Source organism: Lacerta agilis, chromosome W (genome assembly GCF_009819535.1).
Source record: "Lacerta agilis isolate rLacAgi1 chromosome W, rLacAgi1.pri, whole genome shotgun sequence".
Lineage (NCBI taxonomy): Eukaryota > Metazoa > Chordata > Lepidosauria > Squamata > Lacertidae > Lacerta > Lacerta agilis.
This window is the reverse complement of record NC_046330.1, coordinates 1,405,183-1,477,271: the sequence shown is the minus strand read 5'-3', so window position 1 is coordinate 1,477,271 and position 72,089 is coordinate 1,405,183. Positions and strand designations below refer to the sequence as shown.

General features: G+C 45.7%; 1 protein-coding gene across 2 annotated transcripts; it reads left to right on the top strand.

Annotated features, from left to right (window-relative positions):
• Positions 1-26,920: 26,920 nt before the first annotated feature.
• LOC117039790 (high mobility group protein B3-like) lies at positions 26,921-55,824 on the top strand. 2 transcript variants are annotated; one of them, XM_033136990.1, is made up of 5 exons: positions 26,921-27,020; positions 33,844-34,002; positions 42,450-42,589; positions 44,320-44,494; positions 55,798-55,824. In XM_033136990.1, exons 1-5 carry the CDS (start codon positions 27,000-27,002, stop codon positions 55,807-55,809), a joined length of 507 nt encoding a protein of 168 aa, XP_032992881.1. In that variant the 5' UTR covers positions 26,921-26,999; the 3' UTR covers positions 55,810-55,824. The 2 variants fall into 2 exon arrangements, with proteins under 2 accessions (XP_032992881.1, XP_032992880.1); XM_033136989.1 differs by lacking the exon at positions 55,798-55,824 and adding an exon at positions 54,840-55,092.
• Positions 55,825-72,089: the final 16,265 nt, after the last annotated feature.

The following is a 72,089-nucleotide window of genomic DNA, read 5'->3' as shown; positions in this document are numbered from 1 at the left end:
ACTGTCTGCTTTTTGGGAACTTGAAGAAGACGAACTGGCAACATCAATAGTGAAGGCCTACAGATTTGGGGCCAAAGGCAAAAGGAATACAAAATCAGTTAATGACTGTATGATAGTGTTCCAGAACAGAGAGCAGAGAGACCAGATTTTAGGCCTTCACTACCAAAACAATCTAGTGGTCCAACAACAACCAATAATAATAATAATAATAATAATAATAATAATAATAATAATAATTTATTATTTATACCCCGCCCATCTGGCCGGGTCTCCCCAGCCACTCAATACAATACAAAATCACAGTTTAAAAACTTCCCTAAACAGGGCTGCCCTGTAATGATCTATAAAGACATCCCTAGGTACTTCTTGAACCTGAGATCTGGATTTGCAGACCTGGCAGCCGAATTAAGAAGAAGGAAAATTCTCTTCAGCTGGGAGTTTCCACAAGGCCTTGCATTTAAGTATAAGGAAAGAAGAGTGAGAATAAGGTCAATTGAGGATAAAATTAAATTTTTGGAGAAACACGCATCAGATTTTGAAGGATCATCACTAGATTTGAAAAAACTCTACCCACCACCACCAGGAAGATCAGCGACAGGGGAAGCAGAAGAAGAAGAACTAGGAGCTGCGGGAGGTGGACCCCGGACTGGACAATAAAATGACTTTGAAGCTATTAACGTGGAATGTTCACGGTCTGAACCAGAGACCCAAAAGACATAGAGTCAATCATGCATTGGAAAAGAAGAATTTGGATATAATCTGCTTACAAGAGACCCATGTAATTAGACAACATAGAAGGATATTGCAAAATAAAAAACTAGGACAAGAATTCATCTCATTGGACAGAGTCAAGAAAAGAGGAGTGGTGATTTATGCAAAAGAGAAATACAACCCAAGACAATTGTTTAAAGATGAAGAAGTATAATTGTGCAAGGCGAGAAATATTTGATACTGGGTATTTTATGCACCAAATGATGGGAAATCAATCTTTTTCAAGAAAATCCATGGCATTCTATTGGATTATTTGGATTACAATCTTATTTGCCTGGGGGACATTAATGAGGCAGTTTCCACTTTGATGGACAGATCACAAAGAACTAAAATTACAAATGAAGGGAAACTGCCAAAAACCTTCTTTGAAATGGTGGATAACTTGGACTTGATAGACTCATGGAGATTAAAGAATCCCACAGAAACAGAGGCAACATATTCAGAATCACAGATGTCATGGTCACGGCTAGATTACATATGGATTTCCAGGCTATTGGCACCCAAGATTTATAAGGCGGAAATTTGCCCTAAGACTTGTTCAGATCATAATGCAGTGCAATTGGACTTAAATATTTTCTCCAAGGATTCATTTAGATGGAGAATGGATGATTCTTTGCTGAGAGTACCTAAAGTTATGGAAGAGGCCCAAAAAACGATTACCGATCTGAAACCCCAGAACTCTTCCTCGCTGTCGTCAGTGGGGGCAAATATCTCCTCCAACGCACTCCGCATCAGTTTGGGCTTGTGCGGAAACAAGGCATGAAACTTGTGTATCAGATACTCCTCCGCGATGGTATCAGCTGGGACCCATGCGTTCTCCGACTCCGGCTGCCCCTCCCAAGCCACCAAGTATTCCAGATTACCTCCCCTCCACCTGGAGTCCAGGATTTCGGTGACCTCGTTGCACGCTTCCTCCTCTCCCAACCTCGGGATTGGCACCTCCCCCTGGGCCCCCCCATGGAAGCGACTCCCCTCCTTGTATTTGGATAGGAGTGCCCTATGAAACACCGGATGGATCCGCATAACCTCCGGCAACCGCAGCCGGAAGGTGACGGGATTGATTTGCTGGATAACCTCAAACGGACCCAGCCTACGGTGTGCCAACTTCCTGCACCCTTCCCTTATGGGCAGACCTCTCGAAGACAGCCATACTCGATCACCTACCTGGATGCTTTCCCCTTCCCGTCTATGTCTGTCCGCATCCCTCTTGTAGTCCTCCTTGGCCTTTTCCAATGTTTCCACCAGCTGCTGGTGCACTCTCACCATTTCTCCTGCCAGCTCCTGTGCCGCTGGCACCTCTAAGACCTCCTCATCCCTCCCCGGAAAGGCCCTTGGATGCCTCCCATAATTGGCCATGAAAGGACTCATCCCTTTGGTGACGTGCTCTGCGTTGTTATATGCAAACTCGGCCAGTGGCAGCTTGTCCACCCAGTCCGCCTGCCTCTGATTCACATAGCAACGCAGATATTGCTGCAACACCCCATTTGCCCTTTCTGCCTGCCATTGGTCTGAGGGTGTCTGGCCGTGGATAGCGCCACCTCTACTTGCAGCAAGTCCATGAGCTTGCGCCAAAACCGAGAGGTGAATTGCCGTCCACGGTCCGAAATCACCCGCGAGGGCAGACCATGCAAGCGAAATACATGCTTGAGAAACAACTTGGCCGTTTCCTCCGCCGAGACGGCCCTCGGGCATGCCACGAAATGGCACATCTTGGTGAACAAGTCCACCACCACCAATACTGCCGTCTGCCCCTGGGAACGCAGCAAATCAGTGATAAAATCCACCGAAATTACCTCCCAAGGCCCATTGGGCGTGGGTAATGGTTCCAGGAGCCCCGCTGGTGCCGTCCTCTCCCCCTTGGCCCTTTGACACATATCACACCCCTGCACATACTCCTTCACATCCTCCCCCACTCCCGGCCACCAAAAGTCCCTCGTGACCAGGTCCATGGTCTTGCGCTGACCAAAATGTCCTGCCGTGGGCGTGTCATGGACCTGCTTAAGTACCTTGGCCCTCAACTCCCCCTCAGGTACATATAACACACCCCTGTGATACAGTAACCCCTCCTTCTCAACGAAATCCCCTTTCGAGTTACCCCCCTTGATGTCTTGAAGCTGCTTGTTGGCAAAGCTGTCATTTTTGATCAGTCTGGCGATCTCCCCCCGGAGATCCAAAATCCCCCCGCAGGCCCACTGCTGCTGGTTGAAAATGTGCCTTGGCTCCGGAGGACCCTCATCCTCCAGGTACTCGGGCTTCCGCGACAGGGCGTCCGCTCTGACGTTCTGCTCCCCCGGAACGTACTGGATCTTGAAGTAGAAGTCAGCAAAAAACTCCGCCCAACGAATTTGCCGTTGATTCAACACCCTCGCCGTGCGCCAGTATTCCAAATTCTTGTGGTCGGTGCAGACCTGTATCTGATGCTTGGCCCCCACCAAAAAGTGCCTCCATTGTTTGAAAGCGGCATAAATGGCCAACAGCTCCTTGTCCCACACCGTGTAGTTTCGCTCTGACTTGTTCAGCTTTCTAGAGAAAAAGGCACACGGCCTCCAATCACCTGCATTGTCCTGCTGCAAAAGCACTGCACCGATTGCCCGATCAGAGGCATCCGTCTCCACCCTGAGCGGAGCACGTGCATTCACATGCATCAGCTGCTCTTCCGATGCAAACACCTGCTTCAAACGCTCGAAAGCCCTTTGGGCCTCCTCCGACCACATGAACTTCTTCTTGCCACTTAAACAGTCAGTTATGGGCCCCGCTACCTTGGCAAAGTTGGGGATGAACTTGCGGTAGAAGTTGCTGAAACCAAGGAACCTCTGCACATCTTTCTTGTTCCTGGGGCTTTTCCACTCCAACACCGCCTTCACCTTCTCCCCGTCCATGGCCAGACCTCTGTCAGTCAAGCGATAGCCCAGAAAATCCACTTCCTTGGCGTGAAACTGACACTTCTCCAGCTTAGCGTACAATTGATGCTCCTGCAGTCTCCTCAGCACCTCCTTGACGTGCCGCACATGCTCCTCCTCATTGCTTGAGTAGATGAGCACGTCGTCCAAATAGCAGACACAACTCTTGTACAAGAGGGGACCCAGCACGTGGTGCATGAAGGCCTGGAAGCAGGGGCTTCCCGCTTGTAATCCGAAGGGCATGACTAAATATTCATAACTGCCCAGGGGGGTAAACATGGTCGTCTTCCATTCGTCCCCCTCTCTCACTCGGATCAAGTTGTAGGCCCCCCGTAAGTCCAACTTGGTGAAAAACTTGCCCTCGCGCACCCTCGTCAGCAGATCGTCAATCCACGGCATGGGAAACGTCACAGGCTGCGTCATGGAGTTGACCCTCATAAAATCCACGACCAGCCGTCGCTGAGAGGAGTCCTTCTTGTCCACGAAGAACACGGGACTACCTCCCACTGCTCGCGATTCTCGTATGAAGCCACGTTCCAGATTCTTGTCGATGAACTCCTTGAGGTCTTCCATCTCCTTGTCCGACATGGCGTACAGCTTCCCCGTCGGCAACCTCGCCCCTGGCACCAAGTTGATCTGACAGTCGTAGGACCTATGTGGAGGCAAACGGTCTGCCTCCCTTTCACTGAACACCTCGGCAAATTCCGCGTAAATCTCTGGCAACTGGCCTCCCCTTTCGAATTGGACTGCCGCCGCCAACACCTTCCGGCTCTCGCTGCTCCTCCCGCCCAGACAGTGTTCCACGCAGTGAGCAGACCCGAACGTCAAGGACCTCTGATGCCAGGCCACTACGGGGTCATGTCGGTTTAGCCAGCTCATTCCCAACACGATGGGCGGCCCCGCCAATGTTGTGACGTTAAACGCTATGACCTCCGCATGCCCCCCGGTTTTCATGCGCATCGGAGGGGTTTAATGGGTGATTTCACCCCCCAGCAGCTTTCTCCCATCAATCGTTGACACCTGCAGGGGAAAGTCCAACGGGAGCAAATGCAGCTGGTGCTCCAGTGCGAAATCCCTACTAAAAAAGTCGGCACTCGCCCCAGAGTCTAACAAGGCCTGGACCTCCAATGGATGGCCATTAGGGAGCTCGAGAGTCACTTTGACCACGATGCTAGGCTTGGGCGCCTCTGGTCGGGGCACTTTCACTGCTGCTCCGCCTGGCTGCTGGCCCCTCCTCTCTCCAGCCAGGCTGCCTCGTTTCCCTGCAGCTCCGCCTTGACCTGTTCAGGCTGAACTGTGCCTGCCATGCCCTGCCACCCCCTCCTCTGGGGACACGCCCGGGCAAAATGTCCAGTCTGGGAACATATATAGCACTTGAGTCCAGTCTTAGGAGTCTTTCCTTCCACCTTTCGCACGCCCCCTGGCGCCTGCAGCAGCTTGGCCGGTGCTCCTCCAATCTCCATGGGCTCTGGCTGAGACTGTATCCTTTGTACATTCCCACCACCGCCTGGGATGCGGTTGCTGAAATAACGCTCCGCCCTTTGCGCCCCCTTCAGCCGAGCGCGCTCCTCCAACCTGACCCCAATGGCAAGGCAGGCCCGCGCCAGTTCATTCATGTCCTTCAGGCGCGGGCAACGGGCCAGTTCGTCCTTCACCTCCTCATTGAGCCCCCCCACGAACATCGCTTGAGTCTGTTCTCCCAGCAAATCCCATCCCACGCTATGGATCAGCATTGAGAATCGGGCCCAATAATCGCGTACCGTCATGGCTCCCTGCTTAAGCGTCAGCAGCTCCTGCTGAGCCACGTCCTTCTGGACTGAAGAAACAAACATCGCATCCATAGCTTCAAAGAATTGATCTAGCTGTTCCAATGCTTTGTTCTTTGAGGCTATTAAAGGCCGAACCCACGCCTTGGCCCCCGCCTCCAGATGAGTAATCACAAACGCAATCCTCTCCCTGTCATGGGTGAATTCCCCCTCCTGCAGTTTCAAGGCATACTGCATCTCAGTCTTAAAATCCAAATATTCACTAGGGTTGCCTCCAAACCTGCTCACCAGTCCACCCAGCTTCCTTCCCACGGCCCCTGGCTGCCCATGCTGCTCCAATTGCCGACGTTCCTCCAAACGTGCATTGAGCAGTTTCACATGTCCCTCCAGCTCACCGTTCCGTGCCTGGACCGCTGCCAATTGCTGCCGGGTTTCCTTCAGCTCCGCGTCTCTTTCCCCAATTATTTTCTCCAAAGCCTCCACTCGTCTCTGGAGAGCGTTCAGCTGCTGCCCAGCAGCGAGCAATCGTGCCTCCTCCGAACTCATGCTGCCTCTTCAAAGCCGGTCCAAAAGATAACTCTCACAAGCAACAGGCAAGGAGTGCGGGCATGCTGTCAGGTGTGGCTTGATTGATGCTCATGAGAAAACAGTCCGGAGCCAGGCAGCTTCTGGAAACACTAAGCTATTTATTGAGCAAGCTATTTTACAAGAGCAAAGCTAGAAAACGTCCATTCATTTCAAATCAGATGCCCGCACTGGGCTCCTCCTATTCCCTTTCCAGCAAAGCATCCTGGGAAATTTCCAGCCCCTTCGTCCCCCTCCCCTTCTCCTGTCCACCAACGAAAGATTTTGACCTCTGTCCCAGTTCTCAGCTCTAAGCTGCCGCTGTGAATCTGTGCTCTTAGCTTTCCCTCCCCCTACTTCCCCCTCACTGGAATTTGGGGAATCCGAGCCAGTGTCACTGCTGCTGAGAAGAGGAGCAACGTCTCTATATTTCCCAAAACTTTCCTGCCGTTCCGGGGGGGGGAACCTCCCTGACAGATATAAATGATGATTATATAATGTTAAGAAGTTACTAATGATGATATACAGTGAACGCAGAAGGAGAGGACATGAGGAAGTCAACTAATAATGTTAAGGAATAAGATGTGGATTGTTATTTTTGTGTTTTTCTTTTTTGTATTGTTTTAGTCATTGTATGTAGTGTTTATATGTTTTTATTTTTGTGTTTGGAAAATTTAATAAAATTCTTATAATAAATAAATAAATAAATAAATAAATAAATTAAACAATTAGTGAAAAACATGAATGAGGAAGAAAAAAGAATTGGAAATTAAAACAGGATTAAAGATAATGAAAAAAGCAAAATACTTAGGTATCTGGATCGCGACAAAAATATAAATCTCTATAATGACAACTATGTAAAAATATGGAAAGAAATAAAAAAAGATTTGGAAATTTGGGGAAGGTTGAATCTGTCACTTTGGGGCAGGGTGTCCATAATTAAAATGCTACTAAAGATATTGTTTATATTCCAAACACTAGCAATTATTAGCGGAGGAAAATGTTTCAAAGACTGGCAAAAAGATCCTGCAAAATTTATTTGGCAAGGTAAAAAACTTAGAATAAAATTCAAATTATTAACGGAAATTAGAGACAGAGGTGGATTCGCAGTTCCAGACCTTAAATTATACTACGGAGCAATGTGCTTCGTTTAGTTTAAAGAGTGGATGACATTAAAAAATATGAATATACTTGACATCAAGGGGTGGGACAATGTATTTGGATGGCTACCTGGGACACAACAGTGAAAAACCACAGAGGATTTCTCAACCATACAGTCAGGAAAGCACTATACATAGTGTGGGAACAATACAAAACATTGTTGAAGCCTAAAACCCCATGGTGGCTCTCACCAGTGGAGGCAATAGCCATCAAAAAGAAAAAACATGGCAAACAACTGGCCAACATATAAGGATCTATTAGAGGAACAAAAAAATCAATTAAAATTTAAAAAATATGAGGAACTTAAAGAGACATGTATAACCTGGCTACAGTACCATCAGTTAAATGCAATCTTTGAGAAGGACAAAAAAAGAACGGATTTGAGATTAAAATTTCAGAGTTAGAGAAAGAATTAATACAAAATAATAGGAAGATACTATCAAAAATGTATAGGTTACTACTAGATTGGAACTTAAAAGACGAAGAAGTAAAAGAAGTGATGATAAAGTGGGCACAAGATCTGGGTTACCCTATAGAATTTAAAAAATGGGAAGAGTTGTGGGAAAGAAATCTAAAATTTACGGTGTGTTACCTAATTAAAGAAAATTTCATGAAAATGATTTTTCGATGGTATTTAACCCCTTCAAAATTAGCCAAAATGCATAAAAATAACAATAAATGTTGGAGATGCAAATTACATGAAGGAACCTTTTCCCACATGTGGTGGACGTGTCCTAAAATCAAAAAATTATGGGACACGATCTACGAGGAGTTAAAAAAAGTTAAAGCTTACATTTAAAAAAAAAAAAAACAGAAGCATTTTTATTAGGGATCCAAACAAATATCCCAAATGAAAGCAAAAGAATATTCCTCTATGCAGGGACAGCAGCTAGAGTTCTAGTAGCAAAGTACTGGAAGAGTGAACTTATTCCATCAATAGAGGAATGGCATCTAAAGTTATGCAAGTACTTGTAACTCGCGGAAATGACAGAATCAATAAGAAACAAATCAGCAGAGAAAGTAAAAAAAAAAAAGGAATGTTTCAATAATTATTTAATGAAACAAGGTTCCAATATCAAGACTTGGTTGTGTTTCGAATGACTTCACAGAGATACAAGGTGTCCTCATTCCAAGATGAGAATAAAACATTAAACACAGGAAAAAGCAGGCAAACTCAAACTGAAACCGTAATGAGGCAGAAGGAAGTCAACAATATAAAACACATTAAGATAAAAGGTTACAATATACAAGCAATACTAATATAGGTTTGAATCATATCAAATAGTACCTATCAGGTGATAGGTACCAAGATTGTTTAAGTTACAGGTAGGTAGCCATGTTGGTCTGCCATAGTCAAAACAAAATACATAATAATTTAAAAAATGTTATTATTATTATTTATTTTGTTTTGACTATGGCAGACCAACATGGCTACCTACCTGTAACTGGAACTATGGAAGATACCACATTGAGCCGCATGAAATGGAAGTCCATCAACCTCACCAAGAAACGTGCACATGTACAGACCGACATCTTCTTTCTGACTAAATGCAAGAACCTGGACATTATACCTAAGGGTCTTAGAATTAAGAACCCTCTACAATCCACTTATCCTACTGAATATGCAAGGAAACTATGCCACACTCTCTCCAAGAAGCTGCTCAAACATCTGATCAGCGTTCTGTACTCCAAACAGAAGCTAATAAAGGAGGAACTCTCTGTACTGGTATCTGAAGAAGTGTGCATGCACACGAAAGCTCATACCAAGAACAAACTTAGTTGGTCTCTGTGAGGATCTGAAAGGGTTACACACAGATCTAGCTACGCCGTCACACAGGAACTGACGTGATGTTATACTTTGTCATATGAGACTTCTGTAATTCTTAGACCGAGTGTGAAGTCTGTGTGAGAAGGTTGGTTTCGTTTTTGCTTGTACCGGAGAGGAGCCATGAACGCCTCATCTCCGGGCATTTGATTTATGCTACGCTGTAATAAATCTGCTTTGCTGACAGTGGAGGAGTCAGTGTACGTTTGTTAAAGACTGCTGATTTAACAAAGACGATATTGCAGGGGGTTTCGCTTCAAGAACGCTGTGCATTTAGACTCTGCTATGAAAGTGAAAGTATTTTGGAACTGCGTGATCGGGAAGCCTGCCGGACCCATTTTGGTGATTTATGGCTTCTGAACGCGGGGGTTTTATTGCTCCTGACCCCTCGCAACACAAAAGTCTCTAAGGTGCTACTGGAAAGAATTTTTTATTTTATTTTGTTTTTTCTCTGTGCTGGACAACTCTATTAGGAATCACCCAGCTTGGCAAGAGTTCCACAAGGAAAAACAAGCCATTTACCACTCTCAAGTGGAGTTACTGAAAAAACAGAAAAACAAAAAACTCTCTAACCTTTCCAACCTACAGGCTACAATAGCAGACCTAGTAAAAGAGGCAGAAATCTTTTAACCTACCACAAGAAAGGCTCTGCTCATCTCTCTTGCTCAGCCATGCATCACTTGTACCGTAGAGTGGTCATTCAATACCTTGAGGCATGGGCATATCCAAGTTTTTTTTTGGGGGGGGGATATGCCCATGCCTCAAGTAAATAAATAAAACTAGTAAATAAAAAAAATACTTAACTAACTGGCCAATCGTGTTGCACATAGTTTGGTTCTGCCACCCTCCCAACAGTGATCCTGCTACCCCCAACATGAATCCTGGCTATGCCCATGCCTTGCAGAGAGCAAATACCTGATTAAGGTTGAGATGACAGGGGAGCGTCTCAATAGGCTATGCTTATTGTGTGTGCACAGAAAAACAGAATTGGAAAAATTTGAGAAGGAAGTGCTGAAAAGGTTTTCAGCAAATCCAAGAAAACTTGTTTTAGTTTAGATTCTTTTTAAATAATATGAAAAAGGTGTGTTCTTTGTAGTTTTGTAAAATATATTCGTTAACCGCATGAAAGTGTTAATTTTTTAAATCTAATATCCTAGTTTTCAAATTACTGAAGATTTTGACAGATTTTTCTGTGCACTTGGGGTCAAAAGAGAGTAATTTAAAACATCTGTTGTTGAGACATGTCATTCTGAATCTGTTAGACAGAACCAGACAGAGGATGATGACAGGTGGGTGTCCTGCTTAGGAAAAGGGTAAAAGGCGGATCTAGACGGATCCTCATGGATCCTCCATATTTTTAAAAATAACTGCAAAAAATTTAGTGTCAAATCACATCTAGAAGCCACGCCTACAGTCTGGAGCATAAAAAACGGGAATCCAACACTTTGCTGCGCTGTAGCACCACAAAAACATAGATCCGAGGCATGGATCCACATGAATTCATATGATTTTTATATTGAAACAAAATAAAACCACCATGATACTCTAGACCAAATATTAATCTATAGGCAGCACCAAAAAAATCACGTTTCCACTATTCCGTGAGGCCGCAATGGCGCAAAAACATGGTTCTGAAGCGCGGATCCTCACGGATCCTCACCCTTTTTGCACTGGGCCACATCAAACTCAACGGCAAATGACACAACATAGCCAGGGGCACAGCCTGCACCACAAAAAACATGGGTCCACCGCTTCCTGGCGACACCACGGCCCAAAAACGTGGTTCTGAAGCACGGATCCTCACGGATCCGCACCCTTTTTGCATTGGGCCACATCAAACTCACAGGCAAATCACACATCATAGCCAGGGGCACAGCTTGCACCACAAAAAACACGGATCCAACGCTTCCTGGCGACACCACGGCCCAAAAACGGGGTTCTGCACCACAAAAACATAGATCCGAGACATGGATCCACATGAATTCATATGATTTTTATATTGAAACAAAATAAAACCACCATGATACTCTACTCCAAATACTAATCTATAAGCAGCACCAAAAAAATCACGTTTCCACTATTCCGTGAGGCCGCAATGGCGCAAAAACATGGTTCTGAAGCGCGGATCCTCATGGATCCTCACCCTTTTTGCACTGGGCCACATCAAACTCACCGGCAAATCACACATCAAAGCCAGGGGCACAGCCTGCACCACAAACATCATGGATCCACCGCTTCCTGGCGACACCACGGCCCAAAAACGGGGTTCTGAAGCGCGGATCCTCACGAATCCGCACCCTTTTTGCACTGCGCCACATCAAACTCACCGGCAAATCACACATCATAGCCAGGGGCACAGCCTGCACCACAAAAAACACGGGTCCAAAGCTTTCTGACGACACCACGGCCCAAAAACGGGGTTCTGAAGCGCGGATCCTCACGAATCCGCACCCTTTTTGCACTGCGCCACATCAAACTCACCGGCAAATCACACATCAAAGCCAGGGGCACAGCCTGCACCACAAAAAACACGGGTCCACCGCTTCCTGGCGACACCACGGCCCAAAAACGGGGTTCTGAAGCGCGGATCCTCACGAATCCGCACCCTTTTTGCACTGCGCCACATCAAACTCACCGGCAAATCACACATCAAAGCCAGGGGCACAGCCTGCACCACAAAAAACACGGGTCCACCGCTTCCTGGCGACACCACGGCCCAAAAACGGGGTTCTGAAGCACGGATCCTCACGAATCCGCACCTTTTGCACTGCGCCACATCAAACTCACCGGCAAATCACACATCAAAGCCAGGGGCACAGCCTGCACCACAAAAAACACGGGTCCACCGCTTTCTGGCGACACCACGGCCCAAAAACGGGGTTCTGAAGCGCGGATCCTCACGAATCCGCACCCTTTTTGCACTGCGCCACATCAAACTCACCGGCAAATCACACATCAAAGCCAGGGGCACAGCCTGCACCACAAAGAACACGGGTCCACCGCTTCCTGGCGACACCACGGCCCAAAAACGGGGTTCTGAAGCGCGGATCCTCACGAATCCGCACCCTTTTTGCACTGCGCCACATCAAACTCACCGGCAAATCACACATCATAGCCAGGGGCACAGCCTGCACCACAAAAACACGGATCCACCGCTTCGTGGTGATACCACGGCCCCAAAACCTGGTTCTGAAGCACGGATCCTCATGGATCCTCACCCTTTTTGTTTTGGGCCACCCAGAAGTCACCGGAAAATCACACATCATAGCCCGGGGCACAACCTGCACCACAAAAATCATGTTGCACCACATTAAACACAAAAATACCCTCTCCTGCACTGTTAATGTGACCACTGGAACGTTTTTATTAGAGCCAAGAGGAGAATGTACGACTATATATTGTACCAAGATATGGTTCGTCTTCAAGAACAGATCAAATTCATGCTGAAGTATTAAAGAAGAAGAGAAATATGAATCTGCTTGTTGTTGTTGTTGTTGTTGTTGTTGTTCAGTCGTTCAGTCGTGTCCGACTCTTCGTGACCCCATGGACCAGACCACGCCAGGCACGCCTATCCTTCACTGCCTCTCGCAGTTTGGCCAAACTCATGCCAGTCGCTTTGAGAACACTGTCCAACCATCTCATCCTCTGTCGTCCCCTTCTCCTTGTGCCCTCCATCTTTCCCAACATCAGGGTCTTTTATAGGGAGTCTTCTCTTCTCATGAGGTGGCCCAAGTACTGGAGCCTCAACTTCAGGATCTGTCCTTCTAGTGAGCACTCAGGGCTGATTTCTTTAAGAATGGATAGGTTTGATCTTCTTGCAGTCCATGGGACTCTCAAGAGTCTCCTCCAGCACCATAATTCAAAAGCATCAATTCTTCGGCGATCAGCCTTCTTGATGGTCCAGCTCTCACTTCCGTACATTACTACTGGGAAAACCATAGCTTTAACTATACGGACCTTTGTCGGCAAGGTGATGTCTCTGCTTTTTAAGATGCTGTCTAGGTTTGTCATTGCTTTTCTCCCAAGAAGCAGGCGTCTTCTAATTTCGTGACAGCTGTCACCATCTGCAGTGATCATGGAACCCAAGAAAGTGAAATCTCTCACTGCCTCCATTTCTTCCCCTTCTATTTGCCAGGAGGTGATGGGACCAGTGGCCATGATCTTAGTTTTTTTGATGTTGAGCTTCAGACCATATTTTGCGCTCTCTTCTTTCACCCTCATTAAAAGGTTCTTTAATTCCTCCTCACTTTCTGCCATCAAGGTAGTATCATCAGCATATCTGAGGTTGTTGATATTTTTTCTGGCAATCTTAATTCCGGTTTGGGATTCATCCAGCCCAGCCTTTCGCATGATGAATTCTGCATATAAGTTAAATAAGCAGGGAGACAATATACAGCCTTGTCGTACTCCTTTCCCAATTTTGAACCAATCAGTTATTCCATATCCAGTTCTAACTGTAGCTTCTTGTCCCACATAGAGATTTCTCAGGAGACAGATGAGGTGATCAGGCACTCCCATTTCTTTAAGCACTTGCCATAGTTTGCTGTGGTCGACACAGTCAAATGCTTTTGCGTAGTCAATGAAGCAGAAGTAAATGTTTTTCTGGAACTCTCTAGCTTTCTCCATAATCCAGCGCATGTTTGCAATTTGGTCTCTGCTTCCTCTGCCCCTTCAAAATCCAGCTTGCACTTCTGGGAGTTCTCGGTCCACGTACTGCTTAAGCCTGCCTTGTAAAATTTTAAAATTTAAGCCTGCCTTGTAGAATTTTAAAATTGTAAAATTCTACAATGAATCTGCTTGCTTACTCTCAACTTATATCCAGATTCAAGAAAGACAGTTCAATCATTGAAAAGACAAAATTTGAGTCCATCATAATAGAGGTCTACCTTTTGGGTAAAATTTATAAACTATTGGACTTCCGGTGAGCGCCATTACCGATCGGCAGGGTTCCTTCCCAGTCTGGGGGGTGCCGACGTTGCCAGGCTTCTGGGGTACCGTTACTGCGATACGGCCCCGTTTAAACTGCAGATTGAGAGTTCTGCAGACTTGGAGATTCGGCTGATGCCCTTTGCGCCTCCTTTGCCCCCCGGTAAGCTCTAATAAGAGCTGCCGAGAGCGGGTGAGGTGGTAGGCGCGGGCGCTTGAATCGACCGCTTGCCTGACATCGTGAAGCAGCGTTGCCGGCGGATTAAGAGCGCCTCATCCTTCCTTAAATTGGATTTGAAAGTTTTGGACTCTGTAAGTAAGGAGCATTCATTATTTGAAAATTTTAGAAGATTTGGATCGGAGGGAGACGTAAAAAGGAAGTCCCTCTCCCCCTGCTTGCGATAGGACTGTTGTAACGGGACTTAATGTACAGCCGAGAACTTTTTGAAGTTTATAAAAAGTTTAAAGTTTGGGAAAAGCAAGCCCCCTGAGGGGTAAAACCCAGTGGGGGGGCAAGAAAGTGGGACTTAAGAGTGTTTTTGAAGGCTAAATTGAAAGAGGAAGCCCCACGCGCCCTCTGGAATACGGAAGCCGGGTCAGTCTGCGGGCAGCCATTGTGATGCAAAGAACTGAGTATACTGTTGGATACATTGTTTCCGACTTGAATTTACTGCTACTTTGAAACCTGTGGAAGCCCTGGGAGGACTTTGAAGGGTTAGAAGGAGCAGAAAGCCACTTTGAAACACTTTGGATTTGTACAAAAACTTTTGGTAACTTTTTTGACTTTGCCTGAAAGTGAAACAAAATAGAAAATTCTTTCCAGTAGCACCTTAGAGACCAACTGAGTTTGTTCTTGGTATGAGCTTTCGTGTGCATGCACACTTCTTCAGATACCAAGCTCATACCAAGAACAAACTCAGTTGGTCTCTAAGGTGCTACTGGAAAGAATTTTCTATTTTGTTTCGACTATGGCAGACCAGCACGGCTACCCACCTGTAACTGAAAGTGAAACAGTACGACTTCTGTGGTTATCTATTGGGATTACAGACTGAACAGCAAGGGTCCCTCTAGTGGCCATAAAAAATAGTGCTTTCGACAGTTTAAAGTGATTTTTGGAGTTCTCAGAGCCTAGGAAACCATCTGCAGCTGGGTGACCTTGAGAATGGATGATGATAAAACAACACCAGCACAGACAGTGAAAAGAAGGGATCAAAGAAAAGGCTCTGTGAAATCTTTTGAGGAGCAAATTTTAGCACAGCTGGCAGTATTGACAGCAAGTGTGAATGCTAACACAGAACAATTGAAGCAAAATTCTCAGGAGGTGCGTCAGAATACACAGACACTTGACACATTGGGTAAGGAGGTGGGTTCTATGAAAACAGAAATAAAGCAAACTAAGGAACAACTTACAGAAGTGCAAGTACAAGTCAATACTATCAAAAATGTCAAATTATAGGCAGTGGATCAACAGCAGGAGGAATTGCAGATTCGGATGGCTATGCTGGAGTTGAAGGAGAGACAGACTAATTTGAGGATCAGATCGCTACCAGAACTGGAAAAAGAGGACTTTAAAACTTTTTAATTGAAGAGCTGGCAGAATTTTGGGATCTGGATGAGGAGGAGCTGAATAAAACGGTGGTGAGAGCATTCAGATTTGGGGGGAAAAGTAAGAAAAGGAAAACTGTAAATGACTGTATGATCGAATTTAGAACCAAGGAAGATAGAGATAAAATATTGGAACTCCATTACGCAACGAATTTGGTGATTGGCAACCAGCAATTTATACTTTTTAAAGACATCCCTCAACTCCTCCTTGACCTGAGGAAGAGATATACTGACGTGACCACAGTTTTGAAGAAAAAAGGAATCTTTTTCCGGTGGGAGTTTCCATAAGGCCTTTCCTTCAAGTATAAAGATTGAAAGATAAGAATAAGATCAGTGGAGGAGAAACAAAAGTTTCTGGATAAATATTCAGAGGAATTTGACACAGGAAAAGAACAAGAAGCATTTCTGGGAAGGTTGGGACTACCGTCATCAAGACCACCAGCTAGACCTGAACAGGACGACGACAAAGAGCTATTGGGAGCAACAGCACCGATACCTGACAAAGAGTAGAAATGGCGCTAAGGTTTTTGACGTGGAATGTAAGAGGTCTTAACTCAAAGGCCAAGAGGAACCAGGTAAATCATATATTGATTAAACAAAATTTGGATGTAATCTGTTTGCAAGAGACTCATGTTGTGAGAATCCACAGAAGAGTATTACAGAACAAAAAGCTGGGACAGGACTTTATTTCATCAGACAAAGTTAAAAAAAGAGTGTTGATATACGCAAAGGAAAAGTACAATCCAAAATTACTTTTCAAGGACAATGAGGGAAGATACGTGGCAATAGAAATAAACATGCAAGGAGAAAAATTCTTAATTCTGGGAATCTACGCACCGAATGATGCTAAAGTGGACTTTTATAAAAGAATCCATGATACTCTATTGGACTATTTGGATTACAAAATTATCTGCATGGGAGATTTGAATGGTGTGGTCTCCACATTAATGGATCGGTCACAAAGAACCAAGTTTTCGAATGAAGGAAGACTACCAAAATCATTTTTTGAGATGACAGATAACTTGGACTTAATCGACTCATGGAGACTGCACAATCCTCTGGAAAGAGAGGCAACTTTCTTTTCAGAGGCGGTGTGGCTTGGAGCAGACTTGATTATATATGGATTACAAAGGATTTGGCACCAAGAATCACTAAGGTACAGATAGACCCAAAATTCGGTTCAATTGGAATTAAAATTGACTTTGCAAGGTTCATTCAGATGGAGGATGAATGATTCGCTTCTAAGAAATGATAAAATTATTGAGAAGGCCCAAAGAACCCTAAAAGACTATTTTGAAATCAATTTAAATATGAATTTGGAAAAGAGGGTGATTTGGGACGTGAGCAAAGCCGTAATGAGAGGTTTTCTGATTCAGCAAAATGCGATCAGAAGGAAAGAACAAAATGAAAAGAAAGAAAGAATCTTGGCAAAAATTAAAGAGAAGGAAGAAAAATTGAGGAGTAAACCAAAAGACCAGCAGATACAAAAAGAAATCAAAGCGCTAAAAGTTCAATTTTCAAATTTGATAAATTTGGAAATAGAGTGGAAAATTAAATGGCTGAGACAGAGAACCTTTGAGTTGGCGAATAAATGCGGAAAGTTATTGGCTTGGCAATTGAAGAAGCGTCAGAAACAGAACACTATTACAAGTCTAAATTATGAAGGAAAAAGCATCGAGGATCCTAAGGATATTAGGAAATGTTTTCTATAATTCTATAAGTCTGGAAAGAGATAAAGAGAGATTTAGAAATATGGACTAGATTGAAATTGTCATTATTAGGAAGGATTTCTGTGATAAAAATGAATATTCTGCCAAAAATGCTATTTTTGTTTCAGTCGTTGCCGATTATTGATAAGATGGAATGTTTTAAAAGATGGCAAAAAGATTTAACGAAATTTATCTGGCAGGGAAAGAAACCCAGGGTTAAATATAAGATTTTAATAGATGCAAAGAACAGAGGGGGATTTTCCCTGCCAGACTTAAGAACTTATTATGAAGCAGCTGCTTTTTGTTGGTTGAAAGAATGGTTTACATTAGATAATGCTGATGTATTAGATTTGGAAGGTCACGACAATGTTTTTGGTTGGCATGCATATTTATGGTATGATAAATGCAAAGTACATAGTGGATTTAAGAAACATATAATTAGAAATTCTCTGTTTAAAATTTGGATGAAATATAAGGTTTTCTTAGAAAGCAAAACACCCAGATGGTTATCACCCTTAGAAGCTAAAGCACATAAAAGAGCAAATTTGGACCGACAATGGCCGAAATATAAAGACATTTTGATACAAGAAGGTCAGAATTTTAAATTAAAAACTTATGAACAACTGAAAGAACAAGTCACAAATTGGTTACAATATCATCAGATCAATGAAACATTTAAAGCAGATAAGAAAGTTGGTTTTCAGATAGAAAAATCCAAGTTGGAGACGGAATTAATAGAGCCGAAAAGGAAAAATCTTTCCAGAATGTATAATCTGTTATTGGGGTGGCATACACAAGATGAGTTGGTAAAATCGGCAATGATTGAATGGGCAAAAGACCTGGGGCACAACATCATGATGGAAGATTGGGAGAGGTTGTGGAGTCAAAATATCAAATTCACAGTGTGCAGTTTATTAAGAGAGAACTTTATGAAGATGATTTACAGGTGGTATCTGACACCTGTTAAATTGGCAAAAATTTACCGTGGTTTAAGTAACAAGTGTTGGAGATGTAAGCAATCAGAAGGAACTTTTTTTCATATGTGGTGGTTGTGCCCTAAGGTGAAAGACTTTTGGGAAAAGGTATATAATGAACTGAAAAAATTCTTAAATATACCTTTAAGAAAAAAACCAGAGGCCTTTTTATTAGGCATTTTAGGTAAAGACATTTTGAAATGCGATAGAAATTTAGTTTTGTATGCCACAACAGCAGCGAGAGTATTAATAGCCAAGAACTGGAAGTTGGAGGAATTGCCTACTATTGAACAATGGCAGATGAAGATGTTGGAGTACATGGAGCCTGTAGAAATGACCGGGAGAATCCGTAACCAGAGAGACGACGTGGTGGAGAAGGAATGGGGAAAATTTAAAATGTATCTAAAAAAGTATTGTAAGATTCAAAATTAGATTTTTGTTTGAAGGAAAAGGATAGGCTGTCAAATATATAATGTGAATTAACAATACGAATTTTAGGAGAGTATAGAGTATAGAAATAGATCTGGAAATTGTTTTGCATTTACTAGTATGTATAGAATATGTGATAAATTTAAATTGGGAAGTTACGTGAAATATTTTTTAAGGGACGCAAATAAGGGGAAACAGGAGGAAGTCCATGTAAAGATGTGAGGAAAGTGGAGCTTTTTTAATACGAAAGTTTATTTTTTGTTTTTATTTTTTGATAGATGTTTTGTATTGTAGTTTTAGTTTGTTTGTGTATTTTTTTTGTATCTATTTTGTTGTTGTTTGTGGCGACGTCACGGCGCATGCGCTATGGAGCACAGTCTGCTCTTTGGCCTCCACACGCTTTTCTTCTCCCTTCCTAAAAAACGAAAAAAGAAAGGGAAGCAGCCGCTTGTGCTGCTTTCCTTTCCTTTTTCTTCTTCTTCAGGATTTTCTTGGCGCTGGCCCATTGCTGAGTGCGACGCACAGCGCATGCGTGCCGCGCCATAGTGGTGCTGGTGGGCGGGTCCCAGGCAGGCCGCGGGGTGGAGCGGCCCCGCTCCGCGGCTTGCTTGCAAAAAAAGAAAACAATGCCCAACCTGAAAAATACGGAGCAGGTGATTCAGCAGGGGAAACACAGCCCAGAATAAGTAAGGAGGTAGTACAGGAATACTTGGCTAGTTTAGATGTATTCAAGTCTCCAGGGCCAGATGAACTACATCCAAGAGTATTAATAGAACTGGCAGAGGTGATTTCAGAACCACTGGCAGTAATCTTTGAGAATTCCTGGAGAACAGGCGAAGTCCCAGCAGACTGGAGGAGGGCAAATGTTGTCCCGATTTTCAGAAAGGGGGAAAGAGAGGACCCAAAAAATGACTGCCCAGTCAGCCTGACATCAATACCAGGAAAGATTCTAGAGCAGATCATTAAGCAAATGGTCTGTGAGCACCTAGAAAGGAACGCTGTGAACACTAAAAGTCAGCATGGGTTTCTGAAAAATAAGTCATGTCAGACTCACCTGATCTCATTTTTTGACAGAATTACAAGCCTGGTAGATGAAGGGAACACTGAGGATGTAGCCTATCTTGATTTCAGCAAGGTCTTTGACAAGGTGCCCCATGATATTCTTGTAAAGAAGCTGGTAAAATGTGGGCTAGACAATGCTACCATTCAGTGGATTTGTAACTGGCTGGCTGACCGAACCCAAAGGGTGCTCATTAATGGCTCCTCTTCATCCTGGAGAGAAGTGACTAGTGGGGTGCCACAGGGTTCTGTCTTGGGCCCAGTCTATTCAACATCTTTATCAATGACTTGGATGATGGGCTTGAGGGCATCCTGATCAAGTTTGCAGATGACACCAAATTGGGAGGGGTGGCTAATACCCCAGAGGACAGGATCACACTTCAAAATGACCTTAACAGATTAGAGAACTGGGCCAAAGCAAACAAGATGAATTTCAACAGGGAAAAATGTAAAGTACTACACTTGGGGGGGGGGAAATGATAGGTACAAATACAGGATGGGTGACACCTGGCTTGAGAGCAGTACATGTGAAAAGGATCTAGGAGTCTTGGTAGACCATAAACTTGACATGAGTCAACCGTGTGATGCAGAAGCCAAAAAAGCCAATGCAATTCTGGGCTGCATCAATAGGAGTATAGCATCTAGATCAAGGGAAGTAATAGTACCATTGTATTCTGCTCTGGTCAGACCTCACCTGGAGTACTGTGTCCAGTTCTGGGCACCACAGTTCAAGAAGGATACTGACAAGCTGGAACGTGTTCAGAGGAGGGCAACCAAAATGGTCAAAGGCTTGGAAACGATGCCTTATGAGGAACGGCTTAGGGAGCTGGCCTAGAGAAGAGAAGGTTAAGGGGTGATGTGATAGCCATGTTCAAATATATAAAAGGATGTCACATAGAGGAGGGAGAAAGGCTGTTTTCTGCTGCTCCAGAGAAGCGGACACGGGGCAATGGATTCAAAGTGCAAGAAAGAAGATTCCACCTAAACATTAGGAAGAACTTCCTGACAGTAAGAGCTGTTCGACAGTGGAATTCGCTGCCAAGGAGTGTGGTGGAGTCTCCTTCTTTGGAGGTCTTTAAGCAGAGGCTTGACAGCCATCTGTCAGGAATGCTTTGATGGTGTATCCTGCTTGGCAGGGGGTTGGACTGGATGGCCCTTGTCGTCTCTTCCAACCAGGGGCGTAGAGATGGGCGGCGGGGGGCGGTCTGCCCCAGATTCCAGGGGAGGGCAGGGGTGACACTTGGGCCAGCCCCGCCCCGCCGGTGGCCCAGAGAAAGCCGCAGAGTGAAGCCACTCTGCCCTGCGGCCCATCCGGGGTCCACCCGTCACTGCCGCTATGGGGCTGCCCTGCGAGATCGGCGGCTAGTGGGGCTCCCCCACCCGTGCTGCTACAGCACGGACGGGGGAGCTCCAGGAGCCAGCACTCGCTTAGCGGGTCGCCCCTGGAGCAGCAGCGCCGGCTGAGATGGACTGCGCATGCCCGGATTTTTAAAGCAGCATAGACAGGGAAGCCCCAGGAGCCAGCGTTCGCTCGGCGGGTCCTGACGCATGCATCATGATGTCATGACGTCATGGCGTCATGATGTCCCGCCCCCAGGGGGTGCCTCCACGGCAATGCCGCCCCTGGATGCTACGCCTCTGCTTCCAACTCTGATTCTATGATTCTATGAATGTCAGCTTGCTGAGTTATTTTGTACCATTGTGATTCAATGTTATATTTGTGCTCAACAAGGGAAACCCACACGACCTGAAGGTGCTGCTGTGCAATGCTAGGACAATGATTCATAAGACCACTGCCATCCCTGACTTGATTGTGGATGGAGGACTTCACCTGGCATGTGTAACAGAGATTTGGTTGGATGAAGCAGATGGGCCTGTCTTAGCATCTGGTTGTCCACCAGGTTTCTGTTATGCACAGCAACCCAGGTCATGTGGGTGGGGAGGGGGGGTTGCAGTGATTTTTAGGAAGTCACTAGCTTGCATCAGGTGTCCTACCTGAAATACCCAGTTCTCTGAGTGCATGTTCTGGAAGTTGGGCAATAGGGGCAGTACAGGATTCCTTTTGGTGTACCGACCTCTCCGCTGCACCAAGGATTCCCTGCCCGAGCTGCTTCAGGTCAGGTCGTGGCGGATGTTCTCCTGGAGACACCTAGTTTGGTGGTCCTAGGGGATTTTAACATCCATGCCGACACGACCTTACAAGGGGCTGCTCGGGACTTCGTGGAAAGCATGGCCTCCATGGAGCTGTCCCTGAATAAGTTTGGCCCAACTCATAGTCACGGACATGCCTTAGATCTGGTGCTCACCTCTATGGATGCTGGTGATCTGACATTAAGTAAAAGCAAAACAAAAGAAGTGCCATGGTCGGATCACTTCCTGGTGCAACTGGACTTCTCCGCAACCCTTCCCCTCTGCAGGGAGGTGGGGCCGATTTGGATGGTCCGCCCCTGTCACTTAATGGGTCCAAATGGTTTCCAGAGAGTGGTAGGGGATGCTTTATCCCATGTTGAGGGCTTTTCATCTGATTTCCTGGTGGCTCGCTGGAATGCGGAGTTAACCAGGGCTATCGACTGTCTGGTTCTGAGGCGCCCTCTCCGATTGCATGGAGCCCAGACAGCCCAATGGTGTTCTCCAGAGCTGAGGGTGAGGAAACGGTCGCTGAGACAGCTAGAGCGCCGGTGGCAGAAAACTCATTCTGAATTGGACCGGACACTGGTTAGAGCTCAACGTCAAGCCTACCAAGTGGCGATAGCGACGGTGAAGAAGACTTTCATGCCTCCATGAAGTTTTAAATTTATTTTTCTGTCGAAAGAGTGTGTTGGTAATAACAAGGTTGTGCGCTGCACATATCATCAAAAGTAAAATTCCGTTCTGGTTGCTGTTGCCAACTCCTTCTTTCCCAATAGTCCCAGGCCACAGATCGAAATCTCGCCCAACTCTTGCATTAAAATCACCCAGGAGGATAATTTTATCTTCCTTAGGTGTCTCTGATAGGATGGTATCCAGCTGAGAGTAAAAAATTTATTTCATGTCTTCATCAGCATCCAGTGTTGGTGCATGAGCGCTTATAATAGTAGCCTGTTGGTTTTTGGTGAGCTTTATTTGAAGGGTTGAGAGTCGCTCATTAATACCGGTAGGGACTTCTGACAGGAGCTTCACAAGGTCGTTTTTGATAGCGAAGCCTATCCCATGTATTCAATGTTCTTGTTCAGATAGACCTTTCCAGAAGAATGTGTAGCCTCCTTTTTCTTCCTTCAGCTGTTTCTCGCCTGCTCTTCGAATCTCTTGAAGCGCTGCAATATTGATGTTAAAACGCTGCAGCTCTCTTGCAATGATGGCAGTTCTGTATTCAGGACGCTCGTTATCTGTATTATCTGACAAAGTCCGTATGTTCCATGTTCCAAAGTTGGATTGTCTTTTACGACCACTGGGTGGTGACCTCACTGGGTGCAGTAATCCAGACAGGGAAAAGGGGAAGCAGACTATGTTTAGGCCACCTTTCCTAGCCCCTCCCCCTTTTCGGGGTGAGCAGAGTGGATCCTAAAAGGGCTGCTCAGTCATGGATACAGCTGCAGAGCTGCTCAACTGCCTCGTTCCTTGAGTCAGAACAACTGAATCTGTATCTACCGCCCATGTGCCAGTTCATGACTAGGGGCTTCCAGATTTAATGATCCTGCCCCCGTTACCATTTGCCAATCACCATGGGACTTTGGGGGTTTGGGTTGGGTTTTTGGAAGATGCCTGTGCGTGAATTTGTTTTAGGTGTGTAGATCAGTGCACAATGACCAACGCAGTGTCTTTGCAGTAGGGCTCTGTTCCAATGGCATGAGTAGTCATGACAAACTGGTAGATCTTATCTGCTGCAGCCTTCATCTGCCTTCACAGCCATTGTAACATACCGCTTGTTTACATCCGCCTATTCTGCCGTTGAGGACTTCTTGGATCATTCTTTGTCTAGCTCCTTCCCTTTGACCTTACCGCCTTGGGAGGCCCTGCTTCGCTCACAAGGGCCATAGGAATGTGCAAGCCCACTCACCACTGTAAGGTGACGACCCAGCGAGTGAGATAACTGAGATACATTGCGCTGAGCCCTGGTCTCATTAGACAAAGTGTTCCACCAAAAAGGCTCTGGCTCTGGTTGGGACAGCTGGATATGTTTTGGGCCAGGGACCACCAGTAGGTTGCTGTTAGATAAGCATCACCCTCTTTGGGGGATGTATTGGAAGATAATTCCCACAGATAAGAAAGGTGACAGACTGTTTAGGCTTTAAAGGTTAGCACCAAAACCTTGAACCTGATTTGATACTCCACCTGGAGCCAATCCAGCTGATGAACCACCAACTGAATGTGGGCTCTCCACAAAGTCCGAGTAAGAACTCATGCACCTGCATTTTAGACCATTTGGAGTTTCTAGAGTAGTCTCAAGAGTAGCCCTGCGTATCTATCTATCTATCTGTCTGTCTGTCTATCATCTATCTATCTATCTATCTATCTATCTATCTATCACATTTATACTCCGCCCACCCCAGCTCAGGCGTAGAGCAAGTTAAAGTAGTCTAGACTGCAGGTGACTGCTTCATGGATCACCATGGCTAGGTTGGAAAGAGACAGGTACAGTACCAATTGCCTAACCTGTAAAGATTTTAAAATGCCAGTTTGGCTACATTTGTGACCAGTGCCTCCATAGAGACAAAAGCATCCAGGATCACACCCAGACTCCTGATGGCGGGTACAGGTGACTATTGTGCATCATCAAGAGCTGGGAGCTGGCAAACCGAACCAAAATCATTCCGGCCAAGCCATTGGACCCCCATCTTTAATGGACTGAGATTCAGCCGACTCCATTTCCTGCATCCCAGCACACAGACCTAAATATTGGCCATTATATCCAGGGCAGCATCTGGCCAGGACCACGAAGCAGTAGATCCATGCTTTTTGTGGTCAGATCTGTGGTTATGTACAAGATATTTGAATTAAGGGTGAATTTGGGGTCCCAGAATGCAAAAACCATGAGGATTCGCGCTTGAAAACAACATTTTTGGTCCACGGTGTCGCCAGGATGTTGTGGATCCGTGTTTTCTGTGGTGCAGGCTGTGCCCCTGGATATGATATGTGATGTGACAATGAGTTAGGGGTGGCCCAATACAAAAAGGGTGCGGATCCATGAGGACCCGCGCTTCAGAACCCGGTTTTTGGGCCGTGGTGTCGCCAGGAAGCGGTGGATCCGTGTTTTTTTGTGGTGCAGGCTGTGCTCCTGGCTATGATGTGTGATTTGCCGGTGAGTTTGATGTGGCGCAGTGCAAAAAGGGTGCGGATTCGTGAGGATCCGCGCTTCAGAACCCCGTTTTTGGGCCGTGGTGTCGCCAGGAAGCGGTGGACCCGTGTTTTTTGTGGTGCAGGCTGTGCCCCTGGCTTTGATGTGTGATTTGCCGGTGAGTTTGATGTGGCGCAGTGCAAAAAAGATGCGGATTCGTGAGGATCCGCGCTTCAGAACCCCGTTTTTGGGCCGTGGTGTCGCCAGGAAGCGGTGGACCCGTGTTTTTTGTGGTGCAGGCTGTGCCCCTGGCTTTGATGTGTGATTTGCCGGTGAGTTTGATGTGGCGCAGTGCAAAAAGGGTGCAGATTCGTGAGGATCCGCGCTTCAGAACCCCGTTTTTGGGCCGTGGTGTCGCCAGGAAGCGGTGGACCCGTGTTTTTTGTGGTGCAGGCTGTGCCCCTGGCTTTGATGTGTGATTTGCCGGTGAGTTTGATGTGGCGCAGTGCAAAAAAGGTGCGGATTCGTGAGGATCCGCGCTTCAGAACCCCGTTTTTGGGCCGTGGTGTCGCCAGGAAGCGGTGGACCCGTGTTTTTTGTGGTGCAGGCTGTGCCCCTGGCTTTGATGTGTGATTTGCCAGTGAGTTTGATGTGGCGCAGTGCAAAAAGGGTGCGGATTCGTGAGGATCCGCGCTTCAGAACCCCGTTTTTGGGCCGTGGTGTCGCCAGGAAGCGGTGGACCCGTGTTTTTTGTGGTGCAGGCTATGCCCCTGGCTATGATGTGTGATTTGCCGGTGAGTTTGATGTGGCCCAGTGCAAAAAGGGTGAGGATCCGTGAGGATCCGCACTTCAGAACCATGTTTTTGCGCCATTGCGGCCTCACGGAATAGTGGAAACGTGATTTTTTTGGTGCTGCCTATAGATTAATATTTGGTCTAGAGTATCATGGTGGTTTTGTTTTGTTTCAATATAAAAATCATATGAATTCATGTGGATCCATGCCTCGGATCTATGTTTTTTGTGGTGCAGAACCCCGTTTTTGGGCCGTGGTGTCGCCAGGAAGCGGTGGACCCGTGTTTTTTGTGGTGCAGGCTGTGCCCCTTGCTATGATGTGTGATTTGCCGGTGAATTTGGTGTGGCCCAGTGCAAAAAGGGTGAGGATCCGTGAGGATCCACGCTTCAGAACCACGTTTTTGATCCACGGTTGTTGCCAGGATGCCGTGGATCCGTGTTTTTTGTGGTGCAGCCTGTGCCCCTGGACATTATGTGTGATTTGACGGTGAGTTAGGGGTGGCCCAATGCAAAAAGGGTGCGGATCCGTGAGGATCCGTGCTTCAAAACCAAGTTTTTGCGCCACATTGTCGTGAGGAAGCCATGGATCCCAGATTTTTGTGGTGGAGGCTGTGCCCCTGGACATGATATGTGATTTGACGGTGAGTTTGGGGTGTCCCAATGCAGAAATCATGAGGATCCATGAGGATCCGTGTTTTTTAAACAAGTTTTTGCACCATTGTGGCCCTACAAAACAGTGGATGCATGATTTTTTTGATGCTACATATAGACTGAGATGTGGTCTACAGTATCATGGTGGTTTTTTTTCATTTGAATGAAAAAATCATATGAATTCATGAGGATCCGTCTAGATCCGCCTTTTACCCTGGACCTCCTGCTTATTGCAATCAAGATACACTACATCCACAGTATCTCTGATCCACCAAGCTTGTAACTCCACAATCTCCTCTCCCCTTTCTTTCTTTCTTTCTTTCTTTCTTTCTCCAAAGTGGTTTGTGCGTTTGTGTGTTCCTTTTTTTTGCTAGAGGGTGTTATTTTGAATGAATGACTTAACCACTTCTAACCAAATAGGCGTGGGGCTATGCTTAATATTCATGAGTCTTTAGGCCAGTGGCAGGGCAAGGAGCTTGTTTTAAACGGCAGAGCCCTGCAGCCAATCAGGCCGCTCTCGTAGGCAGCCAACGCGAGGCTGAGCCGCAGCTACTAGCGCTGAGTCTTGCGCATCCTGTGCGCGCGTCTTGCTCACTTTCCTTGCTTATTGCCTATGTTAAAGCGGACAATACAGGTAGGTTTCTGGAGCACTTTGCAACTGTTTTTGGGGCGGCTGTTCTGCTCGCTCTTTTAAATGCCGCCCTTTAAAGAAAAACAGTTTTAATTGTTCTTTTTTTGGGGGAATCCTTTTGCTTAAAAAATAGTTTCTCAGTTTTTAATTTTTGTCTGTTTATATGTATTCCGATCAACTTTAACTTTTGGCTTTCCCAAACCTTCCTCTTAAGTAGGCGTGGGAAATCAAGACTTGTCCCGGATCCTGGTGTAAATGGAGCTTGGCTTATTTTTATATTTCTGATTAGGGGTGCGGGGGCGACGACGCCCAGATAGGCGCTTAAATAAACACACACATACAACCATTATCATTTAGGGGTGTCTTATTCTGCAGGGAAAATTAGTAAGTCCACACACATGGGTTTTCTGCTGCCTGAGTAGAATATGGCTGGTACATTAACTTTCCCGCATGGGCGGGGGACCTCCCGCTTAACTGTCATGTCAGCCCCGTCTCCGCTTCTCCACGTGCGTTGCCTCTCACTCCAAGCCTTTCGTTTCCTCAATATTTTTATTTACCCTCTACATAAATGTGTCCCTCGTACCCTTGTGACCGCTGCTAAGCCCTGAACCGTTTTTCCCCGCCCTTTGCCATATGCTTGAGCTGAGGTCTTGTGTCCGTTAATATGGCTGGCGTTTTAGTGGTACGACTAAAGGAAGAAAAACGTGTAAAGGCAGTAGAGCGGCGTAAAAGAGCGACGCGGGGGGGAATGGGGGGGGGGGTGCAGAGACCCCCACCCTTCCTCTCTATCAGTTCACGCCCGGGGTGGGGTGTGGGGCTGGATTCGACTTTCTTGCAGTTTTCCTCCTTCAGCGCGGCTGAGCGTTAGCCAGGGTTTGTAATGGCTGCATGGCAGGAAGTCTTTGTTACACAGACTATTGAGCTAAGCAGGGAAATGAGGGGGGGGGGGAGGCTGCTTCAAAGCTGTGTCCCCATTTCTAGGACCCCGGACCCCGCCTCATAGGAAAGAGGACAGCTTTTTCTACGGGGCTGGTTGGTTTTCGGAAGCCCGGATGCTTCGGCTTCCTTTCCTGGAGTTTTCATCCGAGCAGACGGGTGCCGGTGGCTTTGTTAGGGATACCAGTTTCGGTGCCTTGCAGAGAAGCCATTTTAGCGTATGGAGCTGGCTGGCTATGGGCGAGGGGGGAATTCCCCTTGTCTCCATATCCCTGCCTTAGCAAAGCATCTAAACTATATAGCTATAGCAAGGGCAAGAACAGCTCCAGCCAACTTCGACCCTTATGGCGAGCCGCAGGGCTTATTTGAGAGGCACTTTCTTTCATGAGTAAGCATTACACAAAATGGAAGATGAATTATTGGTGTCTTTAGTGACCTGTCAGTTCTCCCCCACCCCGCCTTTTCACTCAGCTTCTCTGAGTCACTCCAGCAAATATATAGCGACCCCGGGCACATCCCAGCTGTATTTGTGAAGGCAATAAAGGGGCTTTAAAAAAACAAATTGCTCCAATGTAGTAAGGTGAAAAAGAAGGAAGATCCCTGCCCTCCCCGTCGCGCCTAACCCCCCCCCCCCCCGCACCGCAAAATGACCTTGCAGACAGGTGACTTTTTTAAGACATAAAGAAACAAAATGCAGGTGTCTAGGTGTGTGTCCCTGTCATCTGAAACTTTTTCAGATAAATCATGCAGCCGTTTGATAAGAAATTGAAATAGGATTATTGATTAGAAGAAAGGGAAATGTGAGGATTAGGTTTGTTTGTTTTTTTAAGAAAAGCGGGTGTTGATCTTTTTTTCCTGGAGAGGAAGAAATCAATAACAAAATTAATTTAAACTTTTAATGATATTTATTGCCAATGTTTATTTAAATACATTTAAAAAAAACATCATGAGCAAATTTCCCACCCCTGCTTTTAACCTCATAAATACTTGCTTTTTCAGGAGATGAGGTGAGAAAGATGCTTTCATATCTGAAAAGTTAGCAGCTGTTCTGGGCATTAAAATTAATAAATAGTGACCACTCTGACATCAAAACTATAGATCCCTTGGTGGAGTAACATCAGTCTTATAAGTCATGCTTTTATTCAATAAATTCTTTGGTTAAAATATGTTTAATTTCAGTGACATGGTTTTATAATGCTGAAGTAAAAGGTGTCCAATGTCCATATGAGATGCACAACAGCTACTCTGAAGTAGGAGAGTTTTCCTGTTGAAGGCTAGCCAAAGACTACAAGTCACAACTATGTGTATTAGTTAACCCTTTAATACTCTAGTACAGTGGTTTTCAACCAGTGTGCCGTGGCACCCTGGGGTGCCTTGAATGATAGTCAGGGGTGCCGCTGGCAACACTGGCCTCTGTCCCTCTTTCCTTACCTCTGATGCCATCTTGTGTCTCTGCCTCCCAAAGGCTTGCACGACTGTTTGTTGCAGCAGCCTACAAGGCGAAATGTGCCTCTGGTTGCCAGGAGCTGAGATGGTCTCTGAGTAAGGAAGTAAGTGGGTGAGGGAGCCCAGCCAGCCAGTCCACCAGCCCTTGCTGCTAGGAATGGATGGACAAGTGGGCGACCGGGCTGGCAGGTGCCGCACTGGCCTTTCTTTTGCTTGCTGTGTGCAATGCCTGCCTAGGAGCTGAGTGTCTGGTGTGGAAGGGAAGCCTTTTTGCCATGCTGACTTAGCGGTGCCCGCTGTTGCCACTGCTGCCTCCCAAGGCAAGGCACTGGCCTCATGTTCACCCTTGGCCAGTCTCTGTTGGGCCACTAAGGCTGGGAGCATCCTCTTCCTAGGCCCCCGTGGGGCATCATGAAGAGGCACCTCTGTTTGGGTCGGGTGTGGGGGGGTGCTCAGAGACTGGGGAGATGGCAGCTGCTACCTGGAGGACTTCCAAAGAGGGGAGAGGAGAGGAGGCTGAGGGAACACTCCACAAGGGAGGGTGATTGAAAAGGGTTGAGGGGCTGCCAGCTGTGCAGGAAAGGGGTAACATAACTGGGCTTCTGAGGCTCAGAGTGTGTTTTGCCACAGGGGAGCAGCAGAAAGAATGTAATTGGTCAAGGGAGCCTTGGACTCAAAAAGGTTGAAAACGTCTGTCTAGTATTATGGGCTGGTTCAAACATGTGCTTGACGTTGGAACATAGAATACTGCTTTTTACTGAGTCAAACCCTTTGGTCCATCTAGCTCACTATTGTCTACACTGACTGGCACAGGCTCTCCAGGGTTCCAGAGAGGAAGTCTCTCCCCAGCCGTACCTGGAGATGCCACTGGGGACTGACTCTGGAACCTTCTGCATGCACAACAGATGCTCTAGCACTGAGCTACAGCCCTTGACCGTCAAATGTAAGCAAATAAGTTCAGTCAAGTGAAAAACCATGCAATAATGCTGTGAACAGTGCCGGAGGAAGCGGCGGGGGCGGTTCGCCCTGGTTGCCATCTCTGAGGGGGGTGACAAAAAGGCACCCCACGGGGGTTCGCACCCCCTCGGGCACGCCGGTGCTAGCCGCCGCCATCGCACCGCCGCCACCACGTGTGGAGTATCCTCCTCTTGCAGCTGCACCCTCCACCGCTGTGCTGGCCCCAGGGGGGGGGGGTCCGTGTAGCAAGGTCCAAGTCCAGTCCGGGGTCAAGGGGTCCAAAGGAGGTCAGTCCGACGGGGAGCAAGGCAGGGAGCAGGTCAAAGTCCAAGGCACGAGGTTGCAGGTTGAGCACATGCTTGCAACAAAGTTGCTCACGCAACTTGGGCTGGGTCTGGCTGGCTTTTATCTGGCCCTATGCTTAGGGCGGCCCCGATCCTCCGGAGACTCGCCTCTCCTCCGGGCCTGGAGGCGAGCACTCCTCCTGCAGACACTTAACTCCCTTCGCCTCTCTGCCCTGAGCCTCTGTAGCTCAGGAGAGGCTGGTGGGTTACTGGACCCAGGGGCTGCCTCAGCTTCCTCTGAAGAGGCTGGGAGTGGAGCACCTGCAGGCAATGGGTCCTCCCTCCCATCAGGAGCCAGAGCAGACTCTGCTGATGCCTGCACCTGGGGATCCAGCACAGGTGGGGATCCTTCCAGCCCTGGCCCCGGCTCAGCTGGTTCTGGAGGCGGGGAATCCTGTGCAGGCTGGGATCCCTCAGGTTCAGCATCAGAGTCTGACTCCCAGGCCATCACAACCGCCGTCCATAAAGCACTCAAGCGGCGCTGTTGGGAAACCGCCCAGTGGCGCATGCGCCATACGTACCATGCATGTGCGGTGACACTCGAGTGCCGTACTGACGGTGGCAGTATCCGCGCTGCTACATACCATGCATGCGCGCGGCGTACGGGCGGCAACAGGATCCCTCCGACGTCGCTGCAGCTGTGAGCAGAGGATCCCGCTGCGGTACATACAGCACACGTGCATGCGCAGTAGTAGTGGCGCATGCGCAGTACATATGGCACGCGTGCATGCACTGGCAGGCAGTTTGCCACCCTGGGTGCCGGTTCTCCTTCCTTTGCCACTGGCTGTGGACAAGCCAGTAGAGAAGTTGCACAATGTCCATGTCAGCTCGAGAAAAAAAACTCAACTTCCCAGTGGACAGAAATTAGCTGGTTTTGGCTGATAAGATCATAAGATGTATGCGAAAGTCAGTCTTACACTACGTCATTTTTAACCAACCGAAGGGTAGCCTGACTATAAGTTTGGTTGCCTAGTGTATACAGCATAAATTGCTTGTTGGAATTGTTGTAAACAAAATCTGCCCTTATTCCCTTATGGGATACACAATAGCCCTTATAAAGTCCTTTGTAGGTTCTCCATTGGTAGGAGAAAATAACAGAGGCCAACCAGAGAATATTGAGAAGCAAAGCAGCTAATAAGCCTGAGCTTTATTAAAGCTGTTGCAACAGGGTGCTCCCCTCACACAGAGTCCAAGACCAACAAATGTTAATAAGGATGCCTGGGCGAAACAGGTGAAAAACGCCAGCACCCTGTCGTGTCATTTCCATCTTCATCTTTATTTACATCCTTATTAACATTTGTCTGGAAAATCATCTACTCCACGGGTGTCAAACACAAGGCCCGCGGGCCTAATCCGGCCCGCCAGACCTCGTCATGTGGCCCGTGTAGCCGCCGCCAGCCTTCACCTTTTATTCTCGCTTTTTTTTTAACAGCTTCAGCCGGTAGCGATTTTTAGGCCGTTCTAGGACTCCCCTTCTCTATAGACCGTCCCTTCCTCTTTCCCCCGAGTGCCGACCCCCTTTCTTCCTCGTCTCTATGATCCGCGCGACCTTTCGGAGGCGATTGGCTGAGGGCGGCTTGGCGGAGCTCTCGCGAGAGGCGCGGCCTTCGAGAGGCCGGCGGCGGGGGTGTGTGGGGGGGAGCGAGAGCGGCGCTGGGAGGAGGGGGGCCGAGCAGGTGACGGGGCCTCGCGTTGAAGGCCTGGCGGAGGAGGCGGCGGCGAGCTCGGTCGGTGAGTGAAATGGCAGTGCCGGTGGGGGAGAGAGGGTCACCTGTGGGTGGGGAGAAAGGCGGCGGCAACCCGTGAGGGGCATGGGGGCCTTCTCCGTGGCGGGATGCGGCGGCGGCTGAGGGGGAAGCAGCCATTTTGGGGCGGCGTGAGGTCTGCCTGGTGGCGCCGAGGGGTCCGCCCCAACCTGGGCCTGCTCTCGGCGGGCGAGAGGAAGGAAGCCCTGAGACGCGGCCGGGAGGAGCGGTGGGCGGGCAGCTCATGTCGCAGGAGACTCTGCCGACACGGCCGCTTCTTCCTCTTCTTCCTGGGTTTTTTTTCCTTCTTCTCTCCCCCTCCCCCCCCCCCAATTGACACGACGCGGCCTCATTTTCGCGCCTGTTTCGGAGGCCAAGCTTTCGGGGTTTCATTTCTTTTATTGTTGTTATTTATACACTGCTCCCCCGACACGCTCGTTTTTATTTCGAAGAAATGCAAGCTTCCGTGGAGCACTTCTTTTTTAAAAAAAAGGGGGGGGGGAGAAAAGGGAGAAACTGGATCCGATTCCTGCCTTGCGCGAAATGGATTGTGTCGCCTCTTCTTCGCTTTTTTTCAATAAAATCATTTTTCAATAAATTGTACAATAATTGTACATTTGAATATCTACTTGCCATTATTCTGACTATGTTTCTGCTTTCAGTGCTAGTTATTACTTACATTATTACAAAAAACAGTAATAATTGAATGCAGTGACAATAATTTATGATAATAAAGAGTGGACACATAGTCCTACAGATACAACCGGCCCTTTGAGGGTGACCAAACTGCTGATGCGGCCCCCGATGAATTTGAGTTTGACACCCCTGATCTACTCCTCACGTTATTGGGAATCTCAGTGAATTTACCTTCGTTGATATCTTCAGGTATTTAAAGGAAATCTAAAGACTGAGTTTAACATCTGTAAGACTGTTTTCAGACTTGTCGGGTTACAAGTCCTTGTGGCTTTTGTATAAGACTTTATATATACTTTTCAGAACTTTGATGATTAATATATGATAAAGAAAATATTGACTTGGGGATTATTGTGCGCCGCTAACGTGTTGCATATATTATACTAGATTACTAAGGTTATCTGATAATGCCTTATCTGATTGCCTTTCCTGGTAGTCTGGCCATTCCTTTGAGATGGTAATCACTTAATTCCTGAGACAATGGGAAGGTTCCCTCACCCCCTCCCTCCTTGCAGAGAAACATTTGGTCAGTTTGGGAGTCAAAATGGTTTTAGGACTGTCTTCCTGTGCTGCTTCAGACATGTGGTTTATATATTTATGTACGTGTTTGCTTTGGTACATTTATGAACATTTATTATATATATAAGACCTAAAAAAAATTAATTTCAGAATGGTAAGTGGTGATCTTTTAAAATACCTTTCCAGAGAGTAAAAATGGCTAAAGGTGACCTGAAAAAGCCAAAGGGGAAGATGTCTGCTTATGCCTTCTTTGTTCAGACCTGCCGTGAAGAACACAAGAAGAAGAATCCAGAAGTTCCCGTCAACTTTGCAGAGTTCTCAAAGAAGTGCTCAGAGAGGTGGAAGGTATTGTCTCCCAAACCCAAATCCTCACACTTGTTATAAAGACAATGGCCTAATGAGAGAAAGCTATGACTTTCAACTTTAAAACAAAATCAACTGCCCTTAATTCTATTAATTACGGTCCCCCTCTGCCATTTGAGCTTATTGCCATTATCTCAAATTATTGCATAGATATTTGCAGCCCAAGTCAAGGAGTTACAAAGCAATGAAGGAGTCTAAAACACAGCTTGTGTCCCTTTCACTGGGCATTGCTAGCACACTTTAAAGCATTTGTTGGAATCATAGGGACCACAAACTCTTGCTTTTTAAAAAAATGAAAGTTCTTAGGAAGATGAATTCTACATCCTCTACTTCGGGGAAACCACGACCCTCTATGGACCTTGGCCATGCTGATTGGAGCTGATGGGAGTTTAAGTCCAACAAAATCTGGAGGGCCATAGGTTCCCCACACCTAAAGTAGAGGATGCAGGATTTCTATGAGTAGCCAACATGGCAGCTGAAGATGATGGGAATTTGCGTCCTAAACATATGGCGGGCATCATGTTGCCTACCCATGCTGCTTTGTCTAGAACAGCCGTATTTGCACAGGCAGGGTTCAAAACAAACAGGCACTTTTTGCGACTCAGTAGTTTAGACCTTGCGACCGTGTTTAGATTTCCTGTCGCAACCATTGTGACTAAAGTCTCCAGTGAAGGCAATGTCCCTAAGAGGGAGCACAAAAGCTGAAAACCTGTACAGTAATCAGGTTGTTGAGCTTAAGACACACTGCAGAAGTGCAGGAAGAATAAATCTTACTCCATTGTGGTACTATTTTCATAAGCTGAAAAGCAAGTGATCTGTCATAGCAAAAACACAGCCCCTTCTCTGCCCTGCTTCCGCAGGCTGAAGCAGCTGGTTTTTCAGCCCACCCCCCCACCTCTCCTCCAGAGCTGCTTGTATTTAAGCCAGCAATCTTTTGCTCCTCTTTTAAAGGGGCACCGTTTTCGGAAAAGGGGTGGATTGGTTTCTCTCTGCTTCTTCCTTCTCCAGGCAGTTAACTCCCCCACCCCACTTTGCCACCGCCCCCTTTTGTCAGAAGAGAAGAGAAGGGGTGTGTATGGGTGTGGTTTTTTTTAAAGCAAAATGAGCTTTGCTTTGGGAGTTGGAGGGCGAGAGAGAGGCTGGCAAGTTCCTTTCATGTTTAAGTAAGGTTGGAAGGCTGTTTTGGAGAGGTTTGAGACATCATCTGTTCCCCCAACCCCATTATTTAGGAGGAACTGCCCATAGAACTATATTTCTACTCCCCCTCCCTCCTCTTACAGCCCCTCTCCAAATAATCTAGTAGTTGCACATTTGTTTCACTTTCTCTCTCAAATTTCTTTCAAGTTCAGTAATAGTAGTAATAATCCACAGTAGTCTTAGTCAATCAGTTTATTTATTGCATTAGCCCTATGGCCATAGCACATAGTAAAAGACCAGGCAGTAGCCTGACACGATTATACAGAGAATACAACAGTTAAAACAATTGGGAGTAAAATCAAACAGGTTAAAACAAAATAAAAATAAGGATAAAGATAAAAAGCACTAGCAGGCATGACGACAATCTCCACGTTGGGAATATACATAAGACTAAGGCTAGGGGAAGTTGGCCAAAAAGGTGGTTCTGAGTTTCAGGGCCTGTAATATGTAGATGGCCACTCCATGTGAAACCAAGGGGTTGGCATCCACCAGTAGATATTTCATGCTGTCAACGTCCCTGGCGATAGTCGGCGGGATTAGAGAGAGAAGCCTGGATCTTATTGAGGCATGTCGTGGGCAGTAGAGGAAGAAGTGAATAAAGTCTTCTATCTCTCCATTGTTGCATGGGCAGAGTCGAAGATCCAGAGGGGTATTGGAAAATACACCCTGTAGGAATGCTGTGGGAATGGCATGGAATCGAGCCAGTGTAAAGGCCCTTCTCAGCGTAGGATCCAGCAGATCACTCAGATAGTGGGCCAAAGATCTAACTACCTTCACACGAGGGAACCACGTGGAGAGTCTGGCCACATTAGATAGTTCTTGGTCAAAGGCAGCGTCCCTAGCAAGAATCCAGTCGCGAATTTTGTCCTTGTCCCATGAGGATAGGGCTGCGAAGTCTGGAAGGGAGTAGCGGTGACAAATGGACTCCATGCCTCTTGACCAGGTGCTGCTGCCGGTGAAGGCTAAGAAGGCTTGTTTGGCTAGTAGAGAGTTTGGAGTTTCAGCAAGCGATTTGTAAAAGGTAATTATCCTGATGTGGGCTCTTGCTACGATGGATGATAGGCCCAGTTCCATTCTCAGTTGAGCCGCCATTGTCCCATTAGGGAGGCCCAAGATTTTTCTTGCCAATAGGTTTTGCAAGGACTCCAATCTTTGTAAGATATTCAGATTCCATCCCCAAATTTCCACCCCATAGAGCAACATAGGGGGTATTTTGCTTAGGTAGATCTTTCTGATTGGTACCACCAGCTGCCCACCTTTTGCGAAGAAAAATTTCACCAGGGCACCCACGGTTCGGCGAGCGGCCAGGATGGTCGTGTTTAAATGGGCTGTCCAGGATAATCTGTGGTGGTAGGTAATGCCCAAGTATTTAAAGACCGAGCATTGGTCAATGGTGTGGCCTGCAAGTTCGAGTAACTCAATGCCATCCCTGTTCACAACCTTATCGTAGGATTTCCATGGAATAAACGCCTCCTCGTCAGGTATGCATTGCGTGTTGGCAATGAACAGTTTTATATTTGGCCCAATTCTGGCGTTGAAATCCCCCTTGAGGAGGATCTCCGCGTTAGGAAATTCTGCTGCAAACTTTTCCAAAATGAATCCTAGGTCCGCCCAAATAGGGAAAGGTCCAGGAAGAGAGGCGGTGGAAGGGTTGTAAAGGTTTATGCACATGTAGTCCCTGAGAAGTCGGCTGGTGATATGAAGAATTTGAATATGATTGGACTCAAGCCAGGAAAGGGGGGAGACAGTAAGCCGGCAGGCCTTGGAGATAAAGGTGACCAAACCGCCGCTGGGACGCCCTTGCTGGTGAGTTTTCGTCGCCGGGGTCACGTAGGCATCATAGCCTGGGAGAGAAGGTGGGACATTGGGATCCAAGCACCAGGTTTCCTGTAGTCCAATAATATGAAATTTTGTGAGGAAGTCCAGGACTTCCCTATCCTCTTGTTTAGAGCCTCATCCAGCCACATTCCATGACATGACATTCAGGCAGTCAGGGAGAGGCTGGTGGGAATACGGAAGTCAATCTTTCTTATTGGAGTGGGGTGGCAAATCCTTGGCTTCCATGCACATTGGGAGGCATCCTTGAGATGGGCATGTCGAGAATGCAGTGATTTTATTGATGTGACCGAGAGGGTCTTCAATAAAGAATGGGCTAAGTCTTAAAGCTGTGGCCTCCTTGTTGATGATTGGTTGGCTGCACCGTGAAGCTGTAGATGGAGAAATGGCCGGGAGTGTATGTGTAAGTGGAGGTGGAGGAGAGTGGTTTGCTAGCTGAGCGTCACATATGGAGGATTCTAGATCTGGCATTGAAGAAAAAGAGCCCAGGAGGCCTGCAGTTATGTTCCGGTTCTTAGTGGGGCTCTTGGTTGTTAAGGTCTGCATCCTCAAAGGGGAAAGCATGGGAGGAGAATTCAGGTCTATTAACGGAGGTTGGGCTGAGCTGCAAATCTTTAAGGGAGTGGAGGCATCAGCCAGGGGGGATGACGAATCAGTCATTGCGAGGATCCTGGCGTTGGTATCAAGCTGATGGTGAGGTTGAGCCTTCAGGGGCCCATTTGGATATTGAAGATAGTTACTATGACTGTCTTTCAGGGGAAGGCCCTTTTGGATCAGGAGTAGCTGCTTGACGTAATCCAGTCTATCGATAATTTCTTGCTGCTTCGCTGGAGGAAGATTACCATAGTCAGCAATAAAGGCTCTTTCCTCAGTAATTTCCAGGATGCTAAGCCCTGAATTCGCATGGCACGGTGACGCGGTGGGTTGAGTGCTAGCCGGCTTTGGTGGAGACAGAGGAGATGAATTTGTAGTGTGCAAATTTGGTTTGGAAACTAGTTCCGGTGGGTGCGGGGCATGGGCCCCAGTTATTGTAAGGTTAGGGAATAAAGGTTTGATGTTGAGATCTTTAAAAACTCTCGTCGGAGCGATACCCCAGCTGGCCAGGTGACCTTTCCTTCTAAGAAGTAGTAATGGTATTTTAGGAGTCCGGAAGGCGAGTAAAACTTTGGTGAACCTGGGGGTGGAGTTTAAGAAGTCCACAGAGGTAAGGTCTATTTGTGATGAAGGAATATGTAGAAGGGCACATAGGTGTCCTTTTGCCAGGTTCTGATTAGTCCATCTTGGGACCCCAGGGACCCCGTTATATATAGTTAAGCATATCCTGTCTGGTAGAAGTAGGAGTGATTGTTTGCCAGGCGGACTTGGGGGGGGGGGAGTATCCACTTTCATTTGGTCGTTTTAGCTGGCTTTGGGGGTCCTTTGGTGGCTCACCATGCAAATGGTGGAACTGGTGTGAATTAGGCAGGTCAGCCAGGATAGGTAGATGGGTAGAAAGTGCTTGTAGGAGCTTGTCTATCTGGGTAGTTAGGCCATTAATGCTTTTAAAAATGCAGTGTAAAGTTCGGGTTATTAGTTCAAGTTGATGTAGACCCAAGCCATCATCTAAACCTGTCCCTGCCTCTGTTGGCCCCCCAATTTCGCTGGACTTCTGTGGCAGGGTGGACGGCTCTGAAGGGGCATTTTGAGCTGAGGAGGTGGGTAAACCCAGCCAAGGGGAGGAGGCTCGCTCTCCATTGAAGGGACTCTTCTCTTTGCCTGTAGCCCCTACATCAGGGGTCTGCAACCTTTAAGACAAAAAGAGCCACTTGGACCCGTTTCCGAAGAAAGAAAAAAAACTGGGAGCCGCAAAACCATTGCGACATTTAAAACAAATATAAGACTGCATTTTATTTTTAAAAATCCGATTTAAATAAAAAAAATCCGATTTAAATAAAAAAATCTGATTTAAATAAAAAAAAATCCATTATTATTATTTTTAAATCATTCATTTTTATCCACCCTGGGGACCACTACCAGGTCACAGCCTGATCCAAGGTGGGTTGCAACAGCATACAAATATTTGATTTGTTGTTGTTGTTTTAAAAAACGAGTCCTCAACTGCACACTTGTGTTAAATGTTTGTCCCATGTCTAATTGAAGACTGCTGGCTTTTACAATAATCTTAGTGTCTTTTACCCTTAATATTCCAGACCAGAGGCTATGTTCACCTCTTCCAACCTCCTCTCTTGCTAAATAAAGCACAGAATTGCACCAGAGAAGCCTGTGATGTTTGTGCTGACTTGCATACAGGTGGCTGTAGTAGTTCGTAGTGTTCAAACCTTTTTAGGGGAGTTCCCTGCCCCCTTAATGACAATGGCGATAGATTTTGCACATGAACACAGATCCAAGTTAGGACTCCTCTCTTCCATGCCAACAGGTGCTTTGTCAAGGCTCCCCTAACACACACTCAGGACAGAGGAAAAACTGCAACCTTTTGGGGTGTCCCGGCCTTGCTCCGGGGCGGAGAGAGACGCGCGCCCGCAAGAGCGCGGTCTGAGGCTGCGAGCGGAACCAGGAGCGAAGGAGGCAGCGGCAGGGAAACAGGCGCCGCTTCCTCGAACATTTTTTAAAAGAGGGCTCTCGCCCTCGCCCGCCACCCGCCGCCCCTGGCCCAGCCCGCAGCTGCCTACCTCGTCTTCGCCTCGACGCAGCAGCCAGCAGCCTTCCGAGAGGAACCACGGCCAGCCCGCCCCCGCAGTCCCACGACCCAGCCGAGGAGTCCTGGCCTCCAGTGCCCGTGCGGGCACGCGTCCGAAGGCCCCCTTCCTGCCCCCATCCCGTCCCGCCTCCCAGCTGCCTCTGGATGCCGCGGGGTCCCACATAGCTGCCGACCCCGGAGCTCCCCTGTCCGCCCCGAGGCTGCCTCCTACGCTAGGAAGACTCCCGGAGCTGGGCAGGGTTGGTCCCGCCAGGCAGGCTCGGGGGCGGCCTCTCCCATGGGCACCTGCTTCGGAGGCGGAGGCGGGGTCTTCAAAGTTCCCCCTCCCACTCGCCCAGCTCCATCTCTTCCCGAAGGAGCGCGCGCGCCTCAGGCGCACTCCCCGCCAGAGCCGTCTGACCTCGGCTGAGCTGCGCCACCTCTACTGCGTCCCCACCGCCTCCAAGCCCTGCTGCCCTGCTGTTCAAGGCCAGGTGACTAATGGGCCACCCCCAGCCGGCCTGTCCTTCACCCCGCTCCCCGGCCGCCCCCCGGCACAACCTGAATGACCATGGCTTGCCCCCCCCAGTTTTGATCCTGGGTACGCCCCTGAGCAGCGCCCTCAGCCTCCGGAGGGCGGCCGCTGCCGCTGGCCAGCTGGAGAAGTGGATGGGCGTATCCGCCCCAGAGCCCCAGAGCCGCGGCAAAGGTGTAAAAGAGCCGCATGCGGCTCCGGAGCCGCGGGTTGCAGACCCCTGCCCTACATTTACCTCTTCGCCGGAATGATTAATTAGTGGAGAAAACCGATTTGAGGTTTTCACTGTATAAGAGGTCACCTCTTTTTTGATATGATTGGTTTGGAAGAAGGAATCAATCTTAGTTTGTTTAGACCTCGGGGGAGGCATCTCCATCTCTGGGTCTCTTGGACGCTTGCCATAACCCATTTACGACCTGTTTGTCAACGGCCGACGACCACTAAGAAGGAAGGTTGGGGGAAAGTGAAAGGAAGTCTTTTAGAGTCTTGTGGAGGCCGGGGAGGCAGAGAGGAGGAGGAGGATGAATGCTTTGAAGAATGCCAGGCCCTGAAACGAACTCCAATGGGAAGGGTAGATATCACTTATCTTATCCTGTCGTGGTTTCTCATTTTGAAGGCAGGCAAGCAGCTCTTTCTCTCATAATCCAAGCTCAGGGAGTCTCTGCTATTCACTCTAATGGCGTCCGGCGTCCGGTTTCGTGCAGCAACAAGGAATGTGCCGAGGATTATAAATAAGGAAGCTTGCAGCAGTGTAGGATAAAAACTGATAAAAACTAATAAAACTAATGAAGAGCTGATAAAACGTAAAACTAGTAAAACCAAATGAAGCCAATTATCACTTAAAAAGCCATAAGACTAATGCGGAGCTCAGATCATTGCTTCCTCTGTCGACGCCATCTTGGTTCTGTTATTGGTATGAAATTTCACAGGTAGCATACAGAGCCCAGAAGGATCCACAGTAGTCTTAATGAATTTATATGCTGCTTAATTGTCAAAGTTGGCCTCTATGTAGCTTACAAGTATAAAACCAATTACAAAATAATATATATGCATGTAATAAATGTGCACAATAAAATCATTTCATTGCAACATTAAAATAAGCATCCACGTATAAAAAATAGAGTAAAGCAAGCACATTCAAACAGTGCAACAGTTAAGAGTTAAAACAGCAATTAAAACAATTAAAATTTAAATATAGTAACAGTAATAAGTTTTTGCATTGTGCTCAAGTGTTCAGATACTACAAGTATGTATTCTTTTAATCCTTAGAACATCTCTGTCAAGCATGCCTAGCCTTGCCTTGCCTCCCCTGCTCACCCCTTCCTTGGAGGTTTTTAAGCAGAGGTTGGATGACCATCTGTCATGGATGCTTTAGCTGAGATTCCTGCATTGCAGGGGGTTGGACTAGATGACCCTTGTGTCCCTTCCAGCTCTAAGATTCTATGAGATTATGAGATTGCTGCTAGATCACTGGCTGCTGCCTTCCATGTGCTGCTTTGCCTCTCCTCCCCACCCCAAACATGTTAGTTCAAATCTAGCACAGTACTTTACATAACACATAACACATCACACACACACACACACACACACACACACACACCATTATTTGTAAATATTAATTATTCAAATGACTTATGGTTTTGGCTGCTATTGCAGGGGCTGACCTCCAATTATGTTTGTGGTGTCCAATAAAGGATTGCTATTAATGTGAGATATTAACAATGTATCACTGATATGAATTGTGAATTAGTTCATGCGTTTTGGAAACAAATAAATAGAAGGTGCTGCTGTATTTGGAGGGATGGAGAATGGCAACTAGCCATTCTGTTTTTGCGCCTGTAACCCAGGTTCCACCCTGATTTAGAGTCTGTTTCCCTTGGAACTAAGGCACGTAATGGCCTTACAGACTTGGGCTTTGGCAGGGAGTGCTTGATTCTATTTCAGATGGTTGAGAGCAACTCAGCCGTATTTTTGGAACATAGGTCTAGTGTTGCCTACTTGGGCAGGCAGCATCTCCACAAGGTCTCTGGTAGAAGTCTGTCTCCTCAAAAAGAATTTTATTTGGGACCTTCCACATGCAAAGCATTTTTTCTACCTCTTAAGCTATGGTCCTTTCCTCCTGCCTTAGTTTGTGGCTTGTGTACTCTTTTTGGGAAGGTGCATGAGTAACTGTTTGCCTTTCAGACCACATCAAGCAAAGAGAAAGGTAAATTTGATGAGATGGCTAAAGCTGATAAAGTACGGTATGATAGAGAAATGAAGGATTATGGACCAGCAAAGGGTGGTAAGAAGAAGAAGGATCCCAATGCCCCCAAACGGCCACCGTAAGTAACTTCCCTACATAATTGTGTACATAAACTTATTCACATATTTGTTAGGTGGAACATTGCAAGCCTGCATTTAAACAAAGTAAGTAAGAAAGAAGTACAGTGGTACCTCGGGTTAAGAACTTACCAGTAATTCGTTCTGGAGGTCCGTTCTTAACCTGAAACTGTTCTTAACCTGAAGCACCACTTTAGCTAATGGGGTCTCCCGCTGCTGCCGCGCCACCAGAGCACAATTTCTGTTCTTATCCTGAAGCAAAGTTCTTAACCCGAGGTACAATTTTTGGGTTAGTGGAGTCTGTAACCTGAAGCGTCTGTAACCTGAGGTACCACTGTAGATCTGACAGTGAGAAGCTGCCTTAAACCAAATCAGACCATTGCCCCATCTAGGTTAGTATTGTGTATTCTGACTGGCAGTGGCTCTCCAGGTTTCAGGCAGGTGTCTTTCACAGACCTACTTAGAGATGCTAAGAATTGAACCCAGGACCTTCTGCATGCTAAACATGTGTTCTACCACTGTGCTATCTGCCTGCCTGAATAGCAAACTGAAGAAAGCACTTTTAAACAAACCTCTTCAGAGTCTCAGTCTGCTGCATTGGGTGAGAGTTAACCTATTAACAAACTGTTGGAAAGACTTGATTGTTTTCAGGATAGCAGTGCAACTGTTAATAAAAAAAGTTAATGCTTTTGAAGGCTACTAATACCAGATCACCCAAATCTTGACACTGAGTAGTTGATTGAGAGTGGCACCATTTGCCACTTCTGTGACTATCCTGGAGGTGGGAGAAAGAAGCTTGACATTTGTCTTCACTTAATGACCCTGGTCTCCTAATTCTGTTATTTATTTAATAGCACTCTGGAGTGTTTGGTGTTTCACATAACATTAATGCTTACAACTGTCCTGGAAGATGAGCCAGAAGTTGAACTGAAAGTATCTCCATAAGACAGCTTGGAGGTGGCGGTGCTGATGCTGAGGGCTAGTGGCTTGCCAAGGTCCCCCAATATGTTTTGAGTTGAATTTAAATTGGGGAATTACTAGCTCATGCCTAGGTTATATTTTCTAACTGGTTTCACACCAGTCAAACTGTTGTGGTTTTCTGCCACTCTATCCCCCACCGAGAGTCCTTGGCCCTGTAACACTGAAAAAATTTGAATCCCTAGTACTAACTTCACACTGAGCTCATTTGAATGCCATGTTAAAATGGTTTAGCTGGCAGCCTTCCCCAACCTGGTGCCAACCAAAGGTTGCTGGGCTGTAACTCCTATCAGCCCCACCCAGTGTGACTGGTAGTCAGGAATGATGGGAGTTGTCGTCCAACAACATTTGGAGTGCACCAGGCTGGGGAAAGCTGTTTTAGTACTATTTGTACAAGCCTCATTCTCATTATCTCCCCACTTCTCTGCTGGTATGGCTTGCAAGGAGGAGATAGTTGAAATCTTGAAAGCTTTTGCTTCTAACAGCAGTGTCTTGTTATGTTTGAGCCCAGATAAACTGTGTTTTGGAGCTTCCAATGGTCTGGCGGCCATGCCAGGAGAGCATTCAAGTCCAAGACTTGTGCATGTAACACTAAACTGTAGTGTGGCATCTGAACCAAATAACTACTGTTTATTGGGGAGAGGAAGCTACTGTTTAAAAACTACAGTAGTTTGTTGTAGTATAGGTAATAAATCCCTGGCCACCATGCCAGCTCTCAACTGCAGTTTGTCTTCTCCCTCCCATCCTTCACAAGGTCTGGATTCTTCCTGTTCTGTTCAGAATTCCGTCCCAATATCAAATCCACTAATCCTGGCATCTCCATTGGAGACGTGGCAAAGAAATTGGGTGAAATGTGGAACAACCTCAGTGATGGAGAGAAACAGCCTTACAACAACAAGGCTGCAAAACTGAAGGAGAAGTATGAGAAGGTAAGGCTCAGGTGGCTTCTGTCCATATGCTGCAAATTCTTGCTTACATTTGCTCCAAAAATGAAACATCAGTCCCATGACAGACACATTAAAGCAGACTTTTTTTTTAACCTGGTGCACTTCCCAGATGTTTTGTTGGACTACCAGTTCCCATCAGCACTAGCTAGCGCAGCTGGCTGATGGGAGTTAGAAGTTCTGATAGCATTTGGAGGGTGCACCAGGTTGGTGAAGCCTGCTTTAAATGTAAACTGTGCTAACACATGTGGTGTTCCCAAATCAGTGGAGTACTTCCCAGCTAAGAGGGCATTCCAAGCCTACTGATAGTTCCTTCACTGGAAACAAATTCCAGTGACATCAGTGAGTGCATGCTTATCAGGAAACTGTGCTTAACAATTTACTTAAAGGGATCTCAGCTGACTCAAAGGCCTTTTAACTATCAACACTGACAAGATATGGCATGTTTATCTTGCTGTCTTCATGTCACTGGAGGAAACCTTGGCACACCTTCCTTTTGCTAGATCGGAAGTGTATTATCCCACCTCATCCCAGAGTTTCAGAGCAGATAACTGAAACAAAATGCTGTAACATTCTCAGTACTGAAATATGCAAAGCTTTCCTGCCATTTCCAAACTTGGCCCTGGCTCTCAGAAGCCAGCCCAAGCAGGAAAATTGTATTACCTAATTTATGTATTTTTATGTTGTAAAGATGCAACTTCTTTTTCTCTCTCTCACCCATCAGCCACTGCAAATTAGCAGTGATAGTGTTAAGTTGTGGGTGGACACAGCAGACGACACAGTGATTTCCAAGCAGCTCTTGTTTATTCTCAGGCTGGAACAGAAGTAAGCTGAAGGGCTCAGCAGCCTGCTTATATAGAACTCAGCTACAATGCAACAGTAACAACTTTCTGTAGTTACCCAATCCCTGAACGTCACTTTTCAATCCTTCATTTGCATGTGCGGACCTGAGTGAAAACTGCAGCAGAATGAACTATATACACACACCCCTAGTGGCCTAGGGTGAGAACTTCAATACATAACTGATAGGCTCTGCTAAAAGGCATAAAAAGCTCATAATTTGAACTAAGAATGTAAGAAAAGCCCTGTTGGATCAGGCCAAATGTGCATCTAGTCCAGCATTCTGTGGTCCAACCAGATACAAATAAGAAGCCCACAAGCAGGACCTGAGCGCAACAGAACTCTCTCCACCTATGATTCCCAATAGCTGGTAACCACTGCCTCCTGCAGTGGAAGTAGAACATAGCCACCATAGCTTGTAGACATGCATAGTCTTATCCTTCATGAATTTGACTAATCCTCTTTTAAATCCATCCATCTTGGCTGGTATCACTGCCTCTTGTGGAGTGAATGCCCTAGTTTAACTATGCAGTGTGAAGAAGTGCTTCCTTTTGTCTGTCCTGAAATACAAAGAAATTCTAGAGAGGTAGCTGGGCTGTATCCTATGGCATAATTTATTTATTTTTTAAAAAATTATACTCCAGCAACAAAGGAGTTGCTCATAGCAGCTTACAAACATAATAGTAAGCATACAGACTGCAGTGCCTTCACCTTTAAAATGCAAATTATCAAAACTAAAAATGGCAGTAAAAGATACAAGTACCAGCATTTGTAAATCAATACATTTAAGCATCAGCACATAATCAAAAGTTTTTTTTAAAAAACAAATGTTTTCAATTGCTGGACAAACACAAATAAATGAGAAAGATAACTGAAATATACTCAGAGTCAAGTGTGAATTTCATGCTCTTTATTCAGCTCATAGTAGTGAGGAATGCAGTTTCCCCAAAACGTTTGCTTTATATACACTATTTACACAATGGGCCCCACGTGATTGGCTAATTCCGGGATACTCCTGTATGCCAATCGCAGTGCAGATTCACTTCCACCTGGAGCTGGATTGGGTGGCTCCTGCGGACCAATCAGACTGCTGCAATCTTGATCCTATTGTTCTGGGACCAATCAGACTGCTGCAATCTCAATCCTATTGTTCTAGGACCAATCAGACTGCTGCATTTTGGATCCTATTCAACTCAGTACATAACAATAACCTTGCCTTTTGTGGCAGGGAATTCCACATATAGGATGCCTTACTTCAGAAGCCAGTGGTGCATGCAAGAGATATGTAAAACCCAATCTTGGAGGATGGGCAGATTTATGTGATAGAGCCCTATAGGCAATAACACCATCTTGAATTGCACATGGAAAGCCAATTCAGTGGGAGACTACTGAGCAGGGTAGAAATAATTTGAAACCAGTTCTGCTGGTATAGATTGAGGGGGATGGGGTGGAACTGATAATACAGAGTTCTGATCTTGCAAACTAATCTCATTTCCCAAAAAACTATAAAGGGCTTTTTAGGGACAAACCTTAAAAAGTAGCATACGTCCATGTATAGGAGGAATGATATAAGATTCTTTAGGCACATCAGTTAGATGTAAAAATTACTACAAGAGAGGTGTTTGAAATCACACAAGTCTGTAAACAAGCATAGGTTAATTGGAAGGGGCCACCTCTTGTGTGTACCTTGCCTGTCAAAGCAAGACCGTGTATAGGCAAGGCCATATGGGTAAAGAGACGTTTTTAAAGTAACCTAGTTAGCACCAGCATGTTGAAATGGCTTGGGGAACATACCAGGAACTAAGCTCCCCAGGAAATGGTTTCTGTGGCACTTAAGCTAAACTCAAGTTTGAAAGTTGGAGGTGCCTTCTGTAAGCAAAGGGGCAAGGGGTGTCACTGATGAAGATGTTCAGGGGTTGAGAGTTCCAGGACCCCTTTGCTCCTTTTCCTAGCTATTAGGGCTGGAGAGCATGCAACTTTCCTTAGCTTGTGTAAGCCTGTATGGTAGGAATGAAAAACCTGTGGCCACCCAGATTATTATTGTTATTGTTATTATTTATTATTATTTATTAAATTTGTATACCACCCTATACCTGCAGGTCTCAGGGCGGTTCACAGGATAAGATCACAATATAAACACACACACACACATTATATATTATATATAATATATATAATCAAAACAAAAACCCAATAACACCACCCCCAAACACATTTTAAAAGGGCATTGGGTGTGAATCAGCCAAAGATCTAGTTAAAGAGGAATGTTTTTGCCTGCCGTATAATGAAGGCACCAGGCAAACCTCCCTGGGGAGAGCATTCCACAGACAGGGAGCCACTCCAGAAAAAAACCTGTTCTCGTGTTGCAACCCTCCAGACCTCTCATGGAGGAGACACATGAAGAAGGGCCTCACAAGATGACCTCAGGGTCTGGGTAGGTTCCTATGGAAAGAGGTGGTCCGTGAGGTACTGAAGTCCTGAGCTGTTTAAGGCTTCATAGGTCAAAACCAGCATTTTGAATTGGGCTCAGAAACTAATTGGTAGCCAGTGCAATTGGGCCAGGATTGGTGTAATATGCTCAAACCGTTTTGCCCCGTGAGCAACCTGGCCACTGAGACCACCTGAGCCTCAAGTGACAGCGAAGGATCCAGGAGTACCCCCAAGCTACGAACCTGCTCCTTCAGAGGAAGTGAAACCTCATCAAGAGCAGGCAACCCCAACCCATCTGGTCTAGGGAACCACCCACTAACAGTGCCTCAGTCTTATCTGGATTGAGTTTCAGTTTGTTGGTTCTCATCCAGTCCATTATCAAGGCAAGACACTGATCCAGCACTTCCACTGCCTCACCTGCAGATGTAAAGGAAAAATAGAGCCGAGTGTCATCATACTGCTGACAATGTACTCCAAACCTCTGGATAACCCCACCCAGCGGTTTCATGTAGATGTTGAACAGCATAGGGGATTGGATCGAGCCCTGCAGAACCCCACATTGAAGGCTCAACAGAACTGAAAAGCACTCCCCCTGGGAATGACTATCCAAGCAGGACTGGAACCACCACATAGCAGTACCACCCACCCCTAACTCGGACAGCCGCTCCAGAAGGATACCATGGTTGATAACATCGAAAGCCGTCAATAGGTCAAGGAGAATTAACAGGGGCACCTTTCCCCATCTCTCTCATGACACAGGTCATCATAAAGGACAATCCAAGCAGTTTCTGTGCCAAAACTGGGCCTAAACCCTGATTGAAATGGATCTAGAAAACCAGTGTCTTCTAACTGCCTGGATCTGGTCCACGACCACCCGCTCCAGAACCTTGTTCAGGAAAAGGAGATTAGCAACTGGCTGGTAGTTAGTTAGATTTTCCAAGTCCATGGAAGGTTTCTTAAGGAGTGGTTTTACCACTGCCTCCTTCAAACAGGCAGGGACCACCCCATCTCATAAAGAGGCATTGATTACCTCCCTGGCCCAGGCAGCCGTTCCCTCCCTGCTGGTTTATATCAGCCAAGAGGTACAAGGGTTTGGAGCACAAGTGGTTGCCCTGACCTATCAAAGCACCTTGTCCACATCCTCAAGGCTTACCAATAGAAATTCAACCAACACAACAGGACTAGACTGTGCTCTGGACACCCCATGAGATAACAACAGAGTAAAGATCTTGATGGATGCAAGTGATTTTATCCTCCAAATGCTTTGCAAACAAGTCACAGCAAGCTACCATTGCTTCAACCACCTCCTTTGGGCCAGCTTGTAAAAGGCCCCGTACTACCTGGAATAGCTCTGCCGGACGATATAATGAGGATGCAATGGAGACAGCAAAGTATGGCTTCCTTGCTGCCTTCCCTGCCACTAGGTAGGCTCGATAATGAGTCCTTACCAGTGCTTGGTTGCATTCATTTGGGTCTTTCCTCCACTTGCATTCAAGCCGTCTCCCAGCTTGTTTCCTCGCTCTAAGCTTTGGGGGCTTACAGGGGGCCAAAGAGGCTCCACAAAGTGGGAGAGTGTGCTCAGGGGTGATTGTGTCAATGACCTGAGCCATTTGTAATCCCACTGGATCCATCAACCTCTAAGGGCGGACCTTCCTAATGGGTCCTCCACCTCTGTGGAGGGGAAATGGTGCTGACAGCCTAAATCTCAACAGGAGATCTGACCATGAAAGGGGACAGATGTCAATGTCCCCCACCTTCAAATCACCCTCTTCCTGCCCAGTTGAGAAAGCAAGGTCCAGAGTGTGGCCTGCCACATGCATTGGGCCGGTGACATGTTGGGACAGCCCCATGGTTGTCATGGCAGCCAAGAAGTCCTGAGCCGCCCTACAGCCAATTGCTTTGGCATGGATGTTGAAGTCCCCCAACATTAGCAGTCTGGGAATCCTCAACACCACCTCTGAGACCAGCTCTGTCAGCTCAGGCAGGAGGAGTGCTGGGCAGCGAGGTAGGCGGTAAACCAGCAGAATCCCTAATCTGTCCTGATTGCCCAACACCAGGAACACACACTCTAGATCCCCCCCCCCGACTAGACAGAGAGCCTGGAGAGAGAGAGAGAGAGAGAGAGAATCTCTATAGACCACAGCAACTCCCCCTCCCCAACTCTTAAGTCTGGCCTGATGCTGCACTGAGTACCCAGGTGGGCACAGCTGGATGAGACCCAACTCCACTCTGTTCACCCACCCAGGCAGAGGCGTCCTTCTCATAGGGCTTAGTGGCGCGTTGCACCACGGCGCTGGCCTCTCTGGGGCACCCCGCCAACCACTAAGGCCTATGGCTCTGCTGCCGCCACCTCCTCTCCCTCACGTGTCGGCAGCACTGCCACCGCCGCTGCTGCTGCTCCTCCTCCTTCTGGGCGGGCCATGAGCCGCCTGCTTTCCAGTAAGTGCCCATTTCACGTGGCTCGTTTGGGCTTCGAGGCTCGCTCGACTGGAGCCGCCCTTGAGACCCCGGGGAGGTGAGCACGCTTGCACCCACTGGAGAAGCGGGGGGCAGCCGGGCGCCCAGCGGGTGCACAGCTGGGGTTGGCGAGGCAGCGGAGGAGGGGAGGGGAGGGGGAGGCACCCACGCTGTCGGCAAGCGCAGAGCGGCATGTGCGGCTGGCCCCTGCCGCGTTGCCCCTTTGTGTCCCCAGCCCTCGGCCGTCTCTCTCCAACGCCCACGTCAGCAACTGCAGTGGCTGCGGCGCTGGCTGCAGTGGCTGCGTCAGATGATGAGCCGCTCCTCAACTGAGGTGGCGACCCGTGCGGCGGCCGAGGACCAAGATGGGCCGCTGCCGCCTCCTCTGCCTCGGGAATCCCCTCAGCCGCTGCCCACCGAGCTGCTGTCATCTGAGGGAGCAGAGGTGGTGGGAGCGGCTCCCAAGGGGCCTCCTCTGTGCCTCCAGTGCCTGCCGCCCCACCAGCACAGGGGGCACATGAGGGATTGTTGCACCACGGCGCTGAATGTCCTTAAGACGGCCCTGCACCCAGGTTTCAGTGATACATGCCAGATCAGCCTCCTCATCTATAATCAAATCATGGATGAGGGAGATTTTATTCTGGGCTGACCCATCATTGATTATACTTTCATTTCACAAGACCTTTTTGACGAACATACTGACTTCATGATAGATATAAGAACAGAAAGTGATCACTTGCCTCTAAACCTTAAAAGGATTGAAATATCAAGATCCCCCAGTTGTTGGCTTAGCCCACAGGCAACCAAATCCAGTGATCTAAAACAAAGAGGTAGATCTAGAATTAAATGGTCCTCTCATGTTAATGATAATTTTAGCCTTTGGACACAATCAGCAGATGGTCAGCTTTTTCTAGACAATCTGACTTCTAACAATACTAAAGGGACTTTCCCAATCAATCAGTATAATCTATTAATCTTAAAGCTTCAACCACTGCTTTCGAGATCTAGAAGCCCCAATCATGAGGGATGCCCTAGCAATAAAAAATGGGTTGACCATGAATGTATCCAAGCAAAACTTACTCTTAGAGAATGTTTTAAGGTCTTCCATCAAAATCCCAACCCAACCACTAAACTTGAACTACAACTAAAAAGAAAGAAAGAAATACAAAGAGCTATTAAAAACAAAACAAAAAAGAGCTGCAGACTTTCTTATATGGCAGGCCCTTATTAAAGCCACCATAGAAAAAGATAATGTCAATTTCTGGAAGTTTACCTCTAACCAAACCAAAGCACATAATGTGCTTATTACAATCTCTGCAGATGTCTGGGAAGAGCACTACAGTGCACTGTTTAGGGATCAGTGCCATCCCACGTCCCTTGTTATCTCTTCAGATAACTCTGCACTTTGGCCCCCAATTTCTGAATCTGAAGTCTCTTCGCTAATATTACAAATGAAATCTGGTAAAGCTCCAGGAAGCGATTTCATTGTTGCTGAAATCGCATATAAACTGGTGGGCTCCGGTCCTTACAAATCTCTTCTCATATATAGATGCTTCAGCTCAAATCCCTAAAGATTGGGGGCTGGCCATAATTGTTCCTATATTTAAAAAGGGTAACCCCTCCGATCCATCTAATTATAGGCCAATTAGTTTCTTGAACGTGATTTGTAAATTATATACAAAACATCTGTGCTTAAAATTGTGCGAATGGATAGATCAAAATGACTTACTAGAGATTGAACAAGCCGGTTTTACACCTGGGCGTTCCACCATAGATCATTGTCTAGTGTTAGACTACTTTATCTACAAGTATGTGAAACACTGGAAAAAGTCTTTATATGCGGCCTTTGTGGATCTTAAGGCAGCATTTGATTCCGTGTCTAGGGGAAGGCTTTGGACTAAATTGGCCGATATGGGTATTAACAGAAGGCTACTACTTCTGTTAGTTAAACTACATGAAAAGAATACCCTTCAGATAAGACTTGCACAGGATGGGAGACTTTCTAAAAGAATTCCAGTTCAAAAAGGGGTCAGACAAGGATGTTTACTAGCTCCATTTTTATTTAACATCTATGTCAATTCTCTGATTACATGCTTTCATGCAATTGATACTCGCGCCCCTGTGTTTTCTAGTGGCAGAAAAGTCCCAATTTAATGTATGCTGCTGATGATGTACTTCTTTCACAAACTAAAGTTGGCTTGAAACAAGCCTTAGAGAAATTCAATGACCAATGTAACATCGAACTGTTAACAATTAACTTTTCTAAAACTAAAATTGTTCACTTTGGCCGCTCGTTCAGGAAACATAATTGGAATATGAAGGGAAATGCCATAGATCAAATTAAGAACTTCCAATACTTAGGCATCACCTTCTCTTATAATGCCAAATTTTAAGCACATTTGACTGCATCAGCCACTTCAGCAGAGAGAAGTGCAAATGCCATTCTTAGATTATTTAGAAGGAAAGGAGCTGGTTTCCTTCTTATGTCCTTAAAGGTTTTTCAGGCAAAACCTTTGGCCCAACTTCTGTATGGCTCACAAATTTGACTCTCTGCCAATCTTAAGATTCTCGAAACAGTCCAATCAAAATTCCTTAGATCTTTATTTGGCACCCCTAAGAGTACACCTAATGTAATACTAAGACAAGAGGCAGGACTTCCCAGAGTTGAATTAAAAGTCTGGGAACAAGCAATATCCCTCTGGTTGAAAATTCATTATAACCCAAAGGGAATGTTATCTCATTTCCTGGCTGCAGCCCCTTATCCACCTTGGCTTATGCAAATTGTTAACGAGATCAAACAAATTGGCCTAAATCCTGAAAACCTTTCTAATGGAACTCTGAATAAGGCAAAAACAATTATTACCCAGAGACTTTTTGACATCGAATTGCAAAAAGAAGATGCCTCTCTCCCTGAGAATTACAGGTGACTAAAATCTTGGCCTAACTTTGCAGCTGCCCCTTATTTATCCAATATTACTTATGAATCGTATAGATGGGCTTTCTCTAGAGCCCGATTTGAGGTGATGCCTACAGCTGTATTGCACGGCAAATTCCTGCGGACACCAATTTATGAGCGCCTTTGTCCATGCATGTCCAATAAGGTGGAATCTGTTACCCACATCCTTCTATTTTGTGAATTTTATAGTGAAGAGCTATCTTGACTTATACTACCCCTTTTATCAAAATTTATACCCTTGCAATACTATTTGGAATTTTCTCCAGAAATTTTATATAAATTCCTTTTAGAAGACTCTTTGAGCTCAGTATCCTATGCTGTGGCCAAATTCTGCACCCTAGCTATTAGAAAACGTAAATCTCTTCTATTGAATAAATTCTTCTAGTGCTATTTTCTCTCTGGCCCTTTGGATTTTGCCCTCCTGTGATGATGTTGTTCATCTTTTGTTTTGGAGTTGTGTTGTTTTGTATTGCTGGCGCTTGCTGTAATAAAACTGAAATGAAATGATTCTGGGCTGACCTGGCATTCAACAGCAGCATTCTCAGACCTGAGGGCTGGCTGATATGACAACCACAATTCCCCAGGTTGGAGGAGGGGCTGGCACACGGCACAGTCACTAGCTGCCTATGCCATGTGCTCCTAACCTGGTCTACCCCTCCTCCCACGCCATATCCCCCCCACACCCAGAACCACTGTAATTGTGCCTCCCCCTGCTCTCCTGTGCTCCTCTTCTCTCAGGCACATGTTTTGAAAATATAAGAAAAACAAAAAAGGGGGGGAAATCCAAATGGAAAAAGAAAAAGAAAAATCACTAACTGCCTGGGCCGTGTGCCCCTTACACGGCATGCCCCTCTTCCCACACCATACCTCCCCCTACCCCATAACCACTGTAATTGCCCCCTCCCCCACTCCTCTCCTCCCAGGCACATCCCACAAAGAGCCCTTACAAAACCAGTTAAAGGCCTGGTGGAAAGAGGCTGGTCTCATGGAACTTGCAGCAGATGTTGTTGGATCCCAACTCCCATCAGCCCTAACTAGCACAGTCCATTTTCAGGGCTGATGGGGAGTTCTTAGTTCAACAACATCCAAGAGTGGCTACTCCCACTTTTGGGGAGAACAGAGTTTTGGCTACTTTGGCACTGAATTTTGACTTTTAAAAAGCACAGAATGAGTATGATATCACTTGCTTAATGCATAGAGCCGCTTGTGTGAATGGGAGGGGCTCCTGCTCCTGCTGTGCAGGTGGGTCTTCCCTCCTGTGTTGCATTGTGTACAGCTCCATGGGAAGTGGAATTTTGTGGGGTGCAAGAGACTGGATGCCCATTGTTCAAGCAACACCACACCCACAGTTCTATGTATCTAAGTCATTGTTTTGGAAGTGTTAATAGTTGCAGTTTGCTAAGAACCACCACCAGATTCCAACTGATGAAGTGGCAATGTAATAAAATAATCCTCCTTACTGCTTAAAAAAAAAAAAAATCAGTCTAATACTGCGTATCTCCTCACCTCCCCCAAGGTGTTCAATAGTGATAAGTGAAATAGTGCCTTTAGTTTATTTCATGTGAAAGAGGCTATTTTGAAAGCCCCCACAAGGCAAATGGGTTGATAACACAAAGGCCAGTGAAACTCATCCTCTTGCTCTTGCAGGATGTCGCAGACTACAAGTCTAAAGGCAAGTTTGATGGTGCAAAGAGTGCAGTGGCCAAAGCGGCTGCTGCAGCTCGGAAAAAGGTAGAGGAGGAGGACGATGAGGAGGAAGACGAGGAGGAAGACGAGGAGGAGGAGGAGGAGGAGGAGGAGGAGGAATGAGAAACTGTATAATACTTGTCTCCATGTGAATACCATAGAGTAGGGGAAACACCATTTGGAAAAGAGAAATAAACAGCCACTTCTTATTTAAGAGGGTGTCTTATTTGCCCTTTTTATTAGGTTTAATAACATAATTTAGATTTTGACCACACCGGCGGTGGGAGCTTAAATTAAATAAAGTTGCTGTAGGAAACTCCAGGAAGGAAAAACTAAATATAACCAAACCATGGTTTATATTAAGTGTCCATAGGCACTCTGAAATTGTAACAAAGTTGTACATATTTCCAAACATTTTTAAAACAAAAAAGTGGAAGCAAGACACTCTTGTGTTCTCCTCAACTCTGTGCACTTTTCCTGTTGGTGTAACAAAGCATTTATAAATGTTTCTCAAGCATCTTATTTTTTAATTTGTAAGGTGGTGTTTAACTATATGGTTATTGGCTAGAAAATCCTGGGTTATAAAACTGTACATATCTATAGTTTGTAAAAACTAGACAGATTCTTGTGGTTCTTGCTTTCAGTGACTCACTGAAGGTTGTAACACTCTTCCACAGAGGGGTTGTGTCTCAAAGCACACTCTGCAAAATTAGATCTATTTACAGTACAGCGGGCATCCATTTAGCTTAAAGTTTTCTTTCTGTATATAGTGAAACTTGCATTCTGCTGCCATTCTTAGTTGCCGAAGGGGAGGGGAAATTTCAGCTGGCATGAGAAATTGTATGGAAAACTTTTATTTCCTTTTTTTAGTTAAGTAGGGTAATTTTTAAATGGAAACTGAAGATCTCTTTGTTTTCAGCTTAAAATGTGAAGAGAGGGCACAGAAAACTGAAGTTCAAAAACACCCTGTACATAAAAAGATAAACAAAAATTTGCAAAAAGCGTTATGTTGGGGTTTTTTGTATGTTTTAGAATGCTGAAATGTTTTTTGAAGCAAAATAAACAGTATTACATTTTTAAAACTTCTTGACAATATTCTAAATCTTTCTGCTTTAACAAGGTTCCCTGCAGCAGCAAAAAATACAAAATACAAAGTTCTTGCAGGCGTCAACCCAGCCAGTGAACCATTTAAAACTTTAGTAAAGCTTTAATTTTCTACTTCCCCAAGGAGGAGCATGATGGTCTAGGAAAGGACTACTTGAGTTAAAATGTTGTGCAAGATTGAGTCTTACTCCTTTGAAACTGGGACACTAGTGACCTTAAATGTGTGTATAACCACTGTTTGGAAAGATAGGTAACTAAGAGGGAGCAGCTGTTTCTTTTTAGCTGTGTTGGGTACCTTTGTAGCCCGAATGCTATGCTTTGTAAATATTAAGATGTGCCTCTTTTTTCTCCTGTGTTGAAACTGCTTCAGACTTGTGTACTCCCACCCCTTGACCACCAGCAGTTCAGTTACTGGTAGGAAAAATGTTACAGTTGCAATTAAAATTATTCAACCCCCATGGCAAATCAGGTTTATTATCAAAATTTACAGACTTTCAGCTGTTTGCAATGAGCAAATCAAACAAAAGCAATTGAATAGCTCAACACAACAGATGCTTCAAGTGGTTTCCCCAAATTCAGCTGAAATTGGAACTTATACTGGATTCTCCAGTTTCACTATTCTCCTCTTCATAGCAAGCAATTTAGTACTTAGTAGAGCAGCCTTTTGCTGAAAGTCTGTAACTTTTGATAATAACCCTGATTTGCAATGGGGGTTGAATATTTTGATTGCAACTGTAGATGGCAGTAAGTGTTCATCATTGAATATTGCAAAGACAGCCCTGGCCATCTAGTGTTTCTCTTGTTCTCTCAACATCGTCTACTCTCTGGTGCATGGACTTGCAGCATTTCTGCAAAGGAATAGGTCCAATGCACCATGCTTGACTGTTGGGTGGGTGGGTGTGTAGAGGAGAAGGAGGATTTTAATTGCTGTTTTAGGAAGCCACGTTGCATATCACTCTAGACAGCAGGTAGAATCATAGAATTGCAGAGTTGGAAGGGAGCCAAGGGTCATCTAGTCCAACCCCCTGCAATACAGGAAACTCAGCTAAAGCATCCATGACCTTTGGTTTTCCAGCAGTTGCTGAACTACAGCTCCCATCCCAGGCCATGTTTGCTGGGGCCAATGGGCATTGTCATTCAGTAACATTTTAAGGACTTAAAAGGTTACCCACACCTGCTGTACAAAATGAAGTTCTTTGATAAAGATAACTTTATATTGGATTACAGTGGGTTAGAGCCAGACTAAGATCCTGAGTAAATTGCTTGCACTTGGGTTTTGTTCTGTTGCAATCAGTGGAATTCAGAAATCATCACTGACTTTGAGGTAGAGTTGACTGAGATATGATATGCCCAAATGCTAGCTAGTTTGATTTAGGGCTGACCAACTATTTGAGCCCATCTCCTTATGGTCCTGAGTCGAACACTACTACTTTATCCACTCAAGACAACTTGTGAATCTTTTAAGATAAACACAAATTGGGATCTCCTCCAAATCAGTGCCAAAGTTTTGCAATTGTTTTGCAGCGTTTTGCAGTGCAAACCCCATGTTTTTCAGCACCCCCAAAAAAGCACAGCAAGTAATACATCAAATCGGGATTCCAGGTTAATGATAATCATCCACCCAACCTGAAAAGAAAGTTGTTTCTAAGTAAAGGGAAGCTACCAGAAATTTGGCAAGAATCATTCATAACTCTAATACCTAAACAGGTCTAGACCCAAATTCAGTACAAAATTATAGACTAATATCGCTCCTGAACAATGATTACAAATTATTGCAGACATTCTAGCAACCACATTAAAAGGATATTAAAGGACATAATAAATGAAGACCTAGCCGGGGGGGGGGGGGGTTACCAGGCAGACAAATAAAAACAATATAAGAATTATAATTGATATTCTGGAATATTTGGAAATGAGAAGTGATAAACAAGCGATATTAATGTTTGTCGATGCGGAGAAAGCATTTGATAGTATATCTTGGGATTTCCTAAAAAAATGATGGGAAATGGATCTAGGTGAAACCTTCAATAGAGGAATAATGTGATATATCAGAATCAAAGAGCCAAACTAATTAAAAACATTAGACTACAGAAAATTTAGGATAACAAAGGGTACAAGGCAGGGATGCCATTGTCCCACTATAGTTCATCCTGATATTAGAAGTTTTGGTGAGCAAAATAAGAAAGGACAGCAAGATCAAAGGAATAGTAGTGGGAAGGTAAAGGTAAAGGGACCCCTGACCATTAGGTCTAGTCATGTCTGACTCTGGGGTTGCGGCGCTCATCTCGCATTACTGGCTGAGGGAGCCGGCGTACAGCTTCCGGTCATATGGCCAGCATGACTAGCCACTTCTGGTGAACCAGAGCAGCGCACGGAAACACCATTTACCTTCCCGCTGGAGTGGTACCTATTTATCTACTTGCAACTTTGACATGCTTTTGAACTGCTAGGTGGGCAGGAGCTGGGACCGAGCAATGGGAGCTCACCCCGTTGCGGGGATTCAAACTGCCGACCTTCTGATCAGCAAGCCCTAGGCTCTGTGGTTTAACCCACAGTGCCACCCACGTTCCACAGTAGTGGGAAACAAATCATTTAAATTGAAAGCACTCACAGATGACTTAGTAATGACAACAGAAAATCCAATAGAAAGCCTACCCATAGTGTTAGAGAATTATGGAATTTTGTCAGGTGCAGGATTTAAAACTTAACAAAACTAAAACTAAGATGCTAGTGAAAAACATGTCAGACAAGATAAAGAGGAGCTGCAAAAAACCTCAGGCATAACAATTACCAAAAAAGTAAAATACCTCAGAATTTGGCTCACAACGAAAAATATAAAGCTGTTTAAAGACACTACTTTAAATGTGGTTAGAGATTTAAAAAGATCTAGAGATATAGAATAGGTTGAACCTCTCACTATGGGGGAGGATACCCCGTAATCAAAATGATGGTACTACCAAGATGTTACATCTTTCCAATCAATTCCAGTGGTAGGAGGAGCTGGGCGATTTAAGGATTGGCAAAAGGACTTACTGAGATTTATCTGGCAAGGAAAAAAACTTAGAATAAAACATAAATTGCTGATTGACATTAGAGAGAGGGGGTTGCATTACTGAATTTAAAATTGTACTACGAAGCTGCTTGTCTTTGCTGGATGAAAGATTGGATGAATTTACAGAATACTGATTTATTAGCTGTTGAGGGATTTGATAACCGATATGGGTTGCATGCTTATTTGTGCTACAGGAAAGTGAAGGTCCACAAGGGGTTTTAAAATCATGTGACAAGAAAAGCATTGTATGGTGTATGGGATAAATATAGGAATTTATTAGAACAGAAAACCCCCTGGTGGTTATCCCTACCTGAAGCCTTCTCAGTAAAGAAAAAAAAATGAATAAGAATTGGGCAACATATAACGAGAGGAGGACAAAAATCAATTAAAACTGAGAAAGTTTGAGGATATAAGACATCATCTCACAGACTGGTTACAATACATCTTTTTAGGTAGATAAAAAATGGTTTCGCAATGGAAATATTGGAATTAGACAAAGGTCTATTAAAAAATAAAGACAAATTACTTTCCAAAATGTACAGACTATTACTAGACTGGGAAGTAAAAGAAGAAGAGTTAAAATTGGTTATGGTTAAGTGGGCGATGGACTTCGGATATAACATACATATCGCGGAATGGGAAAATTTATGGAGAAGGGAGCTGAAATTTAAAGCTTGCTTTACTATAAAAGAAAACTTTATGAAGATGCTATATAGGTGGTACATCACCCCCAGCAAACTAGCTAAAATATAGAAAACCAACTCAAATTTATGCTGGAGGTATAGAGAGTTAGAGGGAACAATGTACCACATGTGGTGGGCTTGCAAAAAAAAAAAAGAGCTTATGGGAACTTACATATAATGAATTTTTTAAAACTGTTCAAAAAAACGTTTATCAAAAAACCTGAAGCCTTCCTCTTAGGCATTATGGCATCAGACATCTCAAGAGAGAAAAGGAGGATCTTTTTGTATGCAACAATGGCAGTGAGGATGCTGATTGCCAAGGGGTGGAAAAGAGATAAAATTCCATCAAAAGAGGAGTACAGGTCTGATCTCCAGGCAGACCCGAGCCCCACAGAGATTAGAAGGGAGCGCGCCAAGGTGCCCCCCAAAGAGCTCTGCAAGGGTGTGCGGAGTGTCGAGTGGCCCGGCGGAGCGCCAATCTGCCGCCACCCCCGAAAAAACCGCTGCCGAAGGGCAATGAGGGGGGAGAGCGCTCTCAGCTGCACCGCAACTCTCAAGCTGCCTACCATCAGCAGGAGATTCACAACTAAAAATATTCAAGCTGAAATAAAAGGGTAAGAAGAATTCTTTTTTTACAAAGATTTTATTGGTTTTCCACATAATAAAAAACAATACAATAGAACAAATACAACATCGACAAATACAACAATCAAAACAAAATAAATACAAATACAAACCTGGACTGGAATACCAACATTCCTTTTACTACTTAAACAAAATCTTGTTTCAAATCTACTTGGGGGACTTCCCCCGTTTTCTCTCCTTTGCTTCCAATTCTAATTTACTTTAATAACTTCTCATCTCTAAAATTTAAGTCTATCACCATCAAAATATCTAGACATAATTTCTTAATATTTATTTTTACTTCATAGTACAACCTATTACTTCTTAACTCAAATCTTACATCTTATTTTACTTAAACTGCTGCTGATAAACAATTCACATATCTCTTCACTAGTTCAAAATCTTAAATTCTTAACACACTGACTTCAGGGTACCATGGTGAGCCATCCTAATTATATTTTAAATATTTTCACCCTATCCCTCTTCTAACCATTTTCCTTCGCCATCTCGGGATCCCCCACCAGACATCTCTCCACCTCCCTCCAACATCATTGTCCAGAATGTCCTCTTTTTCTTTATAACCAAAGGTCAAGACGCAGTCCATAAACATTCTTGCAAGGAACTCCAGGGAACACAAATCATCACCTTCCAGCATCTCCATTTCAGAATTCCAGTCATCTTCAAATTGCAGTTTCAAAAGTCTTTTTCCCTTCATTTCTGGGCTCTCACCCCAGAAATCGGATATAAATTGTCTTCCAACCCTGGGTCTCTCACACCAACAGGATTTTCCATCTTCTTGGAGTTGCATAGTCACTATATTTTGTTTCTGGGAAAAACCAGAGATTTGTTCAAGAAAATTGGAGATATGAAAGGAACATTTCGTACAAAGATTACCACAATTAAGGACAAAAGTGGAAAGGACCTAACAGAAGCAGAAGACATCAAGAAGAGGTGGCAAAAATACACAGAAGAATTATACCAGAAAGATATGGAGGTCTCATACACCCCAGGTAATGTGGTTGCTGACCTTGAGCCAGACATCCTGGAGAGTGAAGTCAAATGGGCCTTAGAAAGCCTTGCTAACAACAAGGCCAGTGGAAGTGATGATATTCCAGCCGAACTATTTAAAATTTTAAAAGATGATGCTGTTAGGGTGCTACACTCAATATGCTAGCAAGTTTGGAAAACTCAGCAGTGGCCAGAGGATTGGAGAAGATCAGTCTACATCCCAATCCCAAAGAAGGGCAGTGCCAAAGAATGCTCCAACTACCGCACAATTGCACTCATTTCACACGCTAGCAAGGTTATGCTTAAAATTCTACAAGGCAGGCTTAAGCAGTATGTGGACCGAGAACTCCCAGAAGTGCAAGCTGGATTTCGAAGGGGCAGAGGAACCAGAGACCAAATTGCAAACATGCGCTGGATTATGGAGAAAGCTAGAGAGTTCCAGAAAAAACATCTACTTCTGCTTCATTGACTACGCAAAAGCATTTGACTATGTCGACCACAGCAAACTATGGCAAGTTCTTAAAGAAATGGGAGTGCTGGATCACCTCATTTGTCTCCTGAGAAATCTCTATGTGGGACAAGAAGCTACAGTTAGAACTGGATATGGAACAACTGACTGGTTCAAAATTGGGAAAGGATACGACAAGGCTGTATATTGTCTCCCTGCTTATTTAACTCATATGCAGAATTTATCATGCGAAACGCTGGGCTGGATGAATCCCAAACCGGAATTAAGATTGCCGGAAAAAATATCAACAACCTCAGATATGCTGATGATACTACCTTGATGGCAGAAAGTGAGGAGGAATTAAAGAACCTTTTAATGAGGGTGAAAGAGGAGAGCGCAAAATATGGATTGAAGCTCAACATAAAAAAAACTAAGATCATGGCCACTGGTCCCATCACCTCCTGGCAAATAGAAGGGGAAGAAATGGAGGCAGTGAGAGATTTCACTTTCTTGGGTTCCATGATCACTGCAGATGGTGACTGCAGTCACGAAATTAGAAGACGCCTGCTTCTTGGGAGAAAAGCAATGACAAACCTAGACAGCATCTTAAAAAGCAGAGACATCACCTTGCGGACAAAGGTCCGTATAGTTAAAGCTATGGTTTTCCCAGTAGTAATGTACGGAAGTGAGAGCTGGACCATCAAGAAGGCTGATCGCCGAAGAATTGATGCTTTTGAATTATGGTGCTGGAGGAGACTCTTGAGAGTCCCATGGACTGCAAAAAGATCAAACGTATCCATTCTCAAAGAAATCAGCCCTGAGTGCTCACTAGAAGGACAGATCCTGAAGTTGAGCCTCCAGTACTTTGGCCACCTCATGAGAAGAGAAGACTCCCTGGAAAAGACCCTGATGTTGGGAAAGATGGAGGGCACAAGGAGAAGGGGACGACAGAGGATGAGATGGTTGGACAGTGTTCTCGAAGCTACTAACATGAGTTTGGCCAAACTACGAGAGGCAGTGAAGGATAGGCGTACCTGGCATGCTCTGGTCCATGGGGTCACGAAGAGTCGGACACGACTGAACAACAACAATATTTTGTTTCTCAAATATTTCCTTAAGTTCCCTAGCAAGGTTTTCTTCCAGTTTAACAAAGTTCTCAAGAGTCTTTCCTGTTGCATACAACTTTTCCTCAACATTCTGCTTCAACAAATTTAATTTCTGGTTTAACAGTTCTAACTTCAAAAGAATAATCCTTTGTTCATGGGTCATACCCGGATCTAAAGCCAGTTTAAAAACGAAACCAAGCATGGTAGAAGTAGGCAGAGGGTATCAAGTTTCAGTACTTTTCCATCTTTAACCACAAGTTTCAGCCGCCATTTCCCCCCGAATCAGGGTGAAAAGATTATAATCCAACAACTTCAAAGAAGAAATATTTCCAACATCTTAGTTCCCCTGGCAGGGGTTCAGCCGATCTCGCTTGTCAAAAAGCTCCATAGAAACATTGTATCCGCTAATGCAGCAGCAACTAGAAACAATGTTATTTTCTTCATTCAGCAAAGGGAGGAACGGGCTTCCATTGACGTTCCTCCCGGAGTGCCAATTGTCAAATTTTAAAATCCAATTAACTCCGTACTCACGGCATACGGGTTTCTTCTTCTTTTCCTTCAAATCAGGTAAGAACGACATGCTCAGTGCAGGCGGCAGCCGCCACTTCGCCTGTCCGGTTGGGGCATAGCCTCCACAGCCCGGCGCCATTGTCCCTTCACTCCCGCGCCCCTTTTACAAGGGGAACGGGAGAAGGGTTCAGCGCCATAGTGGGCCCGCTGGAGAGCCCGTGCCGCGGGACGCTCGACCCGCGGTTTGGCGGAGCCCGCTGTGCGGTAGCGGAGCTCCTACCCCCGGGACAGGCCAGGGTCGTCTCGCTGCCGAAACGACCCTCGACCGCCCGCAATGGCGTCCTCGCCGGAAGTCGTAAGAATTCTACATCTACAGTTTTGCTTGAAGAAAGAAATATAATCAGATTGGATTTAATTAGACTGAATTTGGCGATACACGAAGGGTTACAACAGGAGGTCCACCCTTCACTTTCTGGGTAAATTACGTTACATGGAGAAAAGTTGCAAGTAGGAGAACTTATTTTACTAAAAAACGTATGGACAAGTGCCTGCTGATGAGCCACCAAAACACATTCTTCACTGATTGTCAATATCAGGAGATTTTAAAAGTGGCTATGATGCTGTGTTGAGAGACAGGAAAGGGAAGGTGGTGCCAGACTCCTGGGAGCATCAGGGAGCCGTAACACCACTGTCTCAAACCTTTTGTTTATGTTTGGGGAAAGGAAAGTTCTTAGCAACTCAAATCTATTCATAATTGCATATTATCACTATTGGATTATAAAATTGGGAATTTAATTTTGTACTGTGTTGAACTCAGCAGAAGAGACTTTGATTAAATATATGAAGAGCTCTGCTGGGGATGATAAGATTTGCTGCTGGGAGGAATAAAAGAAGGAAGAAGCTTGAAGTTGGCTCGAAAAACACAATTGAGACTTTAAGGAACAGTTTGCAAGTGACTTTGTACCCCACTCTGAGACATTCTGGAAAAGCAGACAAGCGGTTTTAATACACTTCCTCTGGAAAAGTACTGGATCTCCCTGGTGTTTACTGGGAAACTGTACTGAATGGCCTTGGACTTAATCAGGTCTGATAGAGGAATCTGGCTGCTCTGAAAACAATGGAAGGATGGGCAGGGCAGCCAGAGATGAACTCAGATGCTGAAATTATGGCATTCTTGTACCAATGGAGAAGAGAATTTATTGAAAGTATGGCTAAGATATCAGAAACCATCAATACCAGATTGGATCAATATAACAACACAGCGGAAGAACCGGAAATAAGAAGAATAGACACGGGAGACTCTTGGGCAAAGACAAGAGGGAAAGTTTGTAAAGGGGGAATGGCTAACTGATATGCAGAAAACCTGAAAGGAAAGAGCAGGGGGATTTGAAGGGCAGCATACACAGAAAACATTTGACGAAGTATTGGTAAAATCACCAATGTTAGGAGAAGATGAGCTGAAATTGGAAATTGTCCTAATTGGTAGCAGCTTCTTTGTCAGGGAGCCTCCTGCCTTCCATGACATGAGCCAAGATGAAAATTCCAAGCAGGAGGCAGAGACAGCTGCAGAGAGAGAAAATGAAAGTGGGGGGGGGGAGGAAGAGGGGGAGAGAAACACTGTCAGTGAAAACAAGCAGAAGAAGGGCAGGAGTTAAATTCTAACTCTAACAATGATGCTGTTTATGAGTCCCCTCGTGCACATAGTTTACGGCAGGAAAAGGGTGGAGTGCTTTATGCTGGGGTCGTAAAAAGAGGCTAATCATGCCAACATTAGCTCCGGCTGTCGGAGTGTTCAGCCTTCTGTGTGGAGAGAGCTGCTCGTTAATCCTTGACATTTTTGAGGAGCTTTAAATATGAGTACAGACAGGAAATAGAGAAATTTTGGTGAAATCACAACTGTGTTTCACGTGGAGACAGAGAGAAATTTGGAAGGAAGGAGGACTGAAATTGGGAATTGTCCTAATGGGAAGCCTCTTCCGGAGGCGATTTAAATATGCCAAAGTAAGAAAAAAGAATGGGTAACAGTCTGGTAAATGGTTTTTATTTAGGGGCCAGCAGTTGTAAATAAATTGGGACATCATCAGACATGGATTAAACGCTTGCAAAAAGTAACAAGAAGGTTAATTTTAAAAGCGGAAATAGTCTGTAAGCATAGATGTGTAATGTAGAAAGTGGTTTGAATGTTTAAAATATCTGTGCAGTATATCACAAGTTTAATTGTTTAGTAGTTGGAAAATTGGGTAAAGGAATCTGGAATGTAAGATGATTTGGTTTATTTAAAGAACCAGAAGAGGGGGTGGAGGGAAGTCCGGGGATTTGGGGGGGGGTGTAAAAATGTTTTCTTTTTGGTTATTTTTTAATGTTAATGAGAAATGTGTGGGGTAATCTGGTACTGATACAATGTGGCATATATTGGATTTTTGTAATTGAAAACTAAAAAAAAAAATTAACAAAAAAAGAGAGAAGCGGAGTGGCAAGTAAAACTGCTTGAATAATGGAACTAGTGAATATGACGGAAAAGATCAGGGATTGAGCGACCCAAAAGTTTAAAAAGGAATTGGAGATTTATAGGCAATATTTAAAAGAACATTGTCCCCACAGGAATTACATAAGGTAAAAAGAACACAAATAAGATTTAATACAGGCTAAGTGTATTGAAAACAGAGGCAAGTAATAAGGAAACAAAGAACCCACACCAAAGAGGTCAGAAGTCGATGGCTGAAATATTTTTGTGTTTCCGCATTGTGTTATTCTATTTTTTTTAATTTGTGAGGTATGTGCTGTGTCGTGTTTTTTTTTAGTTTTATTTGTGTGTCTGTGTCGATTATAAACCAATAAAGATTGAACTGCAAAAAAGAAAGTTGTCCAGTGTTGCAAGAGAGAGAGCTGTTAAAAAAATGGCAACTGAAAACCTGTCAGCAAGTGCTTGTTCACCTTTATGCAGATGCCACAATAGCCTAAGGAGGTTGTTGGGGACATGTCCCCAGCTCTCATGCCTGCATGCATCCAGGCATTCACACAGTTTCCATCCCTGTCAGACTACCCGAATGAGTGTGCTAACATTTTGAATGAAAATCAGGGATTGCCAAATTTGCCCTATTGCTACACCAGGAATGATGTAGCACACATGAGTAATCTGATGGCAAAATGGCCTTATCTTTGAGGTCAGCATCATCTAACGCACTGCTTCTACTTAAGGGGTATGGCTCAGGTTGTGCAAGCATATGATATTAAAAAAATGTGAAGTCTCTGCTGAGACACATCATGATTGCTGTGAATGAAGCTGAGGGAGAAGGCAAGGATACAAGCCTATCAACAGATTGTGAGTCAAGCAAACATACTTCTCAAAAATTGGAAGGTTTCATCCCCAAGGAGAAGTAAAGACAGAAGAAGAATGCAATGAAGTATGTTTTCCTACTGGTCCCATGGAAAGGTGCAGTGGTGATGTTTTCACACTCATAGTAGAGGAAATAAAGCATACTGTCACCATGAATGTTCTTGGAACTAGGGGTAACCAGCAAATGCTTCCAGACCTGGTAAAATACACAGTTAAAGTTTTTAATTTGATTCCACTGTGGACAGCAGTGATGGTTCCATTCTATGGGTATGGTGGTGTTACATCCAGTAGTGTTTCCAGTAAAGGCATTTGGGGTGTCACCGAGCCGACAGGCTATCGAGTACTCACGACTTGGGCCCGTGCGCTTCCTCATTAGGCACGTAATTAACAGTCTTAGCAGAGCAACGCAGCTTCGTCCCTGGAACGTGAGGCTTAATAAGGCTTCCGGAGTCGGTAGTTTTCTTCTAAAAACTACTTTATTGCAAAATATATACAGATCAGCCTGGAGCACATTCTTCCTGCATTGTGCTCTGAGCTCACATACAAAAGAAGTGCGACACAGAGAAAAACAACAGTACTACAATATCAACATCCAGCTGTAGGAACGTCACATCCTCTTCAGGTTTAACCCTGTGTTAACCTGCTACTCCAACACCCCCTCTCATTCCACAGCTGGAAACAGTAGGCATAACGGTTCACCCTAGACCAATCCCATCACAGAACACCTTGTGCTTGATGTTTCCCAGAGGTTTGGTGAACCCATCGGCCAGACGGTACCGCAACCTAACCATTCCTGTCTTAACACTCTCACAAACGTTCCTGAAACGTATGTCCAAGTGTTTTGTTCGAGATTTGAACTGGCCTGACTCCGCAAGCTTCAGGCAGGGCTGATTGTCTTCCCAAACCGTGATAGGCAAAAAACAATCCCCAATGATCGCCTGAATCAAACACTTGTAGAACTCAAGTTCACGAACTGAGTCTGAAAGAGATGCAAATTCAGCTTCTGTGCTTGAAAGTGCTATAAGGCTTTGCTTCTTGGATCTCCATCCAATCACAGACTCTCCAAACTTCACAACCATACCTGAAACAGACTTCCTGTCAGCTAAGTTGGCCCAGTCAGTGTCAGTGGAACACTGAAGCGTAGTGTCACCCTGCGCTGACAGCCTGAGCTTGAAATCTCTGGTATCCTGCAAATACCTCAGAATCCTCTTGATGCCATTCCAGCCAATCACACTAGGTTCTGCAGTCTCTACTGAGTAGGTTTACTGCAAATGCAATATCGGGCCTTGACCACTGGGACAAATACAAAAGAGCAGACTGAAAAACCTCTGGCCTTTGAAACTTGGGTGTCCCTTCAACTTGACTGTCTTTCACAAAGCAAGTCTCCATAGGTGTCTTCGCACCTGCACACTCAGACATATTGAACTTGTCTAGCAACTGTTCAATCTTACCTTGCTGGCTTAAAAGAAAACTTCATCCTGAGATCTGGAAATCTCAACACCTAGGTACATGCTCACTGGGCCTAGGTCCTTCAGCTTGAAGCTCCGACCTAGCTCCTGAGCAAACTCCTGTACCTGTGCATCTGACTGGCAAGCCAGAATGACGTCATCAACGTAAATCAGAGCCAACACCTGATGCATACCTGCCCCTTTTAGGTACAGGCAGCTATCAGCACAACTCTTCCTAAAGCCTAGCTTCACCAAAGCTGCATCAAGAGTCGAATTCCAGTTCCTCACCGACTGTCTCAAACCGTAAATGGACTTCTGCAATCTCCACACCTGTCCTAGCCATTCATCCTCAAAACCTGGCAGAGGTATCATGTAAATCTCTTCCTGCAATGGAGCATTGAGGTATGCAACATCAACATCAAAGTGATTCACTATGAACCCTCGCTGTGCAGCAACAGCTAACAACATGCGCAAGGTTTCACACCTGGCAGTGGGTGAATACACCTGTGTGTAATGCACCCCAGGTCTCTGTACGAAACCTCTAGTGACAAGCCTAGCCTTGTACTGTGGTGCGCCACTAGCAGTGGGTTTCAACCTGTAAACCCAGCGACAACTCACAGCCTGCTGTTCTGTGGGTAGAGGTGTGGGAGTGAAGTCTCTCAGAGACTTCATAGCATCCATTTCCTTCAACATGGCATGCTTCCACTTCTCTGCCTCTGCTTGAGGTAAACGCTGTACCTCAGCATAGCTCTCTGGCTCACACTGTGCAAAACCAACAAACACATTTGAGGCTTGATACCTATCAGGAGGTCTTGTGGTGCGCCCTGTACGCCTTGGCACCACAACAGTCTCTGTCTCAGAGCTAGCTGAGCTAGAAGACTGTCTGTGAGTCTCTACCACTAGGAGAACCACCAAGCGACCTACTGCACTTGCTTACACCACGTGGACCTGGTCTGAACGTGGGTGACAAAGGAGACCTACTACACTTGCGAGATCTGGTTGATTTGCCTCTATCTGAAGGAGAAGCACTCCTGGTCTCCTGCTTCACTACCCTCTTAGGAATTGCCCCCTCTGAAACTGCAGACTGTCTGGGGCCAGGCGTCTGCCCCTGACCACCAGAAGACCTGTTCTGTACGGGGGGTTGACCACTAGGAGGAGCCCCTCCTGTGGGTCCTGCACCACCAGGGGCAGCTCCAGCCGGAGCGCCTGGTGCAACTGGCTGAGGGTCATAATCCAGTTCACTGAACACATCTGCGAGCACCTCAGGGTTGCCACGAATCCTTTTCCAACCCTCTTGCTCACAGAAGTCAGCGCTTCTGCTTACCACCAAGCATGAACGGTCACCTTGTGGATAAGCAAATTTCCATGCTTTGGAAGCTGGCTCATAGCCACAAAAGATCATCTTCTGTGACCTAGGACCACCCTTTCTGCGCTTCTGTTTGGGAATCAAAACCCAGGCAAGGCACTTCAACCAGCAGCTTCCCATCTCTGGAGATGGAGCAAACTTGGTTCTCAAACACGACTGAAACCTGCTGCATTTAGGGCTGAAACAGAAAGTAAAGCGTGAGGCATATCAGGCAAAACATATACATCAATCTCAGTATTCAAGCAAGGCAAAAAGAAAACACCAGCAGTGTCTATATGTCTTTTGGAGGAATCAGCCAATGTAACAATCTGTCCACTCTCAACATGTTTAGAGTCACGCAGTTGAGCTGACGAAGGGACGATGTTTCGGTTCGCTCCAGAGTCAACAATAAATTTCAGGGCTGGTCTGACAGTTGCACTTCCCACCATTGCGTACATAAGCAGCCACATGGGAAATTCCAAAGTTGCCAGTCCCTCTGCCGCGTGACCCTCTCCTGCCTCCTCTCTTCCCCCTTCTTATCTGTCCGTCGCCCCGGGCAACGACCTTGGAGGAGGAAGCCTCTTCTTGTTTAGGACAATCACGCTGCAGATGGTGGGGGGAGTCGCAGCTGTAGCAGCGTCTGACACCGTAAGCCTCTACAGTCTGCTCTTCGACTGCACCCCCATCCCTGGGAGTAGAGCAGCCCCCCTTCGCAGCATTTCCTTTCTCTCTAAGCCTTTTGTTTTGTTCATCCAAAAGTTGTGACATTACATAGTCCATCGACAAATCAGCAACTCGAACGGATTCCAAAGTCAAAACCATAGTATGCCAGCTAGGGTCCAGAGAAGTCAGCAAAATATAAACCTGCTGCTCAGGTGTAAAAGGGACATGTAGCTGTCTCATTCTGGTGTAGAGCGATAGCATCTTGGTGATGTGACTTTGAATGTCCCCTCCAGGGGCAAGACGCAACTCAAACACCTCACGTATTGGTTGCAAACGTAAACCCGCTGAATCACGCTCATGAAGGCGTTCCAAGGCCTGCCAGATCTGCGCAGTCCCATCGGGATTAATATGAGGAAGCAAATTCTCATATATGGCCATGCATATGCTAGCAGCCGCTCTAGCATCACACAGCTGTTCTCTTTGTGCAGCAGCCACAACATCAGCCGCAGCTCCACCCGGAGCAACAGCGGGGGGATTTAAGACACAAGCCCAATAATTCCGCGCCTGCAACCAAAGTCTGCACCGAACTGACCAATCGGCCCAGTTTCTCCCATTTAGCCATGGGAAAGGAACTTGAAAAGTTTCTTGGGGCTCGGCAGCAGCCATCTTTGCCGAGTAGGCCTGTCTTCCCTTCTTCCCCTCCTGGGGTTTGAGCAGTACTCACTCACTCAGATGCAGGGAACGGCACTCTTCCCCTCAGCTTCTCAAGTCAGCTACTGCATGCCGATATCCAGGCAGCGTTCAAACAGCAGCTTCTAGGCAGCATTCCAACAGTCTTCATTATTTCACCGGCGAAAGGTAAACAACCGGGGTTAATGAGCTCTTCTTGAACTCGTCCTTGCAGCCAAGCCATTAATCATCCAGGGACTTAAAAGCGATTGCTATCACCCATAACCTAAAGGCATTTGGGGTGTCACCGAGCCAACAGGCTATCGAGTACTTACGACTTGGGCCCATGCGCTTCCTCATTAGGCACGTAATTAACAGTCTTAGCAGAGCAACACAGCTTCGTCCCTGGAACGTGAGGCTTAATAAGGCTTCCGGAGTCGGTAGTTTTCTTCTAAAAACTACTTTATTGCAAAATATATACAGATCAGCCTGGAGCACATTCTTCCTGCATTGTGCTCTGAGCTCACATACAAAAGAAGTGCGACACAGAGAAAAACAACAGTACTACAATATCAACATCCAGCTGTAGGAACGTCACATTCTCTTCAGGTTTAACCCTGTGTTAACCTGTTACTCCAACATCCAGTGAGGCTTATTTCAAGGATCTGAAGCACACAGAATTTAAACATATTGTTACAAAGGTTGCGTGCCACTACCAATCTCTGCCAAGCGGTAGCAAAATTCCATGGGGATCCAGATGCTTACCCAGGATTGTGTTTCCGTTGGGAATCTACACAGTGTGGAGACTTGTGTTTTAAGAAATATGGTATATTCTACACATGTTTACACTGAAAGCTTTCAATGAGGGGAGTGCAGAGTTTACACCATTCACATCTCAAGAGTGGCTTGTTCTCCACAGCAGTGCAGCATTGGATTCCAATACATCTCTTTGTCTCTGTCCCAGCCTGCCTTCAGCCTGCCAATCAAGATTTTTCTGCCCTTCAGCCCCCTGTTTCCTGCTTCTTTACCAGCAAACCTATTGCAATAACTCATCCCCTCCTCTGTGCTATTCCAAGCCTAGTTTTAAAATGTGACAATTTTCCTGTTTGACACCATGTCCATGGTACTTGCTGTGCATCTACCAGGACTGGAACTGGAAGCAGTACAGCTGTTACTGGTGGAGGCCACACAGGAGAAACACAGTTGTTGCCACC

What these genes read in the sequence shown, in the direction of transcription:
- LOC117039790 (XM_033136989.1), top strand. Translation starts at nt 27,000, where the DNA reads ATGTTAAAGCGGACAATACAG. An exon ending in AGTGCTCAGAGAGGTGGAAG is followed by an intron (nt 34,003 to 42,449) that starts GTATTGTCTCCC and finishes TTTGCCTTTCAG; the next exon opens with ACCACATCAAGCAAAGAGAA. An exon ending in TGAAGGAGAAGTATGAGAAG is followed by an intron (nt 44,495 to 54,839) that starts GTAAGGCTCAGG and finishes TTGCTCTTGCAG; the next exon opens with GATGTCGCAGACTACAAGTC.